At 43.4% G+C, this 72089-nt stretch overlaps 2 protein-coding genes across 2 annotated transcripts; both read right to left on the bottom strand.

Moving 5' to 3' along the window:
* Positions 1-871: 871 nt before the first annotated feature.
* Positions 872-3205, bottom strand: LOC118793659 (toll-like receptor 1). Its single transcript, XM_036551887.1, has one exon. It carries the CDS (start codon positions 3203-3205, stop codon positions 872-874), a length of 2334 nt encoding a protein of 777 aa, XP_036407780.1.
* Positions 3206-10103: 6898 nt separating this feature from the next.
* Positions 10104-28890, bottom strand: LOC118793180 (Krueppel-like factor 3). Its single transcript, XM_036551233.1, has 5 exons — positions 28704-28890; positions 15999-16480; positions 15204-15363; positions 12104-12267; positions 10104-11492 (listed from the first exon to the last, which is right to left on the bottom strand). The coding sequence occupies exons 2-5, from the start codon at positions 16432-16434 to the stop codon at positions 11311-11313; spliced, it is 942 nt and encodes a 313-aa protein (XP_036407126.1). The 5' UTR covers positions 16435-16480; positions 28704-28890; the 3' UTR covers positions 10104-11310.
* Positions 28891-72089: the final 43199 nt, after the last annotated feature.

Genomic DNA, 72089 nt, shown 5'->3' on the forward strand with positions numbered 1-72089 from the left:
GAAAAAAGAGAAGGTAATTTGTTTTCACCACAATGTAATATGGTTGATATAGCAATCAGACCCACGTACACAAACAAGATGACGAGCTGCCTGAACCTGCTGAGAATGCAACTGACGTTGCTATAAGGATAGCATATTAATATTATCATAATACAGCATTTCAGTGGAAGGAAAAGAACATGTCAGCAATTGTTCCTGTAAGCAGTAGGCCATTATAATTATTATCATGGCCGTTGCTCTGCACATAGCACTGTACGGATGTGATATATATCTGATCTGTAGCATGGAGCTTAGTACTGACATACCTGCCTGTGCTGTTATTTTTAAACCTTGCAGATCACTGCCAGTGTTTTTTTTAAGTAGAAGTGGGTTTTGCCTGCCAGAGCAGGGACTTCACACCTTTGTGGAAGTGGGTGGAGTTCTCACCTTTTTTGGGTCCAGAAGTTTTTTTTCCAGAGACAAGTCTATGGCCAGGTCGTACTCATAATCTCACCAGGAAATCAGAAAAGTAGATTTTTTGATGATTCTTATTTTTGCATGAAGCATTGCCCTGCAATGATCAAAGGTGAATAGATTCCAGTAAGACTGATATTCAACCACATATTCAACCACATGTGTTAGTGAGGATGAATGGGGCTGTATTTTTGCATCAGGCTTCTATATCTGAAGGACTGCTGTACAGAGCTGCAGTAATGGCTGCAATTTTATACCCCTGGTTATCTGCTCTGTCTCCTAGTGTGCTGCAGTTTATATACTAACTTAACTTTGCACACCTAAAAGGAGCTGAAAAACCTTTCACCTTCTGCATCTACTTGGAACTGAAGGTTGTGTGGTATCATATATTTCTGATTTTCCAAGGAACATTCTCTCACTAAGGGTTCAGGCTGTGGTTGGGCTGTGGGGGCAGGGGGGCCTGGAGGGCGGCGCGCAGGTGAGCCCAGAAGAGCTTGTGCTTGTTGGAGTCCTGCGGCCACTCCAGGTAGGTGCGGCGGGCCATCATGGCCTTCAGCTGGTTGAACTTGGAGGGGATGAGGTACTGAGGCAGGGGCTCCAGCAGGATGAGGATGACGCTGTCCGAGCCGCGAGAGAGTCTCTGGTGCTGGGCGAAGTAGAGCTCGTAGTGGCACCATTCACTGCGGACAAAGTGCGAGGACAGCACGAAGATGCAGCGGTAGCTGGTCTCCACGCAGCGCACGATGTTCTCCACGATGGTCTTCCCCGGGACAAAGTTGCGCTCGTGCTGGCAAACGCGAAGCGTCCGGTCCTCCTCCAGGCTGGGCAGGAGCTTGTTCTTCACCCAGTCCGCATCGTGTTGGCTGTAGGACACGAACGCGTGGAACTGAAGGCCCTCCAGGTTCTCCTGGTTCCTCGCCCGTTGCTTGGCCCGCGTCCACTGCCAAATCATCCCCAGGTACCAGGGCACATCCAGCTGCTTGCACAGTGCCAAGGTGATGATGGCGATCACTACAGCAGGGCAGAGGATGGCCGCCGCCAGTATACCTGCATTGCAAGATACGTCTGGAAGGTGGAAGTCCTTCAGAAGCGTGTCACGCCAGGAATCTGGGTAGCTGCAACGGTAGAAGTGTGGCCAGTGCAGGAGTTTGATTGGATAGCGTTCCTGCAGGCCTACAAACCCCCTGAGGGCACATGTGCACATGAAGGGGTTCTTGCTGACATCCACAGCCTTCAGGCGAGGGCAGCTTCCCACGATGCTCATAGTCGGTGTATACAGGGAGTTGTCACTTAGTAGGAGCACCTCCAGGTTTCGGAAAAAGTGACAGTTTGGGAGGTCCAGAAGCTGATTGGAGCTCAGATCCAGCATCGTCAGTGCATTCAGGCGGAGCAGGAAGTCAGGGAGGGAATCAATCTGGTTATTCTGAAGGTCCAGAGTTTCCGTGCTGATAGGCAGGCAGTTGAAGACGGAGCGGTCCAGGCTGTTGGAGGACAGGTTCAGGTGGACGATGTCCAAGGGCCATTGGCAGTCCCCAAATTCCTCCTTATACATCAGCAAGTTAAAGCTCACATCCAGGTGTTGAAGTGAGGTCATGTACTGCACTCGGTGGCTCAGCTCCTTCAGGTTTTCCAGACGGTTCCCTCTCAAAATCAAAGTTTCAAGTGCCTTCAGGTTCTTGCATTCCAACCCTTTAAAGGAGAAAACGCTGTTGGTTAATAAGTTTTTGGAAAAGTCCATCATTTTTATATTACTCAAATACCGTGGGCAGTTCATATACACAAATTCCGTATTTGTAACGGTAAGGTTCTCCACTTTCATGTTAATGAAGAAGCTGTAGAGAACATCTGGGGATGTACTGATAGCCGCAGTGACGATTACATGTTTAATGCTGAAGGATTGCAGTTGAGATGTCTGGGTTATGTCATGCCAAGTGATATCTCCTACAAGGGTCATAATGTACACGCTGATGTGCTCGACGGAAGACTCTATACCAACATCGATCAAATCAGTTGCCTGGTCCCAGGACATCTCCATATTAGTCAAGTGAAGGTGAGTGGCTTTTATGATAGGTTTCAGTCTCAGATATTCTACCAGGTAGTTTTGGCTGCAGTTGATGCCTGCCAGTTCGACTTGATTGAAAGTGGACAGGGCATCGGCGATCAGCGCCCTGTCTGTGGCACGGTTAGTGACAACGATGCCAACTTTCTCAGATCGGACGTGCCTCAAGCTGCCATTTTCGTACGTGGTGAGGTTTTGTAATTGGAGAAACACAGTCTGTAGCTGAATGTTAGCAATGCTTCTGAAGTCCTTGGTCTTTACTGCCTCTGCACTGAGTGCCAGGTTCTGCAAATACGTAAGACTGCGGAACACGTCTCCGAGAGTCATGGCAGAAAAGCAGTTGAACGTCAAGTCCAGGAACTGCAGTTTGGGTGTGAGCAGCAGGTAGTGTTGACCCAGCAGGTTCTGAAGCTTGTTGTGAGAGAGGTCGAGGTACTCCAGCTGTGATGTTGCCCTGAATGCATCCGAACTGATCTCTTTGAGCACGTTCCAAGACGCATTGAGAAATCTCAGAGCCGGAACGGCTGAGAAATCGTCATAGGTGAGACGCTTTATTCTGTTGTGGGAGATATCCAGAGCCTCTGTGCTAGGTGGTAAGTCCCTGGGCACTGAGTACAGGTTCTGATATGAGAGGTCCACAATGACTGTTGTCATGTTCTCTGCATGTGCATTCAGTGCAGAGAAAACAACCATGTTCCACAGGGTCAACACAATAGCCTTCATCTCTGACCACACAGTTATCTTCACCAAAGGGGTAGTGATTTACAGTGCTGAATGAAGGTTTGAAATAGCACTGTGGAAGAAAAAAAGGGAACCAATGAAAAGTTTAAATACTGAACACAGTCTCATCATTTCCCTATTTTCCTTCCCTTCAGAACATGCAGGTTTTATATTCAGCACATTATAAGATATCTTGAGTCAACCTTGTGTAATTATTAAACTATTTGAAATCTTGATGTATGCCCACAAATTCTCCATCATACAGTTTCTTCTATGAAGAAAAAGGCTTTAAATTGCATACATGAACAAAATGGTAACCTGCAATGATATTACATGAAGAAAATATTACTCAGAGAGGAATGCTATATAAATGACCTTGCTTCTTTAAAAAATTATTTTGAAATTTTAACTTTATAGTAATTTACTTAACACACATGCTAGCTAAGAGGATGCAGTGGGGTGAACTTTCCCTGGCACTAGCCTAATTTTGTTATGATTGCTGTGGTAATCTGAAAAGTGGACGTTCGTATCACCTTAGGGGAATAATTTCTCCTCATTCTGCCTCAGACTGTATGAAAGCCACACACATTTCAGTCTTACTTGTACTGTGCTCTGCAGGAAGATCAGTTCATTTTTTTCTGCATCAGAGTCAATGAGGGTGGAATCGAAATTCATGCCTCCACACATCATCATCCACAATACATAACTGTCAATCAGTTCATCCATACATACATTAATATTTCTATAAAGGTTTTAAATTATTTGAGAAAGTTGTGTGTAGTTTCCCATATAGTTAACATTACAGTTATCCTTGGAGATTCAAGAATAAGTGTTTGAATCTGAACCACAGGACAAGTGTTTAGCTGGATATACAAAGCAAATGAATCATCTAAAGCAATCCCTTTCCCTGGGTTATGTACTGTCTGTGAACAATTTAGGTTGCTCTCTAAGCACAAGAAGTCATTTTTATACACTCTATTATAAATACCTCCGAAAGCAAATTCTGTTAAAGGGGGTACAGACCTGTCCACAATGATGTCTTCTTTTCCCCCGTGTCTAGTGAAGGCTGTTATACCCGGACCACTGTTCCTTCAGCTCCTTATATAGAATAATAATATAACTACATCTGTGACAGGAAATGGTTTATGTAAAAGGGACCATTCTAAACAGCAACACTTCTGCCTTTCACACTTCGTTAAATTCACTTCCCCATGATATGAAACATTACGCTCAAGTACCGGCTAGGCAGCGATGACCACAACGAATGTGCTGATGCTGCTGCTCGGAGTAGGGGCTGTAGCTGAGATTTATGGTGTCGCCTGGGATGAGAAGGGTAGAATCACATTTGTTCTACTTAGATCCCTCTGCCAGTATTAAAGCTGTAAGTGCTGATTTCCTAGCTGGTCATGTATCAGGCGCCGTGTGGCGCATAATTAAAATAATGTAACTAAAATACTTAAGATGTTACCTTGCACAAAAAACGTATGCAACTTTACACGTGCATATGAAACATGAAAAATGCGACGCATTTGTGTGAGTGTGCGAAGTTTTCGGAAATGTTTGTAAGAGTTTCATATGTGTGTCAACGATCATTTCGTATGAGTGTACGAGTTTCATATGTGTGTGTGCGCTAGCATTTCAGAAGAATGTGTGCAAGGTAAAGTCTGCATTGTTGTTATGAACGTTCTTGAATGGGTTTGGTCTACAGCAGAACATTCCTAGCCCCACAGATAGTTCTAGAATACCCTATTCCTAAATTCAACGTTCAGGATAAAGAGGGAAAGAGTACAGAAAGAACACTGTAGTTAAATGTGTACTCTTAAGTTCAGCGCGATTTACTTTAACTGCTAAGTATCTTTGCATTCATTTTGGCGAAATTCAGCATGAAATATCTCAGCATTTTCTTAATCATCAACTGAGAATTTAATAAAAGTTCAATGGTCTGAACCCAGCGGTCTTAGAAATTGATGCCCTTGTTTATCGTCCGGCACTCCGAACACAAATGATACCAATTACTAAAACCCCTCACTTAACCAACATGTAAAATAATTAAAATAATTGATTTAATTTAATAATTATTATTAAAGTTATTGATTATCAATTAAATCGCCGAATTCGTTGATAGGAAATGAGCAGTCTGGTGTATCAACCTTTGTCAGAATTATACAAACACAACTGGAATAAATTAAAAAGGTTTATTGAGAAGTTGCACAAAGACAAAATTCAGAGTCTGGGCTACAGACCTGGTCCACTACCTTAACAGACATTAAATTACATAAATACATTAACAGAACAAAAACATGGATGGATCACGGAATGGGTGAATGGATGTGTGAAAAGAAAATTACCCAAGCCAATTGTTTACCTCTCCCAAAGAAGAACACAGGAACCACTCACCATAGCAGCAAAACTCCAAAAGGAAAAATCTGCAAAATTGCAGGAGAAACTGAGCCATGGACTGGATGACTGAACAGATGACTGAGCATCTATCTGAGCATAAGGCTGAATGTAGGCAAAAACTGAGCTGGCAAAAACTGAGCCGCACGAAAACTGAGCCAACTTAAGGCCTGTTCTAGGCCTGACTTAAGAAGAAGCTCTCTACACCTCCCTGACCCACGTATAATTTATTTTATGGTGGGGGAGTGCCTGGAAGTTTCTTCAGGACTTAATCTTGTGTCGTAGATCCAAACATCTGGAAATACCAGATACATTTTTGAGATAATCGATTTTGCATTCAGATCTTCATGAGCATCGCAGTGACACCAAACAGTAGTAGGCATGGGTTGAGAGGAGAGAGTTGGCTGGGAGGAACTGGTAAAATGGTGGTTTTGCTGTTATATTGAGGAATACACATGTTATCACACGGCATTTGGTTTTCCAACATTTTACCCGTGACATGAGGGTACAGTTAACTGTGGGGTATAAAAGGGTAAGTGATCAAAACATGTAGATCCACACAAAGAAACACACACTCACACACATGCTGTTGTGCTCAGGAAGGGGAGAAGAGGGAGAAGGCAACCCAAATGGCCTATTTGGATGTTATTGTTTTTGAGAAGTAGCTTTAAGATTGGCTGAAAATGCAGCGTTCTTTAATATTATATTAGAAGTATGTGGTACCTGAACCTCTTTCAGATTAAACCAAACATGACTGCGGCCACCGTTTAGCCAAGGATTCTACATCTGAGGGGCAGATTAATGCTTACCAATACACAAAGTGGACGTACCACGCCCTACTTTTATCTAGCAAAATCAAATGTAGATCCAAACTGGCAATCATTAGTTTGAGATTTTAAAGTATGTGATTGGGTTCTAGGTAACTTCTTGCAATTCTTAAAGCAACGGCTTTATCTTAAGTGGGTATGTGACCTGAGGTGACTGATTTAGGGGTATTTATGGTGGTAGGCCATCTGCCCTCTTGCCTGCTATGTGTGTGTATTTGTTGACTGATCTTATTTGCCCTTGGTCTTGTCCTGAGTGGGGAAAGGAATCATAAAAACTCAGACCAGGAAAAGAACCATAAAATGCATGGTACTCTCCTGACATCATTTTTGCCTAGATTTTAGGTAGGCTACAAGCTCTGACCATGTCAAGCAACAAATTGCAACTACAGTCGCAAAAATCCGTGCAATGGTTTTCATCAACAAATTTACACTGGCAAGTTAGCATTTTCATCAGTGCAACCTTTAATTTCAAATCCCAATCAAGTTATTTAACAGACTTTAAAATTGAAATAACTTGTTCCAAACAGTACTAGTACCTTTTCCAAACTTAATAATCACAGGGCTGAAGATTTTATCAAAATAAACTAAATGTTCAATTTACTTCCCCATTGTATTTACTGGTGTTTGTTTGCAACAACTAACATTTCGCCGCTTGAGGCCTTACAGTGTCAGCAAAATGACCGTATACTGATTAACCAAGAATACCACTTGAAAGGTGAGGAAAACTGCTTATACCACTGATCACTTTCGTGGTTCTATCGACTAAAAGTTCCACAATACGCGATCAAAGAATTTTAACACCTTGCACTCAACTTCCAAAAATGCTGAAAGTGCTGAAATGCTGAAAACAGGCTATTGTGAATATTCACAAAGGGGCGTATGTACATTCAGTTGTTCGACTACAACCTTCATCAGCCTCAGCAGACTGTTAAATAAAGTGCAAATGAAACATGACTTGATAAATTACCTTGTTAGTTATTTAGGTAATCTTTCCGGTAGCCTTTTTTTTTATTTAGTTGACTATTTAGCTAGTATTTATGACACTAACTTTATTTGAAGTTGCCTGAATGAGTAACCACCACAGACAGATGATGGTCACCATCTCCTTTCATGTCATAGACCCGTTCTACAAAGGCTATTTTTTAAACGAAAAGTAACGAAAGTAGTAGTAGTAAGTAACGAAAATGAACTTGTGCCATGACATTGTGCCTAGCTACCTAAACGCTCGAGTAATTTTACATTTACGGTTTCTCTAAGGACATCAGTGGCAAACGACTGGGATAAGTGTGAGCAACAGGTCTGAGTCTCTTAATCTGGGTCTGGAAATGGCCCAGTATATTTCACTCTTTGAGACACTGCTAGAATCTTAAACAATCTGTTCAGTGGTGAACACATGCTGTGTGAAGTAACCCAGTATAGTTTGTGTATCAACTCAGTGTGCTGACAAGCCTAAGCAGTGCATGGGCTTGAGTTGAGTGCATTAATTTAATGCAGAATTGATTTCATGAATTTCCTGTCTTTGTTGGTTTTGCCAGAATTAAACCATACTGTAAAAAGTATTTTTTAAATTAATGAATATAGAATGTCATACTGACTTTGTGGTAGCTACTTAACTTGTGTTTAGTTTTGTAATGTGCAGTGTTGGACTGTCTCTGACTCTATATGAAATAGTGCAAGGCCTGTTTGCTCCCTGGAATTATTGGAAAGAGTTTGCCCAATAAATTGCTTAAATTGAAATGATCATGTGATACTGTTCATCCAAAGATGATTTACACAGAGAAACATACAGAAATAATACATAAAAAGGACATGATTTGTGGAAAACATTGACAGCTAACATAAATGAAATATTGATCAGTGTATTAAATGATTTATTCATATTTGTAATAACTCAATGTTCAAGAATGTACAAAGATACAGCTGTACATATATATATTTGGTTTCACAGTTTGACGATGACTCATCTTTACAAAAGTTCCCATTGAACTACAAATCTACCCAGTCTCAAGATAGAATTCGGTACAAAATTCACATCTTTAACCAAAACACATTTGTACACATTTGTATTGTATGAAAAATATGGAAAGAAAAAAAACATGCTCTAAAATACCTTTAATTACCCATTCAGTCAAATAATTTGATAAAAATATATATATTACAATATGTGTTAAAAAAAGATCTGTTGTGTGAAACCTTTGGAGCTTCACAGTCTGGCCCTGTTTGGTTTGGTTAGAACACAGAACCTCAGAATATACTTCTCAAAACCGGAATAATCACACAAAGACTTGTGTTTATCCTGAGCAGCTCTATGCTGACTGTTACTGACCATTTACTAACTGTTTACTGACCGGTGTAGAAGACTCAAACCCATCAAACTCATTTATGAGTTTGAGGATTAAAGTGCAGGTGGACCCCTCTCTCTCTCTCTCTCTCTCTCTCTCACACACACACACACACACACACACACACACACACAGAATGTGTTTACCTGAATTTGAGTATTAGATCACAGTATGCAAAAAAAAAGAGAAGAAGAAACAACAGCAAACTGCAGCGGGACAAGTCAGGGTGAGTGAGAAGTGAGAATGACAACAACATAAGAACAAAACTTCTGCCCCTGCTTTGCTCCGAGGTTTCACCAACAAAATACAATATATACACCAAATTATACCAAATGTACATAGTCATAACAAAATATAAAAGTTACTGATTCCTATTGTGTTGGATTATTGCAAAAAAACAAAAAAAAGATAATGCCCAGAACACCAATCACATTTTGACAGCTGAAAGCCTATTACATTCTATTGACAGCTTTCAATGTTCCCCATTTCAAGACGCGCCTGTGATAATGTTAATAGATGGAACTGCCAGCAGCGGTAATTGGACCATGTAAAGGCATACGCTTATGGGCTAAGTGGGAGGGGCCTCGCCTTGCCTTGAAGCTTTTGAAAACGTAGGAAACTGCAGCAGGCAGCTTCATAAACGGTAACGTGGTTCAGCCACGAGGTGGCAGCTGTGCCCAACAAATCTGGGACATAAAGGTTAAAAGGTAGAGAATCTGAGGGTGCAGTCATACCATGGGTTTCAGTCACGGATTTTCAATATATTGACCAGAAAGTTACTTCAGTGCACCACAGAATGTTATATTTCTGCCATTGTTGTATATTAAAAATGTTTTGATTTTTTTTAGCTCATCATATTTGAAGGGGCATAGTCTAAAACAGAACATCCAGTGAGCATTCAAATGCAATGAGCACTGCAACCTACTGTTAAGAACTAAAACTGAGACAGAGGGTGAAGGGAAAGTAGGAGCTAAATTTTATAATAGAAAATCTGTGTTTAAGTCCTTTAAGCACTTTACAAAAATGGCGGAAAGTAAATATAAATAACTGTAAACTGCAACATTAATTGCAAGAATGTCCATGAATGGAAAGATGTAACAGATGTAGTTTTATGAGCGTACTGTCAAAGGAATATTTTATTAGTGCCATTTGGCATTGTCTCCCACCTTCCTGCTGTTTTATATCAAATGTGGTCTACAGGTATTCAGCGAAAAATGTGATAAAAAAATAATCATAATAAGGATAGTAGCAATACAATGATAGCACAGTTTCTGCAACAGGGCTGAGCTTGAGCATTTATTTAAAAAAAAAAAAAGACACAGGCTGTTTTCCCATGCCCTGTCTTGGCTTTTTTCATCATGTTCCAGAACTGCAACACACTAATGGGTGAGCAGGGCCAAACCCCACTCACGCCCACAATAACAAATAGCGTCACATTGCTGCTTGATCCTTTTACACTTTACCCTGGTAATTCCTCTCATCGATGCCATTTTTTCCCTTTTACAGTTTTATCGATGCTACAAAGGATAGGTTAGATTAAATGCCCCCCATGGTCCTGCTATGGGACCTGCTACTGTGAGTGGTTCATCTGTTCAGCCCACCCCAGCACCAGTTATAGGAACATCTGCACCCTGAGGAACTCACTATCTGTATTGAGTCCTATTGCTTCAGGGGAAAATGGACTAATGAATTTCACTGTCACAGAAGAATTCAGGCACATAAAAATGTACATACATTTGTAGTAAGGAGTGCAACCCATCACGTCTTGGCCTTTACAGAGATGTGGAGGGACATTTTCACACTGTGAGGAATGTGATGTTGAGGTGTGGCTCTGTGAAGTGACCCAGTTTCACAAAGGACTTGACCAAAAGTGATAACATGGAGGGAAAAAAAAGTCCCAGATATATTTATCGTCTCTCTAATTGCTCCTGCATGCAGGAGACTGCTTTTAAAACTAAGAACATGCGGCACGATAATGCATACATACCTACCAGAGCACGGAGTGTTCTGTAAACAAAAATGACAGACTCAACCCTCAGAGAATCCCTATAAATGCTGTATGTATCTAGTATGCACTTAGGTGTGCATTTATTTTAAGGCATTCACATTTAGAAGGTCTCAACAAGATTCTTCTTTGAAATAAATACCAAATACCATGGGGTTATGTGTGCTGCCTGCGGGTGACCGTGACTTGTCTCAGACCAGCTGAGCATCCAAATGATCCACCAGGGGATGTGGGGGCCTGGTCTGGTATGTTAGGGGAGGTACATGAAGCAGGAGGGAGCCAGGAGGGTTGGTTGACGAGGACAGAGGTGTCCTCCATACGTGACAGGGAAGGATGGTGCTGGTGTTTTCGTTCCTTTAACAGTCTTTGGTGTAATTCGGAGTGAACCCATCACCGAAAGGCACTGCCGCCAGTGCTGTTACTGGCGGAGCGAATTGCAGCCCACGTTGGACGCCCTCCTTCTCCGTGGCAGTGCGCAGGGCTGAATGGTCTCCGGCCATAGCCAGGTCAGACCAGCAGGTGGCGCTTCTTGTGCAGGGCCAGGTGGTCGGAGCGGGAGAAGCTGCGGTCGCAGTCGCTGCACTGGAAGGGCTTGATGCCGGTGTGCTTGCGGAAGTGCCGGGTCAGCTCGTCAGAGCGGGCGAACTTCCACGTGCAGCCGTCCCACGAGCAGTGATAGGGCTTCTCACCTGCAGGGAGAGGGAGAGGCGAAGAGAGAGGGAGACAGGCAGGAGGAGAGGGAGGGAGGAGAAGGGAGGGAGAGAGGAAGAGAGAAGGAGAGGGCGAGAGAGAGCAAGAGAGGGAGAGGGAAAGGAAGGGAGGGAGAGAGGAAGAGAGAGGGAAAGAGAAAGGGAGAGAACCAGAGAGGGACAGGGAGAGAGAGAGTGAGAGAGGGATAAGAAGGGGCAGAGTGAGAGAGATTGAGAGGGGCAGAGGGAGGGAGGGAGGGAGAGAGGTAAGGCGAGGGAGCAGGAGAGAGAAAGAGAAGAGACACAAGTGAGTACTGACAGATATTCAAACCACCAAACCACCTTGAACACAAAAACTCTTCTTTAGTATCTCTTCTTTAAAATTCCTATCTCTCCTTCAAATTCCTATTTCCTGTTCAAATATTCAAAGGGACTTCCATCTTTGCAAATGTATCCCATTGCAGATGTTTTGCATTTCATTTCGCACTCACGTACATGCTTCATTGCTGGCTGATTTTTATGCTGCTCTGTATCCTGAAATACGAAACGCTGCATTTCAGTAAACTGTACTATTCCAATACAAGCCCTGATAGAATGTGATAATTCCTCACCTGTGTGTGTGCGTCGGTGGGCCTTGAGGTGGGAGCTCTTGGTGTACACCTTGTTGCAGTTGCCGTAGTCGCAGCGGTGGATGCGTCTCTTCTTCATGTCCAAATCCATGCTGCAACTGTAGATCTTTCTTGGGGGGGACATTATCACTGTGGGGCTTGTGCTCCTGGGGGGGGGTACACAGAGGTGGAGAGACCTGAGTTAGGGATCCGATAGCAAGAGCAGGAACAGAGGTTCTCCAAAAGTGAAAAAGGAGATCCAGTTCAAAAAGCACGGCATTCTACAACGACACCTTAAAACACCAAAGGTCAGAGTTGCCTGTACTAGTTCCTCATTAAACCCAATGTAAGCAAAGGAGCATACCAACAGAAGCGAGGCTGACTTTTCGGTTTAAAACCTTTGAAAACACAAACATGGGACTTTATTTGTAGAGGTGTAAGAAGACTACTAGAGAGCACCAGAAGATTTGTGACTTACATGTACATTACCATCCCCCTTGAAGAGGAACTAGAATAAGACATATGGCTCTGTCAGACCATAAATAACTTTTCCTGTATGTAAGTATTGAGCAAACCTATGTTGCTTTTTCTGTGATGTTATCTCGTTTTGAAGGCAGCTGCCATCTGGGTAGCCCGCCACACCCGCCAAGAACAACGTTGTAATTAAACACTTCCTGCCACTCCCTCTCTATCTCTCTTTCTCTCCCTCTCTCAGGGGTGTGTCCCTTCCTAACATGACACGGAGATCTAAAAGTAGACTCTGACCACACCCTGTGGGTGCAAAACTGATGCTCTATGTCCACAAACACCACGGACCATTCTGTGTTTCTCGGTTGTTTTAAATCATAAGTCATTGTAGTGCCACAAGCACACAACCCATATACAGCCCACACACACCCCGCCCTCACATACACACTCAAATACATATACATACACACACTATACATACATACATACATACATATATATGTATGTATAGTGCTTATATCAAATACATACACACACACACACACACACACACACACACACACACACACACACACACATATATATATATATATATATATATATATATATATATATATATAGTAAATTGTGTTTGCAGTGAATTAATCAACCAATAGGTTCTTTTTGTTGAGGGCAAAATTCACTCTCATTTCTACAGATTCATATTTCAGGAATCACACTGTATAAGGCATATCAAAGGAAAAAACAACTGAGGAGCCACACAGGAACTGATATGGAACGGGGTCCAACTTTACTCATGAACTGGCTGGTAAGGGAGTAGAGGAAGTCACCAATGTGTGTACAGTATGTGTGTGTCTGCTCGAATGGGGGCTTCAGTAGCTGGGGGTGTCCTGAGCTGACACAACGGGATCATCAGCCCGCCCTGCAACTGCACCCTCAACCCCTGGCTAGCAGCATACCTCTGTCGCCTGACAGGGCGAGCCGGTACTCGCCCTACACCATCACGGCACGGTGCCTCAGACAAAAACAAATAAATAAATAAAACCCAAACACCGAGGAATTTCCTCTGCTGATTTCGAGCCGAGATGCTGCGTGGGATCTGCAGTGTGCGGGTATCGAACAGAAAGAAGGTCGAGTTTTAAAAATCTGGACTCTAAAAATCTCCTCAGCGCACGCGTGCTCTCGACGAGTGACCGGGCGCTACATTACTCACTGCGAAAAAAAAAAAAGAAAACAACTGCAGGACCAAAAAGTGGTGACAGCTCCACCCCACCCACTTCCACAAGGGGTAATTATCTCAGCGCTGACACAATAATGTGAGGACCCTGCCCTGGCAACAGCCAGACAAACAGCCTCCTCCATTTAAAGTGCCACTGGCACCGCTCCACCAGGTTTCCACAGGACAACACGGCCCGGCCCTTGTCATTACCAAGGTCCAAGGCAGACTGATGCTGGGGCTCAACGCACGCGTTTCCCCAGAGGGCAATATCCTGCAGGTGAGAGGAGGGAGATCCTTATGTGCGGGGGGGGACGTGAGTCGGACCCCAGGGGGAGGCTCAGGGGGTTCTACAGTCACAGCCCCCAATGGACGCCATTAAAATTCTCCAACCCGCTTCACCCCTGTATTCTCACAGTCAGCGCTCGATATGTTTCCATTTTCCGGCGAGGCTAATATTCAGCTGCAGAAGCTGTCTCTTATGGGGAGGATGGGCCAGCTTTTTTCACCGGTCATTTGCCAAACAGTCATAAACAGACAATGAGATGAGAATGCGGGCGGCGTCAGGGGCGACGCAGATCGAGGCGCTGATAGTCTGCCTTCTGTCGGCCACGTTTTTCTCTGGAAGAGAAAACTGGGAAAACATTTACATGAAAACAGCTTCGCAAAACAGGGGTGCGGCTGTGACTGCCCGAGCGCCTACGGTTTTTTTCGCCTGTGTCATTTTGTGTGTGTGTGTGTGTGTTTTCTGTCTTATGGCAGGTTGTCATTTACTTTAACTATAATTTACTCTATGCATAGGAACAAAGACATACACACACACACACACACACACACACACACATCCATCTCCCCTGTTCCTTGACTTGCCAGTTCATGCTTTCATTCAGGCTGTGTTCCTCTGTGGCCCATACATTCGGCTTTCTCCTTTGTTAACTCTTACACAGTGTGGACTACAATAGAGCTTCTCTCCTTTTTATGTGTAACTGTATGAAGTGCTCCAAATGAGGACTAACAAAAGCATTGTATAATATTAATATCACCTTCTTTGAGTCATACTCAGTAGTATTTGCTATACATCTTAGCATCTACTTGTCATTTTCACTGCTTTGACACAAAGTCTAGGTTCAGATCTGGATCTACTCCAACTCTCTAAGTTAGTGAGTACCATAAAGAAACTCTCCACAAGCTGAATGTTACCTTTGCAGGTGTGAAATTGTATTTATAGGTGTCTGCCAAATTTTTTTACTGTTGAAATCTTCCTTAATCATTTTAGTGACCTCACACAGCCCCCTCCACACCCTGCTATGTTGTGTGGGACTGTTATCAGAGCTGTGGCTCCGGCCCCCGCTCCTGGCCTGACTCCATCTGACGGCCGTTTGCGATCGTTATCGGGGCGACGCAGGGCGTGGAACTCACTCGCTGCGGACAAGGGGCTGGGGCACGGGGCCGACGCCCGAGGACGACACCTCCTCGCTGCCGGGGTACTGGGCATGCTCGGTGGGCGGTTCTGACTTGATGGGCTTCAGCTGCTCGTGGGACTCGTGGTGGTAGAGCTCTGTGGTTTTCAGTGCCGACGCTGGACGGGGGGGCAGAGACACAGGTTAAATGAGACAGATGTGTCCCTCGGCCCTGGACAGGGTGGTCAGTTCAGCAAAGTAGTCGAGATTACAGGGGGTCTGCAAACATTTATGACGGCAACCAAACATTGACAGATTCAATTCAATGCATTGCACAAAACCTATTTCACCCCTCACTGACTGCATACACATCACAGCCAGATAACACAAAAGCCCTAGTAAAATAATCCTTCCTCGCAGCTGAATAAGGTTATGTCACATTGCATGCTAGCAAAAATTTCATTTTGGCCTACAGAAAAATTACTCAAGGTTTAAGGAAATATGGGGCCCATTTTTAGATCATCTGCCTACTAGTCTCAGATCAGTGGATCTGTGTGCGCACAGTGATGTAGCAGTACAGTTGACTGCATTGCACCCGTGTCCTGAAATAACCTCACAAAGGACCCTTCAATGACCTCATAAAGGGCCCTTCAGCCATGAAAGCCTGGCAGATCACAGGAAAGGGAGCAATGCCTCTGTATCAGAAATAAGTGGCTTAGGCCACCCAAAACAATACAAATTACACACCACAACGCAACCATACGAAAACTCCGCTTGCCGCTGGACTACGAGTGAGACCGGCGGGGGCCCTCACCTTGCGTGTGCGGGGGCAGACCCTGCACGTCGTCCCTGGACACGGGCGACACCATGACGGGCTGGGACAGGTGCAGGGGGGAGGGGTAGAGGAAGGGGAGGGGCTGCACCATGACGCCAGGGAGCAGGGGGATGACGCCGGGGGCGGGGCCCTGCAGCAGCGGCGCCAGCACAGTGGCGGGGAAGTGCAGGGCCACGTCCAGCGAGGCGCGCTTGTCAGGGGAGCGCCGGTGCGGCCACTGCGCCACCGGGTCCCGCAGGTCGGGGCCGCCGTAGGGCGAGCAGGGGCGCGGGCTGCGGGAGGGGCACGGCGGCGAGCCCCGCTTGCTGAGGGACAGGTCCAGGGGGTCCAGCTGGGCGGGGTCGGGGGCGGGGCCTGCGCTGGGCTGCAGCTGGTACACATGGTGGCTGTTTCCGGGGAGTGGGGAGAAGAGCATCCTGTGGATGTGCCTGCTGACTCAGCCAGGGGCAACTCTGAAATAACTGAGGACAAGAAAGAGAAACAGAGAGAGAGAGAGAGAGAGAGAGAGAGAGAGAGAGAGAGAGAGAGAGAGAGAGAGAGAGAGAGCACATCTGTTAGCACGGAGTAAATACTAGACTGATACTGTATGCACAAAGCTAATATGAAGCATTCGTGGATTTAAGGGATGTTAGCAACACAGCAATGAACAGCCTATATGTTTTAAGCTAGCTTTCCCTTAACAAGTGTTTGAGCCAACAGAATCACTGCTGTAGCTGTTGCTCAAACAGGCAGGGACAGAGAGAGTCTGGGGACTTCTGCAGCCCTGACGTGGTCCTTTGGGACACACAAACCCTCCGAACACTGCAGGTCACCCACACGTCCCTGTGGCAGGCTGACGCAGCCTCTTAACAGTCGGCATTTATAACAGACAAAGGCACCAGTGCAAAACAGCTCAGACCACTTGTAACACTGGGCAGGCGGGTTTGTGAGGTCAATATCCCTGAGGTAACAGCTCGAACGCTTCACGTGTCTTTAGTCGAGAGCAAACCTGCCGCTATTGTATGCAAATATTAGAGGTCATTGGAGGATTGGAGGAAGCTAGGCAGGCTCCAAACAAGAATGGCTAGAAAAGCCAAACTTAGGTTGTGGTAGGGGAGGTATGTGTGTGTGTGTCTGTGTGTGTGTGTGTGTGTGTGTGTGTGTGTGTTGGGAGGAGGGGTACTAGAGCTGATGCCTTTTAAATTAATAATGCAGTATCAAAGCATATTAGAAAAGTATTATCATCAACATCGGCCCAGAATTTGAAAACTCACACAAGGGATATTGAGGGATATTGAGGGATAAACTCGAACATTCCAATAAATATATTTCTGAAACGGGAGAACAGGTGAACCCATTTCTCTTAATTTGAAAGTAATAATTGTTATTTTGAATTTGTATTTCTCATTAAATCCACAAATTCATTTCAACGCTAAGGATCCTACACCTATTTCCTTTTTAGTATATATTGAGAATTACACATCACTGTACATATTTTTGAATTTTTCTTAAAAAAAACAGATTTGCTTTTTTAAATGAATGCTAAGTTTTTCCTAAAGCTGAAATTTGAGAATCCATGCATCTAGAAATGTTGTATTGTATATATACAATATGTGTACATATGTGTTTATATATTGTTATGTATGGGAGATTTATGAATCTCCAGGGGCGTTTCGAAAACTAGTTATCCAGCAATTTTGAAGGCCTTGTCATTAAACGACATCAGTTTGATAATTTTATTAATACATCCAGTTAAGTATCTAAAGAGCACCATTCAGCCTTCCTTTTCGGCATGTGTAATTATAATGCATTTACCTAACATTAAAGTAATAAGAGCCAAGGTGAAAGGTTCCGGTGTTGAAATTTTGGAACCAATCGATGTGTTTAGCTCTCTAGCTTAACCGTGTCTACAAAATTGCTGGATGCTGTTTGGTGGTGACTGAAGCATTACCAATTTGGGGGGGGGGGGGTTGTTCTGCTCATTAGATTCACTGCTTCCATGTGTCTTCACACAATTGTTGTGTATGGCAAGAAAATGAGGAAGATTAGTCTGCATCCATTGTGATGTAAAACAGCCAGTTTAAAGTGAAAAGTGAATGGAAAATAAATTGTTTTCTGTTTGTGATCATTCAAAATGGAATTTACATTGTAAAAAATATCCTGGTTCACGCAGAGGTGAATCGCATTTATCTCATTTTTTTCCTACCGTCAGTTTCACGCTGCATGACAAAAGGTCTCGTGACTTGTGAATCCCTGCAATAACCATTCCCTCAATAAACTGAAACGTGGCCCCGCGTCGCACGAAACTGAAAGTTCCGTCAAAGCAAGGCAGATGGGTCGTAGAGAGGGAGGCGGATGGAGGAACCTAGGGGCTGGACAGACAAAAACTATGCAAATAATTCTGGTGGTTCTCAGACTTGGTTATCATTACAAGACAGGACACGCCGTTGAAATAACACACTGCTATGACACAATCATCACGGGTTGCGTTTTCGTCTCCTCAGTCATCTCTGTCCCTGCTGCGTTGAGGAGAATCTGTCTTAAAGCTGCGTTCACTAGATATTCACAGATATTCAGTGTCTGTCCTCTACTCTTGCTGTCAAAGCAATGAAATATACACCTTTTGACCAATTTACTGCAATGGCTTACTATGCTGTTTCTGTGCCGTGGCAAAACGGGATTCTATAGAGACAGACATTACAAGCGCATGACACAGTCATCTAATCACAAGCCATTTCCTATGTATCAGCTGTGTCTCAGTGGTCCTTTCCCTGCTCCAATAACAACGGTTTGTTAGTGAGGTGAGACTTTAAAACCTTTTTTTCCCTTGCATGACCCCATTACAATACTGAGGGTAACCCAATAACCCAACTTCTAACCCAATAACAGTGCAAGCAGGATGAACCCAAGGGTATTGACTAAAGCTTAGGGGTGTTAGCCATTCAAATTCCATTTACATGCTTTTAAGTCACCAAAGGTGATCAAAAACTATAATAATTAATATTAAAATATATTCACTGACTCTTCACACTGAATTAGCTATTTTTCCCAAGAATTTAACATCTAGTGTCAGAATTCATATGCCATATGCAGCCAGTCAATGCTGCTATTCACATCTCCCCTGCTGTTTCCACGTGACTTCTACACACCCTGGTTTGACCTCCGTCCCTCTACTTGGTGGTTTCCACCCTCGTAAGACAGATATCCAGTCAGTACTCACAGTCCAGCCTACTGATCTACCCTGCGGCCACTTGGCTCGCACGATTCTGGTACAGACACACACTGCGACATTCACAGCCACCGTATCGAACCGGCGCGGGTGAATCTGCTCTGGAAGCCCTGTCAATCTTCAGCCCCACAGCAGTTTATCTCTAAGTACTGCCAAGCTCCTGCAGGTAATCAAACAGGCCAGGGCAGGTGCAGCAGGTATTTTTGAATATTCCCACATGGACACAGTCGCACAAGTCCTTCAAAGGATGGATTTCAAGACAATGTAACTGAGCAGAAACCAGCCATATTTATTTATGTTGAACACAAGCAACAAGAAGTGACAAAGGCAGGCACTCTGGTCTAGTCTGGAGGCCAGCATTGGCCTGAGGAATCCTTTAAATGTGTGATCAGCATGTTATGTTTACAAACACGGCAATTTCACTTTATTCTTTTATGTACAGTGCTGCCAAATCCACCTTTATGACTTGCTTATGAAACATGGGGGAACTAGAGGTAAAGATTAAACAAATGGTTTATCTGAAGTTTAACATAAGCTGACGTAGCAATGCATCATCAGTTTTACACTGTTTTTAAACTATCTTCACTTAGATCACGGTTTCACTAGACAAACAAGGGGCCGCGAATGTGAACTTTCAATAAACTAATAAAGTCTCTCCAGCAATTGTTCTATATACAGTACTTGCGTAAAAAGCGAATTCCCTGAAACACAGACAATAATGTATGAAATTGGTATTGGTCCAGCAAACAAATTGTACAAGATTCCCTCCGTAATTTATTTGTGCTTTAAATGCTGATCAAATGTGAATATAACACGATGAAAAAATCTGCCCATCCAAAGCCTACATCATAAATCTCTACAAATCCAACAAAGACAGAAAAAAACAGTAAAAAAACAACACACACGTAGAAGTGGGAAAACATGCCTCAAATATTTGTTGGAATAACTCTACCGTATTGTTAAAAGGAAGCAGAAAAATGCAAACCGCTCTCTCTAACTGTTGAGCCTTTGAACAACTTAACAATCTAAAAATAACAATCTTCGCATTTTGGGGAGATGCTGGCAGCTTTTCAGTGCACAGGTGTGAGTAGGTGTGATGCGTAACTTCAATGAGAGAGATGACAGCCTCAAGTAGGTGTTCCGTTGCCTGCAGGCACACTGACAACTTCCCGCAATTCCCTGCCTTCTCGGCGGCACGCTGTTCAGGACTAAAGCAAATACAGGTACTCCGGCGGCGCCTCGTCCCTGTAATTAGCTGGAATTTCACAAGAGGGGAGAAATACAGTCTAAGCGAGTGATGGGGTAGCAGCGGGGCTGCTCTGTGAAGCGGCAATGCCACGGGGCTGTGAGCCCTTTGGGAACAGGGGGGTTGTGCAATCTCATCCCAGCCGCACGGCTGCCAGACCAGCAAGCCGAGCGGCGCGCAAGGCACTGTGCTCTTGAGCTGAGCCGTATGTCCTGCTCTCCCCTGCCCACAGCCTTACTCTAACCTGCCAAATGGCTCAAGTTAACCTAGTCTTTCTTCGATGAGCAGCTTCCAAGGAGGATCATGTAGACCAGGGGTGTCCAAACCTCTCCTGGAGGGCCACTTGTCCTGCATGTTTCAGCTGATTCAAATGATCAATTTGTTATTCAGCAGCTTCAGGAGTTCATAACGAGTTGATCATTTGAATCAGCTGTGTTGGAGCAGGGAGAGATCTAAAACATGCAGGACAAGTGGCCCCCCTGGAGAGGTTTGGACACCCCTGATGTAGACTGTCCGGGGGCTGTGCTTCCATCAGTGTACCAGTGTACTGATAAGAACGCTGTGCCGCAGGAGCAGCATCATTATAACGACTCCCTAAACTTAGGTGCTGACTCATTTAATGCACTCTATATTTTGAATCACATTCTGCATTATTCAGTGTTTTGAGCGCGCCTCAAAGAGTATGAGTAGTAACCCCGTGTCCTGGTCTAATTCAATGTCAACGTCCCACCCACCTCAATGTGTTTAACAAATCATCCTCCCACACACTCATTAGCAACACAATCCCTTACATTCCATCCCTCCTTCTTCCCCCGGTAATGAAAAATGAGCTCTCCAGGCTTCTTTTTATATTTCACTGTTAACCTATTTCCCTTCCCCTGTGGTGAGAAACCCTGCTGTATCTCACTTGGTTGATGTCATTAATGTACAATTCTACAGATGAAGAAACCAGTGAAAGAGAAACAGCAAATTGGAATTAGTGTTTTGACATGAAATATTAACTAAATATTAGCAATATTAACTAAATATTAACTCAAACTATTAACTTAATCCCTGAGATTAAAACAATGTCAAGTATCCTTACAGTGTATAAGTATTTCTTTATAATATAAACCTGGTATGACACTCAACACCTGCGGACCCCCCATTCAGCAGATCCCTGAATATAGGCAAGCTGAAATCGGCTGCCTTTGAACATAAACAGGTCAATGTCCATCTCATTTAATAATTAACGCTAAATGTTAAGTAACACATGGCACTGACCCCTCTACCCGTGGCATACAGCCTTGCACGTGCAAACGCACACACTCACACACTTGTGAAAACAGGAGTACATTTTCAGGTGCGCCAGGTATGATTCTCGAGCGCCATTAGTGTGAATGGTGACTTTATTCAGAGTTAGCGAGAGGGGTTTCCGGCAAACAGAGGCGCTGGGAATGAGGTATGACGGCCCGGTCCATAAATGGACAGCAGGACGTCAGGTCACGGGGGCCGCACACCCTGAGACAGGAGCAAGAAAACCAGTTCTAGAAGACTACTACAAACGAGCACTGTACTGTATCAGACGCAACCAACTGTTCACTGGCGGTGACTGGCAACAGACAGCATGAACCAGCTTGCAGAAACAGGTAAACTGGAACTACAGGCAGCACGGGAGAGCTGTAAACCAATGCGGCGACAGGCCTCTGGTATCATTAATGCCGGTGTAATATTCTGATATTGATCTTCTGATATATCACTTTAAACACTACACATGGACTACTCCACATGCATTTGACAGTGAGTACAAAAAAATAGGCTCACATTGAGGAAAAATAACAAACAACAAATGCAGCCTTCCATCCAGAAACAACAAATGAAAATGAACTAAAATATTTTAACTGCGCATATTTTTTTTCATATACGGAAAATCAGTAAATGCTCACAATTCCACCTTTGAACACGTATTAGGATACATTAATCTGTCGCAGTGCAGTGGGGTTTGTCATAGAAAACACACTGGCTCGTTTGTTGGGTCACGGGTGAGGTAGGTCTGAGGCCCCCTGGGGTAGGCGGTGTCAGGTATAGTTGGGCAATGAGGGGAGGGGGGGTGTAACTGGGAAACAGAGCCACGCCCCCCCCCCCCCCCCCTTCCCACACCCTGCATGACCAACACTATGTTGCCATGACGGCCCTCTTCCAGACAAGGGAAGCTATTGAGGAGCCTGATGGGGAGGATCCCTGCTCTAACCCTTGGTCATCCTCCAAGGATGTGGCAGGGGTCTATCGTTGCTGCTGCACATGCAGTGGGAGTGGGGAAGCTGTTACACTGTTGCTCATTCTACAGTCCAACCAAAGAGCCACTGTAAAAAGTTAAAGTTAAAGGAAATTCCTGTCTGTCCTATTTTCACCATAAACTCAAAATACGATTCGGTACACAGGGTACACAGAACCATAAAGTACCATATCCTCACAAATGACCACTGAAGAAGTTTTTGTGGAAGGTGTATTATGTTCACACTTGTTGAACTGACGCAAGTTATTGAGACAAAATGAGTCAAGTTATTATTCTACCCGTTGTTGCTTAATGATAATTAGCAACTACGTGCATTGTTTCCCTTGTTGAAGGGCGTAATGAACCACAGATTATGAAAACACCAACAAGTTTTGGACTTTTTTCATGATTGACATGTCGTAATTACATTCACTGCTGCAAAATTGTTTTAATGAATGCATGTAATTATCTGCAAGCAGTATCGTCAGTATCGCCTGCTATAGATTTCAATCACGTGTTGATGCCTGGATGGTACAGATCCAATTCAATGGCAAAATCACACTAACTAGTCGATTGTGTGATTTCAACCACCTACTAGACATCTACATTTTCAATGAATGAGGTCATTGTGATTTCCGAGGGAATGTGAGGATGTGAGAAAATGCTCCTGTCCTGGTGACTCTCCTGGTGGTTCAGATGTTTGTATCTGGCAGGAGGGTCAGGGCACTGACTATAGCTACTCTGTTTGTACAGGGTGGCATACACATGACTACAGCACACAGCCCAACAGAGCAGGAAGGTGTTTCGTGGAAAGCCCTCACTGTGTTTGTGCAATCTGAAGCCACAGCCAACTTTGCGGGGGATCTTCGGGTCAGACCATGGGCAGACCATCTGACTAAGCTGTCATCATGACCGCTCCAATGACTGCACACTTTCTTTGCTCCTCCAAGTTGAGGACCACAGCCCTTAGAAGTCACACTCTGGGGTGGAGTTCGGCCACATGAGCTACGCTGACATTTATAGAGCAAATAACATGCCTGTATTGTTAAAAAGGAAAAACACAGGAACCCAGGCGAAATGGTGCCAAATGGTACAACACCAGTCTATAAATAGATCAATAAGAACCTTACTGTGGTTTAAGGGGACTTCTTTGGATTTTAATCTCTTAGAATGTTTTTTTTTTAACAACAGAAGGGAAAATATCCTAGCGTTTTGTCCGTTGTGGAGTCACATGCAGCTGATTTTCAGCTGATTACTCAGAACAGTAACGGAGATGTGAACAGAGGATAATGGGAAACCGGAGCACCTCCCTCGCCCAACGCAAGAATGTTTCCCTCCACAAAAAATGAACAAAGGGTGTCTGTTCTCCAATGAGGTATTGTTCCAAGGGCCCACAGCTCGCACTCACTGAAGAGTCGTGCCCACTGTGTGTTTGAAAGCTATCCACACATTATAAGCACATGTTGCTTTTGTGTGTTTGTTAGGAAGCGTGTTAGCGTAGCCAGCATTGACTCTGTTAATGAATCAACACATCAATACAAACACCTTCTGTTATTTACAGAAGACTTGTGCTTTACAATTAATAATAATAATAATAATAATAATAATAACCACTATTAGTATTATTATTACCAAAAGTACTTCACACCATATGCTACAGGCAACAAAAATACAAACAAAAAATATAACAGCTACTTAAGGCATGTTTTAATAGTCAATTACATTCAAGACTTAACTATTACAAAATATTAAAGAATAGGTACAATCTAAATTATGCTTCCATGCTTCCAATATCACTCCTATTGCTTTGCATTCATGATAACCAACCAATACCTCTAATAATATGGACTGTTTATAATTTTATAATCTGTTTACATTCAAATAAATATAGCTAATAGCTAATTCTTTGTTTATGAAGTGAGTACTGCGTGGCAAATTCACATGAAGACTTTGTGCTCTTTCCAGTGGTTTTCGTGAGCACCTGACCAAACACAGTAAGCTGCTGATGGGGTGGGAGAGGAGGTGGTGGTTTGGGGGGGGTGGAGAAGGAGGCTGGAGGGGGTGGCTCTATGTGTGTGGTTTCCTGTCAGCCCCGTCTGCCCTTTTCTGCCAGAACCTCAGGGAACCAGTGGGAAGCAGGCAGAATCTGTCCCCTCGGCCTCCCAGACAATAGCCTCCCCCCCCCCCCCCAAAGCCACGCCGCCACAGACCTTGTCAACACAGGCCGCTCCCCGGCTTCCTGTCGCCCGTGACTCTCTCTGGCCCCGCCCCTGTCCTGCCACACCCCGCTAGGCTCCACCCGGATGAGATCAGCCCCACTAAGAGAAGCAGCACCACCCCTGAGGGGCGAAACCAAGAGGCCCAGGGAATGCAGTAACTCTATGGCAGATTACACTGCTTCACTGTATTTATGAATATGCACTTCTACAGTTCTCAGGGTCTTCATGTTCTTACATTTAGCCAGATGGCTCAAAAGCTAATGGTGCCACCTGGATCCCTGCTGAAGTTTTATTTCTGAACCCAGCCTAGCCAGCGTAATCTTCACAATACATATTTGCTTCGCACACATCCCCTTTCAGGGTGACTTGTATTTCACGCGTTATCAATTTCTGCACCTGGAAAACTTCCTCCAGTTATTCAAGGTGAAAACAATGCCAGGGCCCCACCTGGGTTCCACACCTGCGATTCTCCAGTTTCCAGCTGACCGTCCCACCCTTGCCACCAACGCAACCAAGCAACCGGCCAGCACTGCGTGGCACCCCCACACAATACCTGGCCTCAGCCCCACTGATGTAAAATACCTGTTTAAAAATCTGGAGCTCTATAAAGTTTTGAATTCATAGTTATACTCTCTAAATCTAAAACGTTATCTGGTTTATAACATTACTATTATCATGAGGAGCTAATCATTTGGATAGTCAGCGTCATTGAACCGATGGGTTAATTTGACTGTTTTACAGCCCAAAAGCCTGTGGAATAATCCACATTTCAGAGCCAAGTGAGATTTTTCAGAACCTTTTCCACATCCTGTTGACTGTAACATAATACCCTCACACATGGCTATTGTATTTATATGTGGCCAGCTGGAGTTAAGCCCAAGACTGGCTGGTCTCTGTCTCTGATCACATGTAGAAGACAAAGGAGCACAACACCCAACTACACAGAAAATCATAATGGTTTATTGGGCAGCTTAAAGCCAGTACGTGTCAGTTAGTTACTTGGAGGAGTTGGGAGACTAATCACTGTTCTCTCAGCCAAGAAAATAGATGTAATTATGTTGTGTCATTTTAATGACACTCTGGACACCCTCTGTGCACGAGTAAAGCGCGTTCCAGTGTATGGGCTGTATCATGTAAAGTCTGGCATGCAGAAACACACAGCCTGTCATAGTTGGAGTGTACTTCAAAGAGACATAAAGCACAAGGAAAGAGCAGAAGGGGTTAATGTTTTCTACTGAGGTGGCCTGGGACCCGCCTTTACAGCAATAAACAAAGTTTTTGCCTGTGAGCTTGAATGTATATTGATGTGTCTGAGCATCCGTGAGAAAAAGAGAGAGAGAGACAGAGAGCACAAATGTAGTGTTTGTGTCTGTTGCTTGAGCTACCAGAACTAAGGTAATGCACAGATATTGTGTAATTTTAAGCTCCTTCGTTCTCAGCATTCTACAAATGCTGTTAGTCCCAAACATTTAACGGCGCTTGCAGATGTGTGTGTGTGTGTGTGTGTGTGTGTGTGTGTGTGTGTGTGTGTGTGTGTGTGTGTGTGTGTGTGTGTCTGTGTGTGTATGTGTGTACATGTGTTCCTGTGTGTGTTGGGGGATGGGGAGTGTGTGTTGGGCTGTACTCCAGCAGGTAATACAGGAGTGTCCCTGGGAAAAATTTAAGTTTTAATTAAAATTTTAATTTTAAGTGAATCACTATATCTAATATGTACACCCCCATCACCACCACCAAAACCACCACCCCCACAGCACACACCTCCCATAAAGTTTCCCCGGATTTTCCCAGGAACACTCTTGCATTACCTGTAGGAACACACACACACACACACACACACAGGAACACATACACGCCATGCTCCCAACAGGAAATAAGCTTGCATGTGCCAAGTGGAATGTCTGACGCAAGCCTCAGCCTTGAAACAACAGCTCAGGAAGCTGAAACACTGGAGCTAGGTGACACCAGGGAGGGAGGAGATGGAGAGAGGGAGGAGAGAGGCAGAGAGAGAGAGACAGAGAGAGACATAGAGAGCCACAGGGTGAGACAGGGGTTGGACTCTTCCCAAATGCTATCTGTTTACTTCACTGCACACAGAAAGCAGCAGCTGCCTTATGCAGACACATACACACCCAACAGGAGGGTGGAGAGCTTTGAGTTATAAGGGAAGAAAAATAGTGACCTGCCCAGCTTTCAGCTCGCTAGATTACAGACAGGACACAGCTCGCCTTTATACCCCGCTGCAGTCTGTGTTGCTGTGGGGAGGTATCCTTGACCCTTATCTACCCCAGAGAGCACTTTGCTGTTCTGGTTCGAGGTTCACACCGCCGGCAGAAACTGAAACTGTGGACTTGTCAAACAGTGACGTCGCTCCCCTTGCAAAGCAAACATTACTCCAGTCAGGCAATCTCAAAAGCAGTTTTCTTTTTACCTTTCAACTCCAATCCCAGTTGTGAAACGCGGCCATGGTCCAGTGCTTCCAATGTGTCTTTACGTTCATTAAGACGCTCTATGCACCTCATTTTTTTTTTCGCCATTTGGTAGCAAAGGACGATGGAGAGACATCGAGCAACCGCCGTGTCATCTTCATCTCAAGCCGTACTAACGCTTCTCGCTCGCTGTAACATCTTGTCATGGGCCGTCCCTTGCGGAGATGATTTGGGGGGGGGGGGGGGGGGGGGCGAACGGCAGCTGCTGTTCACGCTTGCTACAGACTTCGAAGATCGGAGATCTAACAAAGTTCCCTTTGGGGCAAGCAGGCATATGTGAATATGACGTGAATCTCACAGCATACGTGGGATACCTAGTAACAGTGTATCTTTTCGATCTAAAGCGGAGGAATTTTTGCATTGTTGGCCTACTATATTATTTTACAGCAATATGATAGTAGGAACATTCAAATTAATATTCATACACTTACAAGCAAAAAATTTCAATACATAATGCCTTATATCTTAATTATAATGGACGGTACAAGATTTTACCGGTATTTTCACTTTTTACAATCTTTACAATTCGCAATTTTACAATTTACTGTACAAAATAGCACAGTTTTTCACAGTATGCACACACTGTATAAATGAATATACATGTTGTTGTGTATTTTAGTTTATAGTGCCTTAAATTTACTTGCAGTATTGTATAACCATTTTGGTTTTTTTTTTTTTTTTTGTACCAGCATAATTATTACTGGTAATTTAACTGGATTCCTATGAACACCGTCACGCAGCACAATATTATACACTTGCAGTGCTCTGACAGCGTCTCAAATATCCGCGAAAAGAGTCCACGGAGACAGGTATCGCCGGAATATTTAACCGGCACGTTTCCACACAAAGTATCGCACCTGTGCACTGCTACCTACATTAATATGCTTTCGTATGTTAAAAATAGTTCCTTAATAATTCTTAAATTAAAAATAAAGAGTTCTTAAATCGATTCTGAAGCCAATGAATTAAATCGATACAGATCGCGATGCTTAAAGTGGCCAACAATCCGCGGCTAAGACAACAAGACTTGAAAACCATAGCAACCGTTCACACCTGTGTCCTACCTGTCCCGGCATTACGACTGTATGCATTATTCTTCTCCGTATCCAGCGCAAAAGCACGTGAATTAAACTCATACAAATTTTTAAAATTTTGACAAAACACAGTCATGATCATATCTTCATTGACCCCCTTAAAACAAATGGTACTGATAACAAGATTATTGCCAACAGCCGATACATTCACAATACTGTAAAAAAAAAAAGACTTACTTCACCGATGTAACTGTACGTTTATATTCCAGTGTCAATATAAATGCGTATTCTGTGTCCTTGTATTTTAAAATTATTTTTGAAGAATAACCCGATTGTCGTCACTGTTACCGCAGATATAAGTTATAACCCATATAACATATGAAAACCACAGGTCGATCCACACTGCGTGACTTTGTTTCCTCGTCAGGCTGGCGATTTCTGTTCACTTTCTTAAGAACTCCAGAGTGGATTGTGTGCGAGTCACATGACCCTTTCATGGGCTGTGCTCCTGGGTGGGGCGGGGCGACACCCAGGGGAGGTAAGACTCGGGTCGCCGGCAGGCTATGCCAGACGCGAGGAATTGAGATTGCGGTGATTGCGCTAGCGCGGCTACTAACGTGCGCTTCGCGTCGACAGGAAGCGATCGAGAGCTGTGATGTGTATTTGCGCGCACTATTGAAGTCAGAAGCGCATAACAGGATCCTGTGCTGTTTCTCCAGCGGGACTGGGGGTTGAAACGATTAATTTAATCGCGAATATGTGTCTGTATCGTGCAGCAGCTTTTAAACGTTTACAAGCTGAATATAAAGGCGGAAACAGACGGTCTAGATAGCCTAAAATGAACTTGTGCGGTTACAAGGCCAGGGTGCCATCTATTGCCCCATGTGCCATTTATTATTTAATTATCATTATTATTTCCGACAAAACTACTACTAATAATAATAGCTATGGTATCATAAGGGAGAGGAGTGACCAGAGACAATCACAGATCCTGTATTATTTTGGCCAAATGTATTACCCGTAAGTATTACTCGTTGGTAGGCAAGCAATAAAAATCAACATTTATTTTCTTTACTATGTTCTCACTGCCTGTGAAATTCTTAAAGACTGCAGGGTAAATTTAACAATGAACAGAATTTTGATTGCAACACTACCTTCTAGCTGACATCATACACCTGCTAACACACATCAGTCAGTGGAGATACCCTGTTCAGCCATGACATTGAAATTACCATCAAAAGTGTGTGCCTTTAAAACTACAGATGGCTGGAGTTTTAGTGACATGTTAGGGTACTTTTCGTGAATACAATGAACTGAATCAGGGGGCATAGGAATCAATATCTACCCTTTGAATACGTCTTGTAATACATCAGAAACATTACCGCAGTTACATAGGGAGATGACAGCAAAGAGTAGTTTTCTAAAGGACAAATTCACTTCCTGATTGCTGATATCGCATATGGTTACTGGAAGTAAAGTCCAGCGCTGACCTGTTATTGTAACTCCGTTGGAAGAAACGAAAATTTATCTGCGTTTAAAAATGATACATCAGTGTATTTCCTTAAAAGAGTATTTCTACAGACTCCTGATGCCAGAGCAGTTCGTTCACTCTCCACGCTCTCACACACCTGTGCACTTGTACATACACAGAGAGAGAGAGAGAGAGAGACTTGCAGTGTCTGAAGGTGTGATAATATTTATTTACTATAAAGGTAGATATAACCTCCCCAACCTACCGATGCCGATCTTCCTTACAAAAAAAAAGACAAGCCCCAGGCAAACTTGACTTAGCCCTGCATCTTTTCAAAAGCTAGAAATGCCCCTGGTCATTCTCCTCCGGCCAGCCCTGCTATTGGCGGTGCGGGGGCCTTGGTGGGCCTCAACATTCCTCCACAGTGAGAGCCATCCCTTGGCAGAGGCACACATGCAGTTCTGTACTTTGCTCTTCCTCTTCCCTTTCTTTACTGGCCACGTTCTTCCATTGACAGTAGAGCTCTGGAATGAAGCCTCCGTGAGCATCAAGAGCACAGACTGTCAGCACCATCAGAAAGGATCTTTTTTTTGTGTTGACTTTTCTTCTTGTAACCAAACATACAAGAAGAGAAGTCAACACAAGATAGATTTTTGCTGAGCAAAAAGTGGTTCGTTTACCATGTAGTCAGTCATTTTGTATGACTTTGATGCCTATTTTGCACTTAGTTTCTTTTTTCCCTATGCTGTTTTCTCTGTTGTGTACAGTTGGTCAAGACTGCTAATATTTCATTGAGTATACTTTCCCAGTTTGTTTGAGTCTGGGTCAAGATGACAAGATATGGGTGTGGCTGACCACTGCTTCACCACAGTTCCCCCAGCAGTTTTTTAAGTGCCCATATTTACCTGGTATTGTAGTGATCCTGAAACAGGGAAACCGTATTTTCCAAGTGTATTCTTCGCAAAATTGTGAGTGTGTGGTTTGTAATGTAAATTTGTGTCCATCGCTGGGCATTCTTCATCTGATTTTGAGGGGTCAAGCACCATTTCCATTTATAAATTTTGTCTTTTGTTTCTTCCTAGTCATTTTATTTGAATACAGTTTTTATTTAACTGTTTACCTAGGTGTGGTTCTGTCAATATTTTCTTATACTGTTTGTATTTGTGCTGTATTACTATGTACTATGTAGCTTCTGACCTGGTGGTGTGTGAAGAAGACAGTGAGAGGGGCCATACTATTCTTCAGACTGATATTCAAAGGGCACAACTCCTCTGTCTTTCACAGTTTGCCAGGAGGTACTTAGGTACTCGTGCCCTTTTCTGTTGAACATTGGTATCCATCTCTAAATCATGATTCAGAGCTGGTCTCTATGATTTTGTTGCAATTCTTACATTACCAAAACAGATACCATCTTTCCACTTAATACTCTACATGTGTTTTCGTATCCGCTCAAAGGAAGAATCTTTTCTTGTGAACTATTTTCTATATACTTTGAGACATCTAAAAACTGAGTGGAAGAATCTTAAATGACTCATCCTCTTCCCCTAACTGAATTCTCTCCATATAGCCCCAGAGGCATCATTGTTCGAGCTATCATTGGCTTTTTCCTCAGGGAGTCTCAGTGTTTTAATTTTCACCATTGGTTTTGCTGTGCCCACACACAGTTGTAACCCCTGTATTCAAATGCAACCTTTTTTTGATTAGAGGGGGAAGAGCTGCAGATGGAAATGGAAACAAAAAATGGGAGATGGTCATAGGGGAGCATCTGCTCATATTACATCTATTGTTTCCTAAAAGCGAAAATTGCACAATTTCCCTCCTATTCTGGTTTTGTTTGGTTAGTTTTCTGACCTGTTACAGTTCCATCTGTAAAGTAAATTACGATTTTTAGGGACTGTTCTACCCAGATACCTTCTTTTGTCCTCACACCATTTCCATTATTGCTGTTGTTTTTTTTTTTTTTGTGGTCCATAGTCCCCCAGTACTGGCTTAATATTTTTGAGCATTCAGTTTGTATTCAGGCAGCACACTATATCCTGTTTTTGTTTCCATTAGAGTTGGAAGTGATATTTCCTGCTATGTAATGGCCAGTATCCAACAATATCTTCTGTATACAAGGAGAGTTGATGTATGTCTCCTTCTGTTTAGACTGTTTCTTCTAATATTTTGTGCTGATAGCTGCAGGCATGATGCAAAAATTAAAGGCAATGCAGGGTCCCCTTTCCTGCTTCCTCTTGATCATTTAAAGCTGTTAGCTAATGCGCTAATCACTTCTGCACTGGTATATACACCTTATGCATAATCCTAAACCAACTGCAAAACTGAAAACTGTGAGGGGATTACAGATTTCAAAATCTCAATCTCAACAGTTTAGCATTAAAGTATCAGTATCAATATCTTATTATTTATATATATATATATATATATATATTTGCAGATTTGCTTAAATCATGTTTTCTGCTTAACAGAGAGTATTTTAGTGCAGTTCGTCTGCTGTTGTAATAGTGCACACATTTTATGTTGTTAAATGTCAAAGATATTTCCACACTCTTACTGTACTTTTTATCTTACTTTTCTTTCTTCCCTTTTCATGATTGCAGATGGAACTCTTACTCCACTGACAGCTACTTTATCTCCTTCTCAGAGTGGCAACATGCAAATATCACGGAAATGCTTTCATTTGTATATATTCCATGAACCGTTTAGTTACAGTATACTTTGAATTAGTTTTCTTGGAAACAAAGAGTTATTAAAACATCACTGATCCAAAGAACTGCATTCATTATGAAAATGTTGTCCAAGCTTTCTGAACTTTTGATCAGTGATTCTAATCAGATATGTGTGCTTCTTTGTTTCCTTTAAGAACATTACATCACCTTTCTTCCCTCACACTGTCTTTTGTATTCACATTGTGTGATATCACTGTATGTACATCAGCAGAGATCTCTGTTGCCAAATGATGCAAGCACTCAGAAATCTAGCACCACACCCAGTTCATGTGAGCAATCTCAATCCTCCCCCATAAAGACACATGCAACAAAACATCTTTGTTTGAAAGAATGGTTACATTGCCAAAAAGGGCATTTTTTGTGCCTGTTAACTCTACAGCAACTTAAATGTGAACCTTTTCACTTAAATTATATTGTTCAAGGATATATAATTTCTCTTGCAGCTAATGTATAACATGAATAAATACAACCTGCATGTTGGTTTTCATGAAAAATACACTTAGCCACCATGAAAGTATCTTTCTTTCCACTGGAGTGTGAGTTTGTGCAGCAGAGCCTTCACCACGCCTAGAAACTGAATGTTGTTTAATGTTTGATTGTGTTATTTGTTAAAATGTTAAATGTTAAAAGGCCCGTTTCTTCTATCCGATTCAAACCTATAAATAGCAGATCATATTCATCGATTGCATCAAAATCTGTTGTTAATTATTTGCCTGTAGGTAATGTAATTGTGTGATGTTCATGTGAAGCCAGCCATTTGTTAATTGACAGTACCTGCCTAATCAGAGGTTCATTAAATACAGGTGTGTGGGAGCCACAGGGAGATTCTTGTAAGCAGCTTGTGTCCAAGGTTGAGTTTCTTTGCTTTGTATTTTAAAATAAATTAGTTGATTGTTTAGTAAGTTTGTTTCTTCTGCTCTTTTGTTTTGTGAGAAGCATTGGCCAGTTTTTTTTTTCACACGGCCAAATATGAAAGGCAATAGTTTTCTGAATCTGTGCTCAGATCACTGTCTCTATAGGTACCTCCAGATTATGCATCAGTAAGGGACCTACCTGATCTAAGATGACCTTATTACATGATCAAAAGTATTTTAATATCAAACTGAATTTGGAGTATTAAAAACTAATTGCCAGATGTATTTGGCTTGTGCATTTGTTGTGTACGGGTCTTTTGTGAGGTCAGTGTGTGAGATTGGATGCCTTCTATATCAACATGCCCACACAAGTTTTAGACTTAGACTAGAAGGAGAAGCTCATGTCAACTTCACAATGGCAACATTTAAGTGTAGGCAGAGTGCAATGGCAGTGCAATGAATTGGCTTGGAGCCATTCAAAATAGTGACTTGCATTTTTGTTTAATTTCCGCGACTATAACTGATCCCCGGGCATTTCAACAGAATCAGATGTCAGCCGTCCTTCATTCTACCCCCACACACCAGTTGTTAATAAAGCATGACCAGAGAAGGGCTTGTGAAATTCTTTTTCTTTTTGTGCTTCCAAGTTATTTAGCCACAGTTGTCTGCATGGAAACTTGCTTGAGATCTAATGAAGCATGGAAACTGAAAGAGACAAAATATATTACTCTTGCCATGTTTGTCTTTATTGATCTGTGTGCAACTAATTTGTTGTGATTGTTGTGATGTCACTTAATTACTGTAATTCTGCAACAAAAGCTTTATTTGGTTTCTTGACATAATTTCACAGGTTCCCACAAACCAAGCGTTTACTGTTTGATCGTTAGTTTCATACATCAATACTACAAGTTCCATTCCTATGCCTTGAGAGAAGGTACACTACCTATGCTCAGAAGTGCACTGCAACTTGGGTCTGTATCTCAGTCCATCCTCTGAAAACCAAGCTGTGCACCAGAGGTTTAGATCATGTAATTAGCACAATCCACCAAATGCAAGTAGTGACCGCTCAATATTGAATTAATTTGCTGAAGCTGCATTTGCCTCCATGTAGTCACTAATGCTTCATATTGCCTCTGCTGGAAACATGAGCCATATATATGCTTTCCTGGAAGGTAATGTAAACGTTACACAACCATAGTCACATCAAGGTGTCACTGAAGTTAGGCTTGTGCAAACAAGGCCCATCTACCTGGACGCATGCCAAGAAGCTAATCCAGGGTCTGAGGCTTGCTGGAAGCAAGCCAGGTCTCTTGTCAAGCTCTCTCCGACTCTATACATCTGCTTTACCTCCAATCTGTCAGGTTGTCTAAGCACTCGTGGTAATCTGTGTACCTACTGTATCCACTGTATTCTCATGACATCAAAGAAAAGTCACCAGCCATTTAACACTTTAGTGGCTGGCCAGTTTGCAAGGGGCACAATAATAAATGAAAAATAAGCAAAGATGCTTATTTGCAAAGATATGCCAATGTTAACCATTGCAATATGTGTGCAGTTCATGGATGCATATATGGTGAGGACAATTTATTTAATTTTTTACATTCCCAGACATCCAAAAGCACAGATGAGAGCAATCAGATGAGATAATTGAATAAATGCCTAATTCGGCAAATGGATTGTATGTGGCTAACTAGGGTATTCTGAAATATTCACAGCCATCAAAATATCCAAGTTTGCTTTGAATAAGAATATCCTTCTTGGGTTAGGTCAGGGTTAGTTCTGTTGAGTGACAGCCCAGGAAGCAAGCAAGCAAGCAAGGTAGCAAGTATCAAACATGCACAGTGGAATAGTTTCTCATGATGCTACTCGCATGTGCCACAGTTAGCTGTTGGCTTCAATGGTTTGAAATTCTCTTAAAAGCACTACTTACATCTTACATTCTGGTATGTGTTTCCATGCTGTTTTTACAGACACTGTTCACTTTGGAGCAACCTCTACTTGAGCTACAAACCAGGTTTTGACACATTGATCACAAGTCCAGAGACCCAGTCATTCTATTCACACTTTATACACCTACTCACCAGTTGATGACTGCTGGCCCTGGCTGAAACCCCTAAGAGAGTTGCTCTTTGCTCTTTCATAACCGCTCCATTGTGACCAGAAACAGGTCATCAGCCTGGGAAGCCTTGCTTTTGCAGTGCCTCTCATGTTACACCAAGGCTTTTTCCGATGAGACAGTTTATTGGTCCTGCCCTTGTCAACGGATTGACTCGTGGAACTTCTCCACATTCGTGTGGCACAACAACATCCTCATCATTAATAATCTCAGCTCGCAGGCTCCCGAGTGAGTCAGTCTGCAAGGCACTCGTCTGGAGTGCAGGCTGAGTCCTGCAGCCCGGGTTGCCTTCGAGTCATGTCACAAGCCAATAATGACCAGGATCCCTTAGCTGTGGAACAAGCCGGCTTCTCTCCACTGAGCTAGGTGTGGGTATGCCCGCTCCCCTAATCTCTCCGCTCTCGGGCTGATGCGAGTGGAAATCAGCACCTATCCTCCAACTGACGCCCACTTCGCTGTGATGCACTGTGGGACATGTGGCTGCATGCATGTTTTTTTAGACAATTGCATTTGTTTTATTTCATTGCTCCTGCACAACTGCAGAGGCTGCTGCAGTGAGAGGAGCCTAATGTGCAACTGGGGAATGCAAAAAGGGCTGCATAAAGTGGAAAACAACTCAACCCTTCATAGCATGTGTTCTCAGGAAGCAAATTTACAGCGGGAAACTGAATCGCTTCATAACTAGCATTTGGCACATACCATTTTTACTGTCCTATTTGCCAAAGCTGTATATTTATTTGTAATGATAGGTGTATTGAAATAACCAAATATTTTCGAACCGTATGCCAGCCCATAACAGTACTCCCGAAATGTTTCCAATAAGGAAGTTGTTAATTGCAACTAAACGTGTCAAAGATTGACAAGAATTTAACCTGAAGGCTCCTTTGTACCCATCAGCTTCAGAGGATTTTTTTTAGGATGTTCACCTTACCGAGGGTTCATGGCAAACAGTTCATTAACAGACTGACATGAGAAGTGTTTACACCCTTTTACTAATGTGAACCAACAGCTGAATTCTGCTCCATGGTTGGCTGTCAAATAACTGACTTTCTCTCACAGGATACTTGAAAGGTTGTGCCTCACTGCAGGTGAAACAATTAAACTATTTTTAAAAAGCATTGTTCAATTCTATGTCTGAAACACAGTGACATCGATGTATTCTATCAGTTAAATTATGTACATATTCGTTCATATTCAATGCTCTGCATAGGTAACAGCTTTGGATTCAAACAGAAAAAAACATTTCAAATATGCATTTTTAAATGCCTCTCCTACCCTGTTTAGTCTTGATATTTTCTTTGAAGACTCCCCCCTGGAGGAGTTTCTTTATGTGCCGCAGTTTCGATTACAAAAAAACATTCCTCTACACTAGGTGCTGCCTGTAGGACGGGCATGGCAGTACAGGTGTGATATCATTGCTGTGTGTACAACAGGGAATAGAAACTTTTTTCATTTTTTTTTTTTTTTCAGCTGGTTCAAACCCACCAGAAACATTAAATCATACTGCTGGTTATAATTTATGTTTCCTTCTTCTTTATGCGTTAACCTCACAATGTAGATTTTGTAATGCTGCTTTGCTGAGATAAGTATGATTGAAATACATTGAAACATACACCAGCGCTAAAATGGAAGTGACTCACATCACGCATCATGTTGCCACATTTTCTGTTCTGGACACCATCTTTATTATGCAGCACTGATGCAGAGCCACAGTGCACTACCCTGTATGCCTACTTTATTCATAAATCTACTTTACTTTGACCTTCCTGATACATTTTTCACTTTGGTATGACACCCGTGGCTCAACATTAGAGAAGTCAGATGACCAAGCTTGCTTTCGAATTCTGCTCCCGTGCTTTTGAAAGCATTTTGAAAGATAACTAGGTGTGACTGCTAACCTGTGGCTAGTGTGTTAAAGAAATCTGTTAACTGTTTTCTTGGCAATATAACCAAGTAAGCACTTCAGTTTACCTCAGCAATGAATGTAATGGACCTGACCATGAATCCTAATGGCATAAATGTAGGTAGCTGGAAGGCTTATTAGATTTTGTTATGGTGTTACTACTTTAAAACATAAATTAATTATAAAGTAGATGTCAAAAATACATGATACTTCTAATGTTGTACTATAATTACAAATCTGCACAGGCAGGTTTTTGTCTGCAGCTGTAGGTGGTTGTTTTGCTTGGAGTCCTGGCAGCTTGTAAAGACACCCAAAGGGATTTGGGCATAGAAGCTGCTTTGCCAGGCAAACACAGATTAATGGGTTTGTTGCTTAAAGTTATTGAGGATTTCCCACTGAAACTGACCGCCAGCTATTTCTGTTGTTCAACTGTGAATACTCAATGGAATTAAAAAGTGCTTCCATTTTTTATTTATTTATATTTTTATTCATTTTTTATTTAAGCCTTTTCTATCCCCTGTCGTGTAGCAAGTATATGGTAGAGATTAATGTCAGAGATGATTTGCTTGTCATATAGACCCTCTGCAGCAGTCTGACTCCTCTCTCCATCATTAGGAGAGTTCTTCCTCAACCCCCTTTGAACAGACTCCTCTACTCATGTGAAGATGGCTGAGGAAGAGCGGCAGGGCAGAGACTCCCGTGTCCAATCAGGCCCTTGGGGGATGGACTGGACTGGGAGCCCAGTGTTCTGCTGGGAAGGCAGAAGACGGGGCGGGGCAGACAGTCCGGTGTCAGCTCATTGTCCCTGCGAGGAGGTGCAGTGAAGCACATTCCAGAGTCGGGTTTGGTCGTGATTACGCAATTGACCGCACCCCTGAGGCTCACTCCCATCTCAGAGAGAGGCAGCCCAAGGGCTGGCAAGCAGGACTGTGTAAAAGTGCTGCAGACAGAAGAGTCAATGTTGCGAGACAGTCGGGACAAAGCATTGGGTGAAGCTGCTTCCATTTTGTGTGAATAATTGTGTTAGTTACAGTAAATGCTGCTAAAGACACCCAGCTATGTTCGGATTGAATACCCTGGGAACCTATAAACAGCTGCCCATTCAATGTGCTCTTGAAGGTTATGGGATTCTAATTCAAACTGGATCGAGTTCCAGACAGCAGGCCTCAGGAGGTGCATGCCAGATGCCAAAATTGACTTCTGTCCTCTACTCTGCTGACAGTTACAGTTACTCTGCGGGACACTGTCACAATGCAACCCATGAAGCTCTGTTATAAACTGTTTCATCATGAAGCAAATCTGATTTTCACACAATGTAATAAGCAGTGGTTGCATTCCTAAACACAGCCTATGAAATGATTTTTTTTTTTTTCACATTAAGTAAATACAGGATTGGGCAAAATATTCATAAGGAATTAATTAAAGTTATATAAATAAAAGGCCTGAGAAAGCCAGCTTACTCTTATTGCATCCGATTAACTGTAGTAACTCCTCCTACTACAGCGTTTCAGCTACACTGACAATACCTGGTCAATACCTTCAGCTATTCTGGGATTGCATTGCCTGTGCTTTTTGTGTCAATACCTAAAATGATGATTGGCCTGCTACAGTGACTCACAGACTGCATCCTGAGAAAAGCCTGTACCTACTAATTACTACCAAGTTAGGCTTTTCCACGTCAACTTAAATTTTGGCCTCAAACTTCCCTTCCCTCAAATTTTGCTTGAATATTTGCGCATTTAGATATACTGTACTTATACATGAAGTAAAATACAAATATTCAGTAGGGTGACACACTAACTGCCATTCAGAAACGACAGGGCATGGAGAACATGTTTCTTGGACAGGTGTTTGTTTAGGCTAGAGGCAACATGACACACACACGCAAAGATTAAAATAAATATATCTTCCCAAGCTCCCCCTGAGGAATTCACAGTCTGGAAACAACAAAGATGGCCGGAAAAACATGTTGCGTTTTCGGACTGTTTTATTTGGCCACTTCTACTCATGATCTTTTTCTTACTCTTGTTCTCACCTCCCAGCCTCATTTATCAATCAATATTTTCTTAAATACAGTACAGTCTAAAAACAGCACAGTTAACATTAATGCTACATATATTATATTTTAAAGTTATGTTTCCTATTGTCACAAAGGTACAAAATGACAGGAACTACACACAGGGCAGGTATGGTTTGACCCATGTTATAGATGGGGGAATGGTACAGGACATTGTAGAATGGGTTTGCATTGCTGAAATCAGTTATATAGTGCATTCTGCCTACTTGTTCCTTGATTCTTGTCAAAGAGAATTTTGGCTGAGAATGAAGTCATGCAAGAGAGATAGGGGCTACCACATTACCCAGATTACACAGTCAAAATGAGAAACAATCAGATTAGATTACGTTCTGATCAGACCATTACGAGATACAGTTCCATAGAATGTGTATTTGTGATGAGTAACTTGCTTAATCTGGAAAGTACCCAGGTGAGTTTTGAGATACTGAATACTGGGACTTGGAAGAGGTAAAAATAAGCTCTCAATGGGAGGGGAGATGATGATACAAGGCTAGGCTAACCTTTCTTCAGTTTGATTTGCTTATAACATATTTACAATCAAGGCAGGGATTTCATATTAATGTTTCTTTAATCAAATCTGCAATGGTTGGGAAAAGGAAAGGAAAATGAGTGTTACATTCATGGGCCAAAGCTTCTAAATAAAATGACACAGGGATGTTTAGAAGAAAACAGCTAAATTCTTCAAATGTTGCACAAACTGTATCTGAATGTTGTGGATTTTTATACATTTTCATGCTATTTGTTTGAATGTTACCATGCAAATTGTGTTGTTTGGGCTATGTTGGGCTATCAGTGCTATGATGCAGTCAGTGTCCTTATCTAAACCCACACAAAATAATAATTGGACTCATGATAATATTTTAAGCTTCTCTGAAATAAGTAGTGCTGTGGAGGCAAAAAGGCGAATTGCTGTTTGGTATTCATTGACTAACCACTTCCATCTTCAATGACACTCATGATCTCTCAGAAGCTTAGAAGGTGTAGGCAGTGAAATGCCAATTGCTATGGGCATCAGTAATTAGCACAACATATGCAGAGAACTGTAACAGAGTTAACCGAGGAATGATTTTGTGATCAATATGTATAGGTGATCCTTATATCTCGAGAGCTCCTTTTTTGAACCCACAGTAGATTAGCAGACCCCTTCTAAGAATATACCAGCAACTATTACTTGCTTAATTTACCAGTCACACTTAAGACCCAGTCAGTTTATTTAGAGAGAAAGACAGAGTGCCCTTTGCAGTGTGGGTAAATTAATCTGCTGGATTTCATAACACCATGAAAAACCCAACAACCAAGTGACGGTTTGATTCGCCTTGCATGGTCTTGTCAACACATTGAATCATATTTAACCTTTAGGGTACATGGGTATGAAACCTTTATATAATATTTACAGTGTTTTGCAAGTGTTTTGTTCTTACCTTTGTTTGGTGGAGGTGGTTGCTGTTTGTGATGTCAGGGAGTTACCAGGTTGTCTCCCTGTAGCTGGCAGCACATTGGCAGGATAAGATGAGAAACACTGCCTTCTTTCACAACACAAATACGATGGAAAAAGCCTTTTACCACACCCAGATATCATTTACTGGGATGCCAAGTGTGCCAAGTATCTCTTCGGTTACAGATCGGCAGGGCATATCACAAACCTGTACATCACTGGACATTTAGCCCTTGTGATGTCCCACAGAAATAACCACCATGACCCTGAGATCTGGCAGAAATTTTCCTCTATACTGTCTAACCTCACTGAAACACAAAATTCAAGTACAGCTTTACATGGCTACACAATAAACGGCTAAACTGCTATTATTCCCTTGAGCGTGGTACTTAATGTGCAAATAGCAAATATCCAGCTATATAAATATGGAGTGCCGTGTGTGTAACACATACATTTTTTTTCCTAGATGTAATGAATTAATACTGAGTGAAAAAATATTTCAGTTTCATCTGGGATTGACTGAAAATGTCTGAAGATTCCAGAAACAGGCATTTTCAACACATAGCTTAACATTATTAGCATTTAGCAGACGCTGTTATCCAGAGCAACTTACAATGTTATCCATTTATACAGCTAGACATTTTCCTGAGGCAATTGTGGGTTAAGTTACCTTGCCCAAGGGTACATTAGCAGTGCCCCAGTGGGGAATTGAACCGGCAGCCTCTCAGTCATGAGCCCTGCTCCTTAACCACCATGCTACACTGCCATCCCATAAGATAAACTAGAGTCACTTTTAAAAGTATAAAAATTGTCTCTTAAATGTTTGTATTGAGAAATTCAGATATAAAATAACTATTTAAAATGAATAACTGTCAAAACTGGAATCTCAAATTTAAGACGAGGTGCATGGATGATTTCTTTTCTGTTAAATCTTTGTATGGGAAACCCACATTCCACATGCAAAATTAAACATGGCTCTCCCATTTATATGTGGGGCACATTTGTTTATGCCCTTCTTTCTCCTGTCGAGGGATGCCAAAAAGTATGAAATGAAAACATAATTGTGGCACGCAGATCTTGATGAAGGCAGCAGGTTTCAACCACGATGCCGGCTGCTGATCATGGCTGTAATTCAACTATAAACTGGAACACTCCTTGTCAGCTGTAACACTAAACCATGGTGTCTGAAAGACCTTGCGATTCCACAGCTGTTACCCATCTTATCAGTACAGTGATTTCATATTACACAACATGGTGCATATTTGACGTGGTAAAAAAAAAAAAAAAAATCCCATAGCGGGGGTTGGCATTTTCAACATTGTATCTCTTAATTTAGAACAGGGATTAAAATGTAATGTATCTCAGTGACACAAAGCAGTACATGTTTGTTATTTATAAGTAATGTCTCAGGCAGTATTGATTTTCAGTATTGCAGATATTTTCAATATTGCAGATATTGAAAATCAATATCTGCAATATTGATTTTCAGTAGCAATATTGATTTTCAGAGGCAGCGTTCATTGTCATGGGCAGTATTGGTTTTCAGCCAGCACTGATTTTTCAGTGGTAGTGCAGATTTTTGTGGCCAGTACTGATTTTCGTTGGCGATACAGATTTTGGTGTTCGGGTTGGGCGTGGGAAGGTATGAGGGTGTGAATGGGGCTGGTCTCAGAGCAGCCCTCTCAGGCTTCCAACGAATTATAAAAAGTGAAACACAATTACCTGCCTTCTCAATTTCCCAGTAAGCATACCATGCCTGAGGTCAACTGCGGGCAGCATCTCAAAGAATTCAGCTTCAAAGCCAGACCTTCGCTACGGGAATCCCAGCAAACAAAACATCAAAGCTAAGTAAGCTGCAACAGCACTAAATAATGATTTTGACATTTAATGGATTGAAGTTTGGAGAAGGATTATGACTTTGAGTGGATTGTTTCCCTCGTCATGCCCCCATTGTTGGAGAGAGAGCTGTTGGTATCGCTCCGAGCTGTCTGCCAGTGCAGACTTGGGTGTTGATTGTGCCTGCCTGGGCCATGAGCAAATTCCCTGTGTGTGAGAACCATGAAGCAACAACCACAGGTGATTTCCATCACATCAGAAAGATCTGAAACAATATGGCAAGCACATCAATTAAGGTGCATTAAAGGTAACCTTAATTAAGGGTAACATTCACTGACAGAAACATCAAGGAGAAAATAACCTTCAGGTAAACAGTCCTTCTGCCACCTATGGCCACAAATTAATACATATTCAAATGGGGTGTACAGATATTCAGTAAATTACTATTAAAACCATATCACAATTTTCATGTTAAAATAGGCTTTTGCACATTAAAAATGAAGAAAAAAATTCCCCAAATACGGCATATTGTGCTAAAAGAATTCACTTTCAATAATTATTTCACATAACGTCTATTAAGTCCTTCTTGAAGTGGGTATCCTTTAATAATACTCAGATATGTTTGCAGATGCCATATATAGTATCCTGTAACTACCATAAACATGGCTAACGTAAATGTCATAATTGCAAATTAAAACATTCATCATTCATGTTTTGCATATGTATTTATACCTCTGACTACATATGAACAAAAACAGGCTATAAAGGAAAAAATATGCATATTGTCTGAATACCTTTTTCTCCATAAAAAGTGGTACACTTTAATTTTAATAGGACTGCAACTTTGAATTTGAATTCATAAATAATGATTTTTACTCCATAAAGCACAAAACTGACATTTATTCACACCTAATTTTTAAAGTCATCTTTAAAGCAAAATCCATGAAAACAATTCTAAACTAATAGTCATTAGGAGCTCAGCTGAAGGTTCTGGAACTATACAGAGGCATTCAAAGGCTTCTTTTTCCCTGTGGTATAAAAGAATGTACCATACAAAAGAGATTCAACTGCAGCATGCATTATCATAGAAAAGAGAGCTTTCTGAAGACTGCAGATAAATGATCATTGACCTCAACAAGCTGAAAGCTGAAAGCTGAAAATAAAGGAATTCACAAAATCTTCAGGTACCACTTCCCTCTGTAATGTCTGTTATCAAGACATTTAAGGCTACCTCTACAGTGGCAACCCTGCCAGGGAGGGGATGCATGTCTGACTTGCAACCATAACCTGTGAGATGAGCGGCTCAGGGGGAAACCATAATTCCAAAAGGTAACAGTTGGAGATCTCCTAAACAAACAGCTGACATCTCCAGGTTAAAAAGCGTTGAAAAGAACCTTTCAAAGTTATGTGCACGAATGTCACATTCATTGCCAAGTTGCGAGGAAGAAGTCTATTTTGGAGTGAAACCCCAAAAAGGAGCAACTTAAAGTTGTCAAATTACCTGTAAACACTTATAAGCATGTGTTATGGTCAGATGAGATGGGAATTGAGATTTTTGGACACGCTCATCAACATTATGTTTTGCATAAAAAGGTAAAACATGTGGTGACAGGACCTGAATTCCATGTTAAGATAAAATAAATCATGAGGTCCAACACATACCAGAACATTTTGGCAAAAAAACCTGGTTCCCTCTGCAAGGAAGTTCAAACTTGGCTAAAAATCGAATGCCGGCATGATAGTGATACAAAGTATCCATCCAAGTGATTAACAGAGCATAAAATAAATGCTCTCAGATGAGGTAAATCTCAATCTCTACACCTCAGTGCCATGATACCATTTGTGGTTTGAATTTAAGAAAGCAGTTCACAAGAAAAAACCAAAAGGTCGGAAGGACCTAGACCAATTTGGCCAGAGGAAATGGTAAAACATCCCACTCAGTAATGCCAGAACTTCACAAAACTTTACAGGAATTGTCTTGCCAGTGCTATCCATGCCAGACAAGGATTTAAAAAATACTACTTACAACGGACGTGAATAAGTGATACGTCTTCTAAAATGAAACACATTATATATGAACATATGACTTTGCATAATGTTTAGATTTTGGTGTAGCATTTCACATACTTTTCAAGCAGAAAAAATGATCCATAATGTACATTCTTTTTCTTTCATAGAATGTTTCTGTTCCTCTTTCCTATTAGGTTAACAACATAAATAAATATGGATGACGCACACACTCACTCACACACACACACACACACACACACACACACACACACACACACACACACACGCACACACACACACACGCACACACACACACACACACACAATGTCAAACAGGCAGCTGTATGGACTTTTGTGGTAGCGGGTGTGTGGAATGTGTGCACCCAGGGATACCTATGACCATGCATTTGCATGCAATACTGAAATGAAAGAAAAAGAAAAAATGGGGCGAACAAGAATATCACATGACATCCCATTTCTATCCATTTAATTCTTGTTTTCAGAAAAAGGGAAGTTCCTTTCAGGAGGTTGCTGTTAAGCGTGGGATGGTTCACAGCCATAATTATCCATCCTCTGAATTTCCCTAGAAGAGTTCCTCGCTCTGAGGGCAAAATGGCAGGCCCATGTCTGTGAATGCACCACTGGCTCTTTTCTTTAATTTTCACGCAAGAGGTGGAAGGGGAGGTTTACCGCAAATGTCATGCGTCGTAGATGCCGTTCGGTTTAATTTTTCATTCCTTCATTGCTTCATTGTTGCCCTTAGTTGTGGCCCTTTAAAGTCTTCATACTATGTACCACACATTCCTATGCCTTCATCAGTACGGAGAACTCAATGGAGTCACAACACAGTAAAAGCACTAAATGGCAGCAATGACTGTAACCCTGTTATCATTTTCATTCAGCATAGGCATGTTTTATTCTAAGCAGTCTGATGATTAGTCGGTCTCACAAAAATGCTATAGATGTGGACTATTCAGACATACAACACTGCCAACTTATTTGCATGTTGGCAAACTTCAGAATGTACGCAATTCTTTCTCCAAATGAACTTACTCTGAAACGAAAGCAAGTTGTAAACAGCTGGAAAAACTGGATTTGCATACTCACAAAGTTGTATTGAAATGTGATCTACAGCATAAAACGACTATCTTATGCTCTGTGAAAACAATGCCATTTGGTTCATTACGTCGCAAAGTGGCTGGAAAACTAACTTCTGCTACCACAATGTGTCGGTGGCTGTGACATTATTACAGTGTACACAGAGATGCCACGTCTGAATCACAACCAAGCTACTACCCACAATCCTAGGTGTCGCTAACGAGACCGAACTCTTGACAGCTGCAGGATTATTGTTTATTCTTATCAACTGACTTCTAACAAAATATTGGCAGGAATTTTTATGTATAATTCAAGTAAGATAGGGTAATCATATCAGCCGGGGGTCTGTCTGAACTCTGGTCATGGTTAAATGCTTTAGGACAGTGTTGAATTTAGTGTCAGCACCCTGTTAAATATGATTAGATAGAGTAGAATTACAGAGTACAGCAGTTTGATATCATTCCAGAGACTAAGCACAGACACTTTGCCCATAAATTTGAGTAACCAGTTTAAGTAGCTGCTATATTTTGTTCAAGAGTAAGAAAGATGTTAATTCTTGCTTTGGTTCCATAAGTTTAGAATGAAAAAACAACAGATTGAGACAGTTATTAACATATAGCAATACTGAATTTTTCAGATGCAGAATAGCTGTAGCTGGTGATGTACATTACTGAGCTCAGACAGGCAATGACACAGCTGTAGATATGTACATCTACCTGCTGCACATCACAGCAGGCTTTAGGTACACGCTCTGTGTGCGAGCTCTGTGACTGGGCTGACATGCCAGCATGGGTTTGAGGTTTCGATAGATTACGTTTTGCTTGTGATAAGTTGTAAAAGGTAGTGTCAAAATATTATACTGGAGAGACCTTTCTCCAAAAGGTGCTCAGCTGACTCAGGTGCTCACTTGGAGCATGGGTGTATCAGTGGAGTGCACACCCTACACACTAATGCACCTGCATGAGTATGGTGGTTGTCACAACACAACACAAGAAAACAATATCAAATTAGTGATTGCCACATTAGGTTTGCACTTGAGGAGGTTAAGCAATACAAAAAAAAACTTGAATCAGTGTCCAATGCAGGCTGAGAAAAAGAAACAGTGCCACATATACCGTGTGTAAAGAAATTGCTTCTTCAACCCCATAAATGAGTCATAAAAATATACATATATATCATACTGAGAGGCGGCATTCCTTTTTGCTTCCTGCTGTGATGTGGTGTTCAGGCTTCCCTGCCACTGCCACCGCTGTGGACGTTCACGTAAAGCACTGAGTTAGCGTCCCAATAAATTAGCTGACGGTGTGGATTGTCTTGTACGACCATCTTTACTGCAGCCCTGCAGACACAGATGGGGCCCGATAGCAGGAACAGTAGCGGGATGAATGATGACGGTAATAAGACGGTATCCGGAGGGCGAACTGGTTTGCGGTGCCGCTGGAGGTGTGGCCGCAGGAGGCGGCTCTGTGTTCCCCCCCGCTCTGCTTCCCTATTGCTGACCTTAGCTCGGCATGAGCTTGGATGCGCCTGGCTGACAAGGCCTGCTTGGTTTTCCACTGCACTGCCCGGGTTTTTAAAACATGCCACAGACAACATTCAACAAGCTGTTTTTCATCAGACAATATGAAAGAAGAATAGACATCACATGCGTTAGGCAGGCACCTAGAATTCTAGGCATGCAAATATTCAACAAACACATTGAACAGGCTGAACTGAACACGCCTTCACCAATCCATAACGTCATAAAACTTGCTACCACCACTAAACATCATACCACTCACCTGTACAATTTTTTACTTTGTTAATTGTTTGAGGTTAGTTTTTTCATGCTGCTACTCTATTCTAATCTCCTTGTTTTTATTATTTCCTTTGTGCTAACTGAAGCGACACTATTAACGCAGTTTGCTGATCCTGGCCCTGCCCGTAGAATCTTATTGTTGACTCCCAGTCGTGAAAACTGGGATGGGTGGATCTGAATCGGTCAGGACAGGGCGGCTACAGTCTCCAGTTTCCACTCCCCCTCATGTCTGCATCAGATCTTGCCAAAAGAAAAAGAACCCTCATCCTTTCTCCCTTTTTGCTGTGTTGACGAAAAATGACCTAAAACCACCATTAACAACACATTAAAACACATGGACTTAATCTGAGGAATGACATGAACTGGATGTCAAGCCACTCGTTATGTTATTCCAACAAACAGCATGAACACATTTCCAAAGTCACTGTCGAATAGGACAGGTGGCTCGCAAGATTCGTTCATTTCTTCAAATGGCTTGCTGTTTACTTATATACTGTACAAAGCTGAAAGGACAGCTGGATGCATTTTTCTGCATTTAAAATGCAAAATGAAATGGGATATTAGGGGTAGATTTGGATGGGATTTTTGTCTAATTTCAACGGGATGCATTAGAGATCAGTGATTAAGCCAAGAGCAAAGGAATGGTTTCCGATTACATGCATACCACATAGATGAGAAGAAGGCAGCACAAGTAAATGTTTCGCAAAAAGAATGGTGAAACACCGAAAACAGAAAATGTCTGTACTTTTTGACAAACATCAATACTTTCCTCTTTATATTTTCGATGATGTGGAACAGCCTAAAATGCAACTGACATCTAGATCAAAGGACAATGAGCATTATCTGAATGCTTCCTCAACATATCTGCCATACAAATCTGTCAACAGCCGGGTGATATTTGCCTTTCGGGACGTGTTTCCAGTGAAGAACGGCACAACCAGTTTTCCTTAAGGGTTGAAAGGGCCAAAAGGGTTTGTCTTGCCTTCCAGCGCTCCAGCAACATCACGCCTGGGCCCAGTGCAGCTATTTTACTGAACTCAGAGGGTTTGCCTTTTTCCTCTATCAGTCTGTTGCTTTCTCCAGTGGCCCCAGGACTGCCCAAATGCGACTTATATAATAACAAAGGCTGATAGGGAAAACAAAGTAAAAAATTGTGATTGCTTTCTGCTGCGGTCTGAGTTCCTCGCAGCCCCTGGAGATGTCACACAATGAGTTTGTTTTTTTTTTTGTCTTGGAGTTGTCACATTGTTATGGCTCATGGATTTTTTCCCCCACTTTGTCATTTCACACAACACTGACATCATTACAGTATTCAGCAAACACAATTAATTTCATCTGGGTATCTCATAAGGTTTCACTTGTTGATAAGATTGCTCACTACCTTTCTTCCACGCTTCAAATGAAAACATGGCGCTGTCTCTCTGCAGATCATTAAAGGAACAAAGTAAGTAATTCATCGGAGGTGTAAGTGATTGCTGACAGGTGATTGACTGCGCTAGAAATAGACCAAGGGCCTTCCCAAGCGCCGCCAAGTTAGACAGCAGCTGCCATTCGATATCAGGAGATAAATCGTCATCTACAGTTCAGATCTTCTCAGCAGCACCAAAGTATTTTCAGTTTATTATTATCACGTGGTTGTGAAAGTCAAGAGAGAGATGCCGCTGTGGTCTTGAGGAATGTAAGGCTGTTGTGGCCCACTCACGTGATAATCCCGTCCCGTCTCATATCACCCTACCCTACCCATAAGCGCGTTACTGGAGAGGTCTGTATCTAATTGTACCTAATTCGTGTGAAGTGTGTCCCAGTTGCACAGGACTGTTACTGGTTGAATTTGCTGCCAGATGTGTGCCATTTCTTCACTTTGTTGGAAGTCTTGAGGAGGTTACAGGGGGTTTTTCAAGCCCCCTCGCTGCCATGCATCTTCTCACACACGCCGACCCCTCAGCCCCTCCTACACATGCACGTGCACACACATACACCCACTCCCACAGACAGAGACACACTCACAGCCACAACCCTTCGCACACGCAAACACGCACACAACACAAATGCACCCACGCCCACACCACTTCCTCCACACACATACGCCCACTCACTACCACACAAACACACATGTACCCACTCCCACAGCACTTCCTGCGTGCGAGCGCGCACACACACACACGCGTACCCACTCCCACAGCCCTTCCTGCATGCGCACACACACACATACCCACTGCCAGAGCTCTCACTACATACACACACACACACACACACACACACGCACACACACACAAAACTTCTGCTATCCTTTGTGTGATAAGGCAACTACTATGAGTAGCAGCTATAGTTATATATTTATAAAAAATCTTACTCGCAAGGGGCACTAGCTTGATGGGTGTTCCATATGAGCTTGAGGAAGGTGTAGCCCAATCAAATGACAGCAATTCTGTCCTATCTCATCCCACCCTGTCCTTAAATAGCATGTAACTGAGGAGGGTGAAATCTCTCAGGTCTAAAATCCGTCAAGCATCTGATACTTGCATTGGACTGTTGCTAACTCAAGAGATTAAAAATTTCAGGTCTAACTGCTAAGCTACACATAACATGTCAGATAAGATGACAGGATCTCTCATCATCTCTTTAGTGATACATGCGTCTGCAGTTTACATTAGGTGCCTCACTCTCATAGCCATTTATACTGCTGGATCTTTTTCTTGAAGAGAGTCAAGAAATTTATGCACAGTTGTCATGGGTACAACAGCAGTGCCTCATCTGGGACCTGACCCAGCAACCTAATGGCCGGCTCAGATCCTTAATCACAAGCTAACTCTGCTGTCACCAAGAGGTACATTACCCAATCTGCCTGCCACTGAATTGCCACTATAACCTGAAGACATCAGAATCACTGAGTGACTGATCTTCCGACAGGCAACACTTAGCGGTCTAGCTCAGTGAGGTGACGGGTCAACGTGCTGAAGAGCAGCTCCACTGTACTCTGAAGAATGTAAGCGTGCATGTGGGACAGCCGGGGGGGCAGGACAGTTCCCCTAGCTCTGGTCCAGGGGACATGCAAGTGTCCGTGTGGGTGCAGACCCACACGGTTGTCTGCCACTTTATCAACGAATCAGGGAGAGAGGAAACAACCTAACTAAATGCAGAGGCCTCTATCCTTGCATTTCAATCTCATGGCTGGTTCAACAAAACGGTTTGGAAAAATAAAGCCACACCCTGTCGTGGGTGGATTTTCAGTAAGCTCTGGGGCAAAATAAGACCAGCTGTATTGTTTTTTTTTTTTCCTCAGAATGATGAAACCAATTAACTTGTGGACAGGGGCTGGGGCACTGCATTCAGTTTGCTACCCTCTGTCTTGGTGAACACCAGCGTTTATTTATTACCGTCATGGAGATAATGAACATAAACGAGCTGCTCTACGGCCCTCCACCTTTTCCATACGACCAGGAATCACGGCTGAGCTTCCATTGCCTGGTACTGAGTTCACAGTGAGTGGGAACAGCAGACATGCACCGCAGCTCTGTGGTTACACACTGTAACCACATTCTTTTAATACAGATAGATCGGATATATGTATAGATATTGCTGCGCAGTTAAGGAGTCGATCTTGCAACCCAAAAGACTGCAGGTTCGATTCCATCACGGGGCACTGCTGTTGTCTTTAGCTTGAACTCCTTCAGGAAATATCCAGCTGTACAAATGGAGAGTGCGTCAAACTGCGCAAGCTGCCCTGGATGAGAGCTCCTGCTAAAGCAAACAGATGATGTGCTGATTACAGTTTAAGGATGTGACCGTACGCACGGCAGAGCTCCCCCTCGGCCCCTCTCCGCTTCCCCCCGCGCACGTCCACGCGGGACGGGGTTTCTTCCGGGTTCGTGACCTCGAGGGGTGAGAAGCACGAGAAGCCGGAGCTGCCCCCTCCGTTTGGCAGGACCCAGCAGGCAACGAGCGACATGCTCCTCACAGCTGCAGCGTCGGTTTGTGGTGGCGAGGTGACAGGGCGGAGGGAGCGGGGTCAAGCACCACATTTTGGGTGCGCCCGGTGCAACTTGTCAGCATATCTGCTTGCCGCTGCTCGCTTGCGCTCTCTCTCTCTCTCTCTCTCTCTTTGCCAGCTCTGTTTCACTGAAAAACTAAAGCCAGAATTGAGCTGTATTTTGTATTCCTGCCTATAAATGACCCTTAATCTTGATGATTGTAAAAATTAAAATCATAATACAGGGTGTTAAAAGAGCACTGTGTATTTGCCAAAGTAAAAAAACTCCTTTACATTCCAATTTTGAGTTGCCCACACTGTTGCCTCATATATTCCCCCTCTGTAGTAGATGGACCTGGACTGAAACCCACTGACCTGTGCTTGAACAGGATAACAATGAAGTACATGGCATGCTAAGTTACAGCAGATATGAAAACCTACGTCTGACTGTCTGTAAATCAAGTTAGCTGTAAATACTATGTAGTGTAGTTCTTTGGACAGAGAGGGTTCTATTAATAGGTAACGATCAGCAAAAGGGAAATAAAATTCACAGTGGTCTGAAAATGCTCACAACTTCAGGAACCTTTCTTCCTCCCTGCAACAAAATTGGATCGCTTGAGCCAGGGCTGTGCCATTGTGAGGTGAGGAGAGGAGACCCCCACATTACAGAGCAGATGGAAGAGTCCCTCCACTAGGCCAGGGACGCACTCTCAGTGAATGTTTATCTCTGCCGTCGACAGGTTTCCAGCTAATTTCCTTCAAAAAAAGAAAAGAAAAAAAAAACTCCAAACCTGTTTGTATCTACAGACTTCGTGGTGCAGGCATCTGCTGACTGATTGCCAAAGCTCCTGGCCTCCCGCCCCCGGTTACCACTGAAATTCAGTGAGCCTCTCCATGCCGCACCGGAGTAGGGCTGGAGGTAGGCAGACGCATTGGAACGAGGTGGGTTTGGAGGTGGGTGGGTCAGGCCCGCCCACTTCGCCGGGTTAAATTACGATTTGTCGCCTCCTTTGTCGCAAAGTGGAACATGCCGGTCCTCTCAGGCGACATGCGCATCGCATTTGTCACCAAGATGATTTTGACAGCGTTTGTTTTCCATTATTTATGTGCAGAGCAGGTGACCTTTCAGCAACAGTGCCCCACCCAGGATTAGAGACTCTTAGAATTTCAGTTCCCTAACCACGAAGCTGCTGCTGACTCTGACACCGAGACCCCTCTGTGTCCAAAGAACAACACTGTCTAGTGGTGGCATTAGTGTCCTGTATAGGCTTTCAACATTACGCAAAAATAATACTGTTAATATAAAAAAAATGGAATGTCATCATTTCAACCAAATGTTTATGCTGTGTTTGGTGGAGTTAACTGAATCTAGTCAATTATTTGGTTCACTGACATATCCTAGCAACACGAAACCACTGAGTTTTACCCTGAATGATGTGTTGAACCATACAAAAGGAGTGTGTGCCCAACGTGGCCAATGGGACACTTTCACTGAGGGTTGTCATTAAATCCATATTAACTTAAGGATGTTAAAAGAAATGTCAATGGATTACAGTCTTTGGGTAAGCTCTGGGTTCCAAGCCTTGTTTCCCTTTAAGGTGGCAAAAATATAGTAGACTACCCAGACAAACATCCCACTGGCAGGAAGGATTTGAGGTTGAAAACAATGAAGATGTACTCAGGCGGGGATGAACTCAGGCAGGCAACGAAAGTCTCTCTCTTTCTCTCTCTCTCTCTCTCCCTCCAGCTCACCTAACAAAGAGCTATATATCAATATGGAAAGAACATAAATGTAATAGAAATAAACAAAATGTCTGGCACATCCCCACAGTTTTAATTACCACTGAACTCCCTTCACACTTTGCCAAGTCTGTTTCTGTCTGTCTCTCTATGGCATCTAATAAGGCTGAGGTTATTTTGAACTAAATTACAGTTGGAACATTAGATCTATTCCATTAAAGTGTTTTACGCAATAACGGGTAAAATCTCATGTGTGTTGGTTCTTTGGGATACTTGAAAATATTACCTGTCAGGTAGCTACTGTTATTATATTGTATCATTATATTATAAAAGTTACTGGTATTGCTTTTGTATGTTTTATCCAAACTGCAGCTCTTTAATCTTCAGAAAAATGGGTTTAGCCTACTAATGTTCTGAAGTGCATTTTGTAACATGAAGGGACAAAAAGGGACAGATAAAAAAAAAAATGTAAAACCAACCATAAAAGGAAGATATTTCCTGTAATTCCTCAGTCACGATAATAGCAGTTAAAAAAAAAACACAGACAAACATGTTTACAGTGAAGATTAACACGCTGCTTCGGAACTCGTGTGCTGCGTAGTTTGGCAGCACGCCTGCACACCTACTCAGGGCCCCCCTCGCGGGCGCTCGCGGTTTCGACCGTCATCGCCTTGCCGCTACACTCCTCACACTGCGCCTCCCCATAGCGTAACAGCTACAGGGCTGAGCTGGTGTCGGGAGGGGGGGGGGGCGGCGGCGAATAAAAGAGCAAATTACCCCCAAGGGCCAGGGAAGACGTCCAAAGATGAGCACTCACTGATTCGGCACGAAAGCCTCCATCAATGCAAAGAGACACATTCACCACTCCGCCCAGTCCCTCACCTCTCACCATAAAGCGGAGGAGCGCCCACATTTCACTTTCCAAATCAATGAAGGCACAGACAATAATTTGTTTCCATGCCGGGAACTCTTTGGTACTCAGCCATATTTTCATGCGGTACGCACCAAGGCAGGTAACCACCTGCAAGTGCTAGGGCGCAACGGCGGCAAGCAAAACCAATGAAGAGTCCGCGATCCACACCCCGCTGCTATTGACTTGACCATTAGATACACACAGGGGTGAACATGAGACACAGGGAGTGGACTGGCTCTTCACTGCTCTTCCCTGCAGCTGTGCAGGGGGAGGAGGGAGGCAGGTCCAGCTGGTGTGCTTATATCATTGGGATTGCATCACTACAGATGCGAGGCGGTCGGCACGCAGTCAGGCAAGGTTGGTGCAGTTTAGTTTAATTCATCACTGTGGCGATTCGTGCTTTCATCGCTGGCCTCTGATCGCTGCTATGAAGGGACACGGGAACCGTGTGCCATTTTTTGGGCCTGCGGAGAACGCGGTCAGAGTCAATCAACCGTCAACATGATTGACAGGGGCCGTCTCTTTGATTCATCCCTCCCAGCCCGGCCTCCACTGCTTTGTTAGTGGATCCCAGACTGTTCCACACCCTGGAGCTGGAGCCAAGGTCCAGCAGACTGTGGATCTTAGTGAGTAAGATGGAGGTTGGGGGGAGGGGGAGGGGGAGGGGGTGTGTGAGTGTCAAAGATGAGCACACACTGGAAAAAGGAGAAATGCAGAGAGGGGAAAGGGGAAGAGCGAAACCGGGGACAGGGTGAAAGAAAGGAAAGCGAACAGGTGGTTGGCACTGATAGCGTTGAGGATGCCTCATGTCCATGTCGCCTGCATCTCTGTCAGCAGGGCCGGCTCCTGCTTCCGTACACTGCTGCCAGATTGTCCTTTGATTGTCTGTTTTTGGGACAGAGCTGGGGGGCTGGGGTGGGGGGAGGGGCTCCACCTCATAGGCCTGCAGCTGTTTGGACAGGAAGAGACACAGGGTCAGGCAGGGACAAGGCTGTCTCCTAGGGTAGCACGTTTTGTGGATAAGTTCTCAGGGCAGATGTGCAGTTCAAAGATCAGATGACCGGGCTTGCCGGTCATATGTTCAAATCCTTGAATGTTGCCGCAGACTGACATCACTCATGGTGTATCCAAGGAACTAGTACTTTCTGCTTGCAGACATACAAAGGCCACGCCTTACAGCCATCTGCCCAGCATCTGAAACTAGCAGATTCCAATGGGCCAGATGTGTGTTCTCTTTATGGCTGATCAAACAAGTAAAGTACAGATATGGCAAGAACTCTCTTCCCTGTACAAAAATTGACTGTTCTCGGGGGAGAGAAACTGAGAAAATGGAGTGAAAGACAGCACCAAAAAAAAAAACGGCTGCCAAATCCTTCTCTAAGTTCCAAAGAGGACGAGCCTCATCATGCTCAAGAACATAATCATCACTTCCTTCACATTTTCCAAATATGCTATTATGTAAGTTGACTGCAAGCATGCACTCAGCTGCACAATTACAGCATGCAGTGAGCACCTCTCTCCATCTTACTTGGCGATGACTCAGGTTTTAAGTGGTGTTACTTTGGATGTTTGGAAATGGGAAAACCCAAAATTGCCGGGTTTAATTCCAAAACTAGTTAACTACAGTACTATTCAACAATTAACAGTTATCCATCATCTGAGTGTCCATGCTGCGTGTCCATGCTGTGCTTGTTTGCTTTCTGCAGGTGAACAGATTAACATCAGAGTGTTTCAGTTATGTAGTATTGAGACATATGATTTCACAGATTTTACTGTTCCACTGCACTGCTGCTATCTACCAATACTGTCGAGAATGAAACATGTTGAAATATCTGTGCCTTTACAACAATTGTTCTAGAAGGCTGCTCAACCTTGTGCGGATTACAAAATTATAGTCAGGAACCCATCTACAGACAAAGGAGACACATGGTACTTCCAACCTTTTGCAGGCTTTCACCTGACTCTTTGTTTAGAATGACATTTGAATGACTAGCTAAGAAGCTAAGTGACTGTCTATCCAGTTGGCTATCTTTGGAGACTTTGTTTTGTATATTCTTAAAAAGCTGGCAAAAATTTGTCCTTGTTTGCAGCATATGATCCATACCAAAACAGAAGTTATCTTTCTATTTTCTGCTCAGCTCCGGGCAGTAAAAATACTCAAACAGGGCTGAGATTTCCCTGGAAATCGTGGTGCATGTTACCTGTCATTGGATAGCCATTGTACAGAGAAACAAGTCTGGGTCTGTGACAGTATCGATTGCTACACCCGAGTGAGACGCTTAACCTGACCGGCTCGAATAAGCGTAACATGCCGCCAAATATACAAACCAAACGTTAAGTGAAGTAAGCAGCACTGGGTCTGAATGAAGATGTTCATTGAGCAAAAAATGTAATGCGTAGAGACAGCAATAGTTCCCAGCCTGTGGAGGGCCACCATTTTGTTGTTATTCTGTCTTTTTCAGCCCATACAGACAGTACACTGTACACATCTTTATGCACAATGGCAACAGTTTCTTCAGTCTGGTCCTTTGCCAAAGCATAGCCTATAAACATTATGGCAGCGTACAATATATATTTGCATGACAGACATCATTATCCAAGGCAAGTTTTACTTTGGCAGTTTTAATAATTGCAGGTGTGATGCCTTTTGTGGTTGCATAACAATGTACACAGCAGCATTCATACAAGAAATATGGTAAGAATGTGCCTAACCTGTTGATGTGTCACATTAATTACATTTAACATTTATATCAAATTACATTACATTACATTGCATTTAGTCAGCAGGCTATAATTATACAAAGACAATATATCAAGTCAGTGGGCCCAATTTGCAAAAGGTTTGGTCCAACCAAACACTCCCTGGGATTTATTGTCTTATAGAATAACCTTGAGATCACAGCACCAGTCCCACTTGATATTCTGAATGCACCATGAGGTCCAGAGTCCAGTGCGCTGACCACCACTCCACCCTGCACACCCAAATTACAGTAAGTTCCATTTTGTGGTGCAGTGGCAAAACCATTCTGGTTTGGAAACCTGTCTTATGTCTGGTGTGAGACAAGGCATCAGTCTGATAGCAAAGCACAGGTACATGTGTGGGGTATCCTGTTCTACAGAGCTACAGAGAATATGATTCACCAGGAAGTACTATCCCCCCCACCCCAACAGACAAGCCACACAGCAATTGCCACCCCTGCGCGCTAAAGACAAGCCCTGAGCTGTCTCAGGTTCAGTGAGTTTAGGGAGTGTCCTGGGACTCTGTTTACAGCCCTTCAATTACAAGCCTTACTTTGACTCCGCTGCAGGAGGTGAGAGAGGACTTACTCATCTTCCCCTTCATCTGCGCTGCTTCCATTATCCTCATCATTGTAAATGCCATCATCATCATCCTCTTCATCATCGTCACTGTCTTTGTGACATCGCCGTCATCTTCACCATAATCATCATCGTCGTCGTCGTCGTCGTCATCCTAATCATCATCACCGTCATCGTTATTGCCATCGTCATCCTCATCATCTAAAAGTATGTCATGTTCTTAGAAAATGAAAACACTTGGTTATGGGACATTGCACCATAAAAATACCTCACCCAAATGCAAATTGTCTCTGGGTGTGAGAAAGTATGCATTGGAGTGCCCACAGTATGGCCTTGAGATACTGCATGTGCGTGCATGTTGTTGCCGTATGTCTGCTGTAAGCGTGTGTACATGTGTCTGCATGTAATGTCAGACTTCGGGGTGTGACTGTAGCCTCCTTGCTGCTCTGAGCCATAAAAAGTCATGGCCTGTCATCCGTGTTATTAACAAAGGATACATGATGTGCCAATATTCTGAGCAGCAAACATGGTCTCGAATGTAAGGGATATACTTTAGGGTATATCACATGTCTCCCCATTGACTGGAGGCCAACTTCCTGCATGAAATATGCAGTGTCTTTCAAAAGGACATTCAAAGGTAACATTTTTAACACACACACCATGTACAAAGATAAACCTCTCCTGTCCCCAGTGTGTATATACTGTATATTTATTCACTCATTACAACAGGTTATGCGTTGTTGCACACTGGCCTACAAGCAATTTCCATTGGGAGCCCAAAGCCAGTTCCAAATACTGTATAAATAAATATCAGCTTTGCAAAGCTCACAACATACTGTTTTTGTTGAGCCTCGGACACACTAAATAGTTTTGCTGATCATGTGACTGACACACCTGCAATTTGTGCACTAACTATCTGGACAATTTCATACTCTCTAATGTTTCTGTAGACACTCAGATATTAAAGTGTGGAGTTTAAAATTTCTTTTATGTAGAAATATTTTGGTAATTACCATTTTTTACTTACAGCTTTGATACCATACTCATGCCTGTAAGCTGCCATTAGAATAAACTAATCCTTTCATAGACTAGCTATAAGTCGGTTAGTTGAGTGAGTGAGTCATTTCATTAAGTGCCTCCTGTCAGGGACATAGCCATGTCGTATATTTACTCATGCAATTATTAATGTACATGCGGGGACGAAGAGGGTGTTATTCACCATTGAGAAACCTGATACATCAGATAATTCACTTTAAACTCAAACACCAGTTCTACAGTGGTCCCCTTCAGTGTCTACACACGAAACTCACAAAAGATGCCTTACTATACAAGCGGATTTTGCAAGCTTTGCGTGCGCACGCTTGTGTGTGTGTGTGTGTGTGTGTGTGTGTGTGTGTGTGTGTGTGTACGTGCACATTCGTCTAATGCATTTTTTGCAACATAGTGCTCCATACCATTGGGCTGTGCTCAACAATGGCAGTTTCTGTCAAAACAAAGATGACATCTATCAAAGCATCATCTTTGTGCCAGCCCCTTACATTATAGATTTACTTCTCTGGAACTGACAAACAGAATTCCTGTGTAAAATGATCTGTCAACCTTCAGCAAAACTCACACCAGCACGCACACACAACAGGCGGACACACACACACACACACACACACACTCACGCACACACATAAAGCATTCACACCTTAGCAACAGGCACTTGGGAGCAGAAAGACACACTAATACCAAATATGTTAAAGGATACACATGCACACAGTCGCACTCGCACAACCCCCCACACCGCCACAAAAACTCACACCTCACGTACATTCTACCGATTACATGTGGTGAATAACACATTACCACATGCAAACACCCACACCCATGTATTTGCACCTCACACTTTGATAGAAATGCTACAAACAGTCTTCATCTCATTCTTCGCTTTACTCCTCCCAACACAAATGTGTGCATACTATGCCCATACACACAAACGCGCATACATGCGCACACACAAATACACACCCACACACACACATAGTTCTGTATTTGCTCTATATCATTGTGTATCTGTATACACATGAGGAAAACTAGGTTCCATCTATGGGTTATTATGTGTAACCCATTTTCAAGACAGCTGTTCCACCTGTTTAACTATCTACAGCAGGCCCAGTCTGGACAGCATGGTTTGAATGTTAACCACAGGCATGAGGCATGAGGCACTACCACATAGCTTGTGTCCTCCCAGCATGCTCAGAACCACCTTTGAGATGACCTCTGACCTCTGACCACTGAAAGAACAGCAAGGCTAGACTTCAGCAAGGCTAAAAAGGAAACCATCTTTCATTGTGGCATCGTTCTTTCTTACAGTCCAAAGCAGCCGATACATCCTAGGAGCCATCGGTTGAGTGGAGCAACCCTCATGCGCAACTGTAATGGAGATTATCAATAGAGTCAAAATGGTGTGCTGTGCAGCTGGAATGTGTACCAAGGTGTATTTGCCAGATTTCGGGCAGCGTCAAATGCCACGGCTTGGCTAGCGCGGTATTTAGCCAAGCATCCAAAGAAAAACATAGCAAGACGGGAATCTGCACGGCGGCATTCCTGCGGCCGCGCGCTAGGTGTGGGGGAAAGGGAGAGCAAAGAGGGGAGAGACAGTCGCGCTACCGTGTCTGCGGGCGTGACTCGCGGCTGCGCTGATCAGATCGAGGCACCTCAACCATGTCGCGGCGGGGAACCGGCGATGACAGCGTCGACCGCGGGGGGCGATAACCAAGGAACGGCAGGAAGACCGCGGAGCCTTGTCCGGGGTTGGGGGGTACGGGGAAGGTCCGGATGTGCCCACGCAGGCTCCATTTGGGCCACGAAAGGCGCACATTCTGAGAGCCGCTCCTGTTTGCCCTCACCCACTCCCGCGCACTGGATGTGACCCCTGTCAGCTTGTTTGTAAGGGCTTCTAGGGATGAAACTACTGTGCCGGGGCACGTTGGTGGAGTTGCAAGACCTGCCGGCGGTAATTCCCAGGAAAGGAAAACAGTGAAAGAGTGACAACAGAATTCAGGGGAAGCAAACAACAAACAGAAGTGAAAAAAAAACGAGAGAGGTGCATTCAGAGGTGATTACGCTCTCCTCTCTGCAGATTCCGACACGCCAAAACTCCAAAAACACACAAAGCCTCCCTCAAGTAAAAAAGTGAAAAAAGAGTCACCTGTTGATCTGGTCTCAACACAGGCACTTCTTCCTATCTCTGATCAATAAATGCAAAGCCCTAATGCTGACAAAAAAGGCTCGATCCAGCCAGAGAAGAAGAGAGAATACACACTTACTCACAGAAATTACCAAAATGCAAAGTGCATGACATAAACCAAGGGTTAGGCACATCAGCCGGGCTAAAGTACACTCAGCTACACAGCTATGTGCTGAGAGTGCCACAGTCAAATAATAAACATACATGTGATTCTGAAAGCAGCGCTACGCTGCAGAATTGAGCTAAGCACCTCATGCTGCCTATTATAGGGCACTATACAAATCAGCAGTTTTAAATCAATCTACCTTAAATCTAACCCCACACAGTGGTCAGCAGCTGGTTTCTGCATAGGTGTTTTCAGCTAGCTCATAGGTGTTTTCAGCTAGCTCTTACCCAACCAGAAGACAGGGATTAATTCAGTCCGTACATTTCTAACCCTTTTTTAATCTTAGACATAGGAAGCTTACCTGTAGGTGTACTGTGACCCATTTGTGTCAAAACTAGCCTGCCTCAGTTTAGGACTGGTCTTACGGCAGCACACATTACATTATATTATTATCTTTGACGAGATGCTCTTATCCAGATCAAGCTTCACAGTGCATTTAATCAAATGGCATGAAAAATTTGCATGAACAGGACACCACTAACCACACATGAACAAGCATCAGTGTCAAACAGAGTGCTGAGATCACAAATGTGCCTAAATTGACAAGTATAAAGCAATATGTACAATTTAAGGTCTATACGATTCCAAATGTACATCTTACACATACCACAACCATGCAAGTAAACCTCTACATACGAAAATAAAACTCTAAAATACATTTCCACATATATAATTGCATGTGAGGAACAAAAGATCATGCTTGGGTAGGTGGGCTGAGGTGTAACTTGACGAGATGAGTCTTCAGTCTGTGAAAAAGTTTGCCAGTGTCTCATCTGTTGTGACCGAAACCAGGAAGCTAGTTTCATCACATGAGGGCCAAGGCAGACAATGGGCGTGTCCAAGATGCGAGGTTACAAGAAGGGGGAGGAGCCAAGTGTTCTGAAGAAGCTGAACACAGTGGTCTGGCCAGTTTGTAGAGTCAGGCGATCCACTGGAGACAAGAGGGAGCCATACCCTTCACTGTTCATTTCAAAGCAGATGCGAGCTATCAGCAGTGAGGGAGATTAGGAGGTGTGAGACACGGGGAATGTAGGGATATTGTGGACCATCTGAGCCACAAAATTTTGCATATGCTGCAGGAGTTGGACTGCAGATGTAGAGAGGCCAGCAAGCAGGGAGCTGCAGAAGTCTAGATGGGAGAGAACCAGGGGTAGTGGTCTGATGTTTTATAGGAAGAATCTACAGGACCTACCAATCATCACTATGGGGTCCGCACACGTCAGATCACTGTCATGTGTCACTGTTATGACCAAGTGATCAGTAGTCAGGTCCAGATACATGTTTCACAGATTGCTCTCCAAGGCTCAGAGATGGCACTGCTTGGGCCAATCAGGAATCTGTAGGCTCTTGTGCTTGGACTCTCACTCAACGCAACCATTACTGATGTGAAGTAGTGAACCATGTCACAGGCCCTCAGTATGGGAAATATGAAACTTGCCGCCACAGAATCGTTCCATGTTTTGCTGTATTCCTGCATAGCAACAGCCAAGACCTGCATCAGGTTAGGGTACAGAGTGACAGGCTTTGGCCCTCGGTCGTTACTTGGATCGCCTTACGGAACAACCTCGGCCAGGTACGCATAGCAAGCACTCACAGGGCACGTTCATAATTACTCAGAAATCGAACTATCGCAGTCTGAAACAAACAGGATCTCTCACCTCTTTGTTGTTTCAAAGACGCCCGCAGGCCCTCAGAAAGGCGGAGCGGTGCCATGCAACGGCCGCAGCTGCCGGGAGGCCGATTCGGGCCACGCCCTCAGCAGCGAGACAAAGGGACGAGAGTCGGAACGACGAGCGTGCCAGACGGTCACAGATGAATGAGAGCCGGCTCTTTAAGAATGCGAGCTGATGCGGGCTGGTTGGGAGGCCTGCGCGATCGGAGGAGGGCTTGGTGGCAGCAGAGGAATGTGCCCTGCCTTGCTCTTGTTTTCAGGGCCCGCTTCGTTGTGCTTGCGCGTGGCACGGCCTCTCCTCTCTGGCCCCCTTCCCTCGCTCGTGCTCATCTCGCTCATCCCGCGGGCGTGCCTGTTAACAGAAACGGACCGCTTTTATTTCAAAGCTCTGCATCTCTTTCTTTGATGTGTTTCAGGGTGTCCCTCCCTTCCACCAACTGTCACAACAAATCGGCTGTCCCTCCGTACGACCTCCCCTCCACTCCTCCCACGATCCCTGCTCATCATAGGTCAAAGGTCAGCGGGCAGGGAGCAGAGGGGAACAGAAGAGATGGCAAGGAGAGCCAAAGGAGGCATCAGTCAATGCCCCCCTCCTTTTCCATTAATTACAGTGAATGGAGTCAATGAAAATGGGATGGAAGGGATTAGTGTGACATCATCCTTGGATAAAACCGCTTTTGAAAGAGAAAAAGGGAAAATCTAAGAGCTACGCAAGCAGAACTCACCCTCAAAACTTGACAAGCAACACTGAGGGTCACAATTTGTGATCAGCAGTTTGCTAGAACCTCCGTACTGTACCTCAGCAGATATTTAAAAACGTACTCTGCAACTGACTTCTGTATCCTTCTTGTAGGATTAAAATATTTGTTTTCACTTCTCTTTTTGATACGATTAAAAACCACCACTGAGTGACAGGAAAATTTCCAGTTCCACTGAATTGACACTAGGTATTTGCTTGTTTAAAGTGCTGTGTCTTTAAACAGTGTGTCTACATTCCTATACTGTCTTGTCATTACAGCACTATCCCCTTTGGAGCACTCATAAACTGAGGAAGAAATCTGGATAAAATAAGGGCTCCATCTTTTTTCTTAAGTGAATTCAGACTAAATATGTCAATATATGCCAATAATATAAAGTTGTACAATAAATAAAAGAAAATAAAAAAAAAACACATGACAGAAAAAGGGAAAAAATAAAAGAAACCAGTAGTTATAGAGGGAAATTTCCATAAAAGTCCAAAGAATTTGAGAAATTTGCTAGAATTCCTGCTGAAGAACGCGTTGGAGACTGGTTACATAATTCCGTAGATCCCGGCCATATAAACTGTAGATGTTTTTTATCATTGTTCAGAAATGCCATTCACAAAAATGAGTTATTGTGAGAATTGTGCTAGCAGGACAACTTTGTTTACAATGCGTTGAACACTTCTGTTATTTGGGTGGAGTCGTTATAGTGAAGCAAGTTGTTTCAGAGTAGATCTCCCCCTTTTCCCAATCTTCTATATGGGTCAGCTTGTACCTCCTCACCTAAAATATGATATGCGTAATATCCACTCATCTGTGTCTACATGTTATGCTGCGGTTACGGCACATAGTTAAACATGAGCACCTGCGAGAAAAGGGGCCAGCGTGTTGAGTCACGCCCATGTAATTACTGACCCACATTCCCTCCACCCACATCCTCTTCAAAAGGTCACTGCAGCTGATGATCTGCTGGGGGAAAAAAAGAGATAGAGAGAGAGAAAAGTTTTGGTGGATGGGGGGGGGGGGGGGGGGGGGGGGGCATGGAGAGATGCTGTTACAACCCAAGACCCAGAAAATACACAGACCTAGACGGAGTCTTGCTAGCCTGCACTCCGCTAAGTCTAGGGGATTCGGTAGCCGCCCTACCTGAGCTTCGGTTGTAACCTAAGCTAATGTGTGCTTTAACGTGGACGTCAGTATGTACGAATCTAATGTTGAAGGTGTAGCACTGAGGGGAAAAGGTGAGCTCACCTCCACCTGGGCAAAAACTGGGCCCGCTCCTTGGTGTGACGCCAGAGTCGGCCAGCCCTCGCTCCTTGTTGTGGGTCGTTCAGGTTTATTTATTTATTTATTTATTATTATTATTATTAAGGTCGTTGAGCTGATAGTTCAATTACGGTGACAAACGGGAAACAAAAACAAACGGGTCAAATAACTGAGGAGTCCTTCGCCCGAACTCCCGTCTCAGCTTCTCCTCGGGACTCCACCCCCCTTTGCCCTTAGACACCACTACCCACTTTATCCATTTCCTTCCAGGAGGCAAACTTCACCCTGCCCCCCAGTGCATGAGGTGTGATACTGGAAGTGTGGTTTCTAAGCTAAGGTGCATCCCTATCCATAATAGATGCCAACTGGCTCAGGTGTGGTGACAAATTTCAGCATTATGGTCCAGGGGATAGGAGACTTTTTTCCCCCGGAAGCATTTCACATGGCCTCTGAAAACTGGAGGTGTGCTCCTGCATCAGGTACGACTAAAGGGAAAAAAACATACGAGAAGAAACCTAACACCACATACCGGGGATAGCTGTTATTGCGCTAAAAATAGCTATGCGATATATCGCGACGGCTATATCGCACAGCCCTACCCGTTAGCATGCAGCTGCGGGTTCAAATCCCAGGGGGTGGCATAGCTGTTGCATCCTCGAACGAGGTCCTTAGCCTAAACTGCTTCAGTGAATATCTGGCAGCATGAACTGTTCTATGTAAAACCATAAGAGATGTAAGATTCCCTGGATAAGCAAACAATGGACAATACTGCAATATCAAAAAAATCTGAGCTAGCCTGTCTGTATGACGCAGCACATGGTTTGATATTGTATTCAACTGATATTTTTGATCGAGGGTAGGATCAAGGTGTGGTACAGTGGACTGAAAATGACTACTGTCAACATTCCATTAGTTTAAGCTGGAAGGTAGAACCAGCATTGCATAACTGTTGTGAGTCATGGGACTAGGAAAAATTATATCATCAATGACAGTGAAGGTGAAGACTACTGGTATATACTGTATACAGTACAATATCTGCTTCCGAATTGTTTCCACATGTTGATTAGCACTTTGGAGTTCTGACTACAGTCCTTAATATGTACGGTGCACTCCTCTTTCAGTTCAGATCTCTGGATCAGTTCTCCCTCTATCTTCCCTTCTTCTGTATCTGGATCTCTCCATCCTTGACATAACTCAACCCACCCCGATGTCGCAAGGTGGTAGTGTGGTATAGAAATAAAGGAGCAGGGCTTGTTGGCAAAAGGTTGCTGATTCTGTTACACTGCTGTTCTAGCCTTGGTCAAGGTACTTAACCCACAATTGCCTGAGTAAATACCCAGCTGCATAGATGGATAAAAATGTAACCTATGAAAGTTGCTCTGGATAACAGCGCCTGATAAATGACAATAATGTAAAGTAATGCACTTTGTCCTTAATTAGGGTTAGCAGTACGGTTTTTTCCATACTTACACAACTTTTTCATTCAGCTCAATGACAGCACTACCCATGATTCTGTGTCACTCCCTCCCCAACACTGGCATCTGTCATCTTCAGCGATCTGTCGTTAGTCATGTGCCTCCCGCTCTCCTGGTCCCCCCCCAGAGGCTCGCTGCAGTGCTGCATGGGAAAACTCAGCCCCGGGTACAGCCGAGACACTGGAGGTGGAGGAGGTATTGCTCAACGTGACCACCACGCTGGCCTGAAGAAATGGCTGTACGGGCACTGCACCAAGTCTGCGACAGCACAAAGGAGTCTTGTGTCTGTCTTTGTGGTGGCTTGGCAGTAAGTGCCCACCGCTTGCGTGATGCCAACAGCCATCTCTCTGAGACTTCCCACTTTCCCTCACTGATCCATTGTTACGCTGGTGGAGTGCTCTTTTGCAGGAGTTTGTAGCTGATGATATCTGACACTGCTTTCACGCAATGATGCTCGATCTGTAAAATAGGAACAAAAAGGGTCTCTGTGATGATGTGTGTACAGAGAACCTCCTTATTCAGTTTGTTTCATTTCATTTCATCTGAGGGATCAGGTGTCTCGCCGAACTTCACGTTTTCTTTTGAGCTAACTACCTGTTGATGCTGATATAACAATGCACACGGAACTGTTAAATGGTAACGCACGGTGACTCCTCATCCACGTCCAAAAAGAGCTGAATCTGGGCTTAACCCACTGAGCTGAAAGCACCCGCATTCATAAAATGGTCCTCTTTCTGCAAGGCTATGCCTAAAAAGATCTTGGACCTGTGAAAAACGTCATGGTTAAACACAGGTTGCGTTTTTATCATCTCCAGAACTGAATTCCTGATCAGACTGGAAAACAGGCAGCCAAATGTGAATGACCTCCCATTGGAGAGGACAGAAAAGCATCTTTCACATTGGCCCTGCAACCCAAAGCACTGAAGGATGCAGTGCATGCACAGATGCCGCTAGTTTTTGCACAACACGGACTGTTTCCTTTCCGCACACAGCACTATGTCAGTCCATGGAAAGCGCCGCCAACAAACGTTGAACATTATTGGACCTTAAGGTTCCAAGCATGATAACTGGGGAAACACATGAGCACTGCACTGCACTGAGAACAGTCTGTACAAAGGGGATTTCTTCTGACATGACAGCAGTACATTTTCAGAGGAAGAGAAATGCTGTGATAATGCAAAAACAAGTGTCTATTGTGATTTATGTAACAATGCGCATAATATGTAAAACCGTCTGTGTGAAAAACTGCTGGTGCTCTTTTACCACTCCACCATCGAGAGCATCTTGATGTACTGTGTTACTGTGTGGTACACTGGGTCCTCCGCAGCAGATACAAAAGCGGTACAAAGAGTGATTAACACAGCGCAAAAAATCATTGGCTGTGCTCCTCCCTCCCTGGAAGAAGTTGCAAACTCCAGACTCCTCACTAAAGCCATAAAAATCTCTAAAGACACTTTCCACCCTGGACACTCACTTTTTGACCTGTTGCCCTCAGGCAGACGCTACAGGGGTCTTAAAACAAGGACCAGCAGAATGAAAAACAGCTTCTTTGCTAAAGCAGTAAATGCTTTAAATCACACAAAACTTTCCTGATCACAGACACATAGTAATTTATTTATGTACACACATATTTAAATTATTTATGGATTTTTTATCATTCATTATACGTTACTAGTATTTATTTATTTTTCTACCGAGCTTTTATTGGGTGAATGAGTTTTAAGTGAAGTATTCATTGAGTGAATGTGTTTTACTGTGTGTTTTATGGTTGCACCTTACGAGAGCAGCACTGCAATTTCGTTGTATTTTTAATACAATGACAATAAAGGCATTCTGTATTCTGTATTCTGTATCCTGGTACAGTGCTCTATGAGCCTGGGAGCAAAGACGGAAGCTGACGCAAACAGATCTATGCCTGCAGGACAAACGCACACTCAATGCTTGACATGTTGCTTACTGCTGGTTGACAGTGGCCCTGCCACCCACTCCCCACCCTTGTTAAGCTGCAAAACTAATAACAGAGGAGACACTTTGACAGCAGTGCGGAGCATTTTTTTAAGGAGTAAGTGCAACTAGGAGTTGCAGGTTCAAGTCCTGCAAGGGAAATGAACTGTGCTTTCAAGCAAGTCACATAACCTAAAAGATTCATAAACAAATAATACGTATACGGTGTCTTTCAGAATAAGGGCATGCATAAAGGAAATAAATATGTAAGAACATACAAGGAGCATGCTTCTTCATACAAAATGCACAGTTTATACTCTATCATATATCAGGAATTTCAATCCATGTTGCACATTATATTTTCCTTTCACCTGAATTCCCACAAATATGTGGAAAACCCTGTGCAAACACTGAATAGGGAACTCCCATGTGGCTCAGTCGGCAAGTCACTCATCTAGAGCGCAGGCTGAGCCTACAGGCCTGGGTTTGAAACAGGCCACGCCATCAGCCGACAGTCTCACCACTGTCAGGCACCTGCGATTTGCCCGAATGACATCACTGAAGCAGTGGCTCCCCTCCAATCACCTCCCGCCTCACCGTCGCGCGCCGTGTGACTTGTGGGAGAAACAGCCGTTGGCTGCGCGCAAGAGTTTCGGAGGATTGCCCCCGTCTCACTTCACCGCTCCTGAAGAAGCTGTCACAGTGACACATTCCCAATACGCAACCGAATAAAAGAAACAGCAGGGAGAAAACGCGTTTCCATCGATACGGAACGGCCCGAGGCCAGGGTCTGAACATGACATCATCCTTATGCCCAGGTTCATTTCCATTTTAAGGAAACTGCTCCTTCGTTCAAATCCAAAAGCAGGAAAATCCAGATTAGCGAGCGCTGAGGGAAAACATTAAGCACAGTCATTCAAGCTGCCGTTTACAAACAGGAGTATTTACAGAACAGGCCCATCAACACCCTGTACTATAGCACAATATAAGCAACAGGTGCATTCTGTTACATTGATTTCAAAATTTCAGGTGTTCCTTTTAGCTCAATTAGCGCACAGTTCCTTCCTTCCACAGTTTCAAAATAGTAAAAATATTTTGACATTTACTCATTTGGCAGACGCTTTTATCCAAAGCGACTTACATAGGTTACAGTTGTTTTACAAGGTTATCCAATTATACAGCTGGATATTTACTGAGGCAACTGTGGGTTAAGTACCTTGCCCAAGGGTACAGCAGCAGTGACCCAGCAGGGATTGAACTGGCAACCTTTCGGTTCCTTAACCACTATGCTACACTGCCACCCCAAAATATCACTTGGTGCAGAAATATCTGAACTAGGGAACAAGGCTTGTGGGGTGCATTTACCATTGAAAGTCCCCGTCTTTGTGCAACCGTCTCATCACTTTGAAATACCTCCACAAACATGTCTCCGCCTCGCTCGCCCGCTTCTTCCGAGCGACCTGCAGACACGCCCCCCTCCTCTTCGCACGGGTCAACATGAGGTCGTGTTCGTGTCACTCCGTTTCTGTCACGACTGTCATGGCCCTGCTACCTGTCACCCATCACTCCTACAACCAAAACCCGCGTGACGGCACCGTCCCCACCGCACGCAGCCGAGGTCAATAAAGTTCAGAAATGTTAAAGTTAAGGAAATCCAGTATGAGTACAATACCTTTGGCTGATAAATAAGAGTGGCAATATGTTGTAGGACTATGATTTTTTTTCTTCAGTTAAAATTCAGTTATTTTGTTTCTTATAATTCAAATCCATATATTCTTGTATTTGTGTGAGGCATGTAATCACTGAAAAACAACATTTCTTTACAGTAGATTCAAGATCACACCTAAGGCTACTTTATGATAAAATGTTATATGGTGTTTACATTTCATTACATTTCAAGTTCTGTTTTGTAGTATTTCTTTGTTTGTGGCTGTAAGGTAAACAACAGATCATTTTTAGTAAGAGCCCTAATGTCCTTTAACACACAATACATCAGTTGACCTGGCTGCTGTTTTAAAACCTTGTTTTTTTCTATTTCCCACACAAGAACAATGTCTTTCTGTTTTGATATAAGCAATTACATAAACAGATTTTAGGTTAACACAGAGTTGGTGCTGACCATGAGCACTAATAAGCATATGGTTCTCTTAATAAACAAATCTAGCACTTTCAGTAACCAACATCAGCCTATGAAGCACCCACCAAGGGTTAATTCTGTAAATAAGCTGTATAATTCTGTTGGTGAACTTGACTATTTTCAAACTGCTTTCACTTTGGGCCAAAAAAAAAAAACAAATTCCTGGCCTACCTCTCACACACCAAAGTGAGATTGTAAGTCTACAAACAAGACATAAACACCAACCCAAGCTTGTCTGAACCATCAAGCCAAAACCAAAGAAGAATGACTCCAATGACTCTCGAACAAGCAAACATTTTATTCCCCCGTGTCTATGAGGAAAAATAAACTCTCAGGCTAACCTGCCTCCTGCTGCTCTTAGATAGCTCATCAGTATTTCCCACAGTCCTGTCCTCATCTGACCCGTCTGCAGCTCCTGACCCATTTTCCTCAATTCCTAGGATGGGAAGGGAATCACCATCTAGACCTCAGCGCACTTCTGGGTGGGGCTGACATGTCTGATCCCTCTTAATCAGCTTTACTCATCCCTCGAAGAACGGCAGCCCTGTACTCTGCACTGTCTTACACAAATGTCTGCTTTGGCGGAGCAGTGTCTCACAGTTCTGCAGAAGAGCAGAGGGTTGTGAGTGGACCTGATTCAGTGCGTCTACAGCCCCTGCCTCCGCACGCTCTCATTCCAACATCTGGCTACAAGATTTCACAACGAGCGCCTCCCATGTCGACATGCTCATCCATACAGTATGCGTAATTTTGTGTCTGAGGCTCCTTGTCTACGTAGGGTTTATGTTTTTTTGCTTTACGGAGTGAGTGATGATCAGGGATGTTGTACCCTAAATCACTAAACAGGTTAAAGGATTCAGAACAAGTTGCTGGGTAATAATAAGGCCGCTATTCAGCAACGAGCACTGTCCTTAAATTTCACTAGTTTGTTCCCTTTTTATATTCTTACATAAGACTTTCATAACTGTCATTAACCACCAAAATCAAGACAGTATGAAAAAAAAGCAAGCAAAAACCACCTGCTTATCTGTTACTCAAATTCACACACAAAGCGCATTGCTGTAAGATTGAATCCAGGCCTGATCATCCACTCACTATTCCAGAGGCGCAGAAGCTCCGCTGTACGGGAGAACCGAGGGCTCGTTAAATGGATCCGAGAGAGCAGGAGGACCCGGGTGGGCGGATTACGCCTGTCAACACCAGGAGAATGTCAGTTTTTCCGTCACAGGTGCACTTAAAACCTCCGCTGAATCATAAGTCGAAACACGCACAATTACACCCTGGCGTGGCCCGCTGCTGAGCGGCAGTTAAGGTCTAGTCTGGGCAAGGATCGCTCGCATAATGTCAGAGTGCCTGCCCTGGATTTGGGAAAGCGCCGTTCGTGCCGGAGCAAACATGAGGCCTTCAGTGGGCTGTTTTTTGGGACTGCTGCCAGCCAGCACTTAACCGGCAATTTGTAGGAGGTGATTACGCTTGGATAGAAATGGAGGCAGGGAGCAATGACTTGCTCGAGCAGGTGTATTCCTTTCGGCCCTGCAATCTGTTGTTGTCTGCACACTTTTCCACCCTTTAATAAGAAAACAGGGTCTTCTGTAATTAATTTTAAAACGATGACGTACATTCTCACAGCCTACAGCCTACCAAGTAGATACCATATAAAGCTTTTTCTATCAGTCGGTGAATGTCAAATGATCAACGGCTGAAATAAGTGAATATA

This window comes from Megalops cyprinoides, chromosome 18, assembly GCF_013368585.1.
Source record: "Megalops cyprinoides isolate fMegCyp1 chromosome 18, fMegCyp1.pri, whole genome shotgun sequence".
In the NCBI taxonomy this organism is placed as follows: Eukaryota; Metazoa; Chordata; class Actinopteri; order Elopiformes; family Megalopidae; genus Megalops; species Megalops cyprinoides.

Bases quoted from the DNA above. Each gene is read 5' to 3' on its own strand.
- LOC118793659 (XM_036551887.1), bottom strand. From the start codon at position 3,205: ATGGTTGTTTTCTCTGCACTGAATGCACATGCAGAGAACATGACAACA.
- LOC118793180 (XM_036551233.1), bottom strand. From the start codon at position 16,434: ATGCTCTTCTCCCCACTCCCCGGAAACAGCCACCATGTGTACCAGCTG. The intron at 12,268-15,203 runs GTGAGTTCCACG...ACCCCCCCCCAG, and splicing joins CAGCCCCTTGTCCGCAGCGA to GAGCACAAGCCCCACAGTGA. The intron at 11,493-12,103 runs GTGAGGAATTAT...CTCTCCCTGCAG, and splicing joins CCACCGACGCACACACACAG to GTGAGAAGCCCTATCACTGC.